Below are 72,089 nucleotides of genomic sequence, written 5' to 3' on the forward strand. Positions count from 1 at the left end.
AACGTGATAATTTTTGTATTTTAGAAAGATTTCTCCAAAAGCTGCATGGAGAATGGATTGATATAGGACCAGTCCAGAATCTATTATATATTGAGATATAGATAGATAGATAGATAGATAGATAGATAGATATAGATATAGTACCTATTTAGGAGTCATCAGCCTAATAGTTACATACATATTAATTAAAAACCAGGAAAGCAAATGAGATTTATTTGGGTTTTATGTCTAAAACACATAATCAGTGATCTAAAAGGTGAGTCAAAAGACTGATGTCATTGAAATCAAGGGAGAAGAGAGTTTTAAGATTAAAACAGTATTAAAAACAGCAAAGGTGTCCAGTAAGATAAAGCCTGAAATTATCAGTATATATGGCAGTTCTGTTACCTTCCACAACAGTTTCATTCAAATGTTAGGCATAGAAATCAGACTGTAGGGAGTTGAGGAGTCAAAGCAAGGCCAGACATGGAGAAAATATAACATTTGAATCACCCAAGGCGGGCTAGGTTATGCTGCTGGAACAGCTTTCACATTTCAGTGGCTCGACACAACAAAGGTTTATTTTTGATTGTACTACATGTCTAACGTAGGTCATCAGGGGATTCCACTCAACACATGCATTTGCAATTGTTGCAACAAGAAAAAGAACTACCCAATGACAACTAAGTACTTTTTCCTGGAAGCAATACTTGACACTTCATTCTTATTTTACTGGCCAACATAAGTCATATGGTCACAGAAGGCAGAGAAATACAATGCTACCTTGTGTCCAGAAAAAGAACTAGGATATTCATGTACAGTCTTCATGAGGGGATTAGGGCATCACTAGATACAAAAGGTTAAGTTTAAGGACAGATTTTGTTTGGTTTTTAAGAGGAGGCAGGCCATGGCACTGGTAAAATGCATTTCTGCAGCTCACACTTTGTGCTCCTCTGTACAACCTACAAAGTAAACACCATTCATGTCTAACCTCTTTGCAGGAATATCCTTCCTAGTAGATTGGATATATCTTCAAAACTCTGCTCAAGAATTACTTTGACTGTGAAGCTAGCCATGGATGAGACTACTTGGCTACATGTGTCTAATTTTATTTAGGTAAGTATATTTCCTCCTGTTTTCATTGTTGACTTACTTGTGTCTTCACTTGTTTTGAAGTCTTTCCACCAACCCTCTAAAGGGTAAGAATGTTCCCTTTTGTTTCTTTTCTCTCCATGTGGTAACTGGCCACAAGGTATATACTCAAACCATGATGATTCTTTATGGCCACAGAAGTCCCTTCCACAGAGTCCTTTGGATCTGACCACCCCTGAGGACACAGAGTCATTTATACAATGGTTAATGAAGAAAACTGCAGCTTGTTTTTTTCCATGGCTGAAGAGGCAGGAAATGGAGCAGCAGTGGCCTAACTCTTATGGAAACTCCACCCTGTGTACTGGCACCACGGTAATTTTGCCTAGTCTGCTTTCTGGGACTAGCCCAAACCTGTCAAGTTCTCACTTTAAAAACTTGCAGATGCATCCACCACATATTTATGCACTCACATTCATATGCAAAGAAGTTGCTACCGAGATGAGACACCTCATCAAGAAGGCTTACAACTGAGTTGTTTTTATGATGACAGATTACTCAGATTTGCCTGCATTCTCTCATCTGGTCCTCCAGGACCATGGCCATACATGTGCAGAGTACCTGTCTGGGTTCCGAGTACAGTCTGGCGTGCAGGACATGTGTGCTAACTGGCACCTACACACCAAAACCATAACCTAGGCCTCACTAGTACAATCCAGTCTCCTGAGCTAAACAACCACAGATACGCAAACTCAGATGGGCTTTGGAAGTGAAACAGGTGCATATGTATTGTGGTAAGGATTTCCATTATGCTCAGAGCTGAAAATCTAGATTCAGTCATTAAATTTTTGAGCTAGGAGGAGTCACAGAAACCACCCACACACAAAATAAATAGGTCAATACATAACCCAGACAGACCAGAAGAGAGTTTTTAAAGAAAAGAGAAAATGTGTCAAGAAATGCGTTTAGTGGGAAGATGAGTTAGGCAGCAAGGACAGTGTATGATTTGAAAAAAGCTAAGCTGCAGCTTTTGAGATGTGTCTTAAGGGCAGGATCTACTGTGATCCAGTAAAGCTACTAAAGGTCTTTCCCACAGAGGTGAGAAAATACAATTTTTGGCCTTAATTCCAATTCTTGATTCAGGGTAAAAGAAATGCTAAGAAGCCTTGCCGCCAAATTGTAATCATAAATAATTTTCCTCTCAAGTGAGTTGACTCCAGTTGGCACTTATCAGCTTGCAGGTCAGCACAAATGTTTTTATAATGAGCCATAAAAGGGGGAAAGTATAGTCTAGACTGGCAGTCAAAAGCCTGCTGCTTTCTTTCAGCAATTCAACTGAGTCTGACTCAGGGTAACTGGCCCAAACTGATAATATCAGCTCCCTGACATGTTAGGAGGGGGCAGGATCTTACCTTTTAAATGGTGTAAATTGTTGTAACAATGGTCAGTGTGTACTTAGGGCTGGGTGGTCTGGGCCACTGAGTGGCTCCCAACAGAATTGCTTATGCCTTTCTCCCTATCCCTACCTCTGCTCACTAAGCACACATTTCTTTTTATTCTTTTTTTCTTTCTACTCCTGTCTATCTTCTTATTCAGTTTGTCTCCAATCTGAGACATTTTAGTTCTGCTAGTGGTTCCCACTATAAGCATTATGGAAAGGTTGAAGAGGCTGCTGTCCCATTATCTATGGTGAAATGCTGCTAGAATGGAAGGTCCACGGGGCAAAAATCGTGTCTTCTTTACGCATATTAGGCCTTCAGTAAACATAGACATATGGTTTTTAATATGTTTTCAGTAGTTGAAGCACATTTCTCTAAAATTTTCTAAAGAAAAAATGTATGAACAATATCAAGGTACTATAGCCCATCCCCATTTCGCAAACATGCTAAAGCACCAGAAGCGGGAAGCTGCTTATTATAGACTGCATCTCCCCAAAATTCATAAACTGAAACCTACTCCCCAATGTGATAGTATTTGCAGTGGGGCATAGAGAGGAGATTAGGTCATAAAAGCAGAGTCCTCATGAATGGAATTAGTGTCCTTATATGAAGAGACCAGAAAGCTAGCTAACTCTTTCTGTATCCCAGAATTGGTCCCTCGCCAAAGCCTGACCATGCTAGCCCTCTGATCTCAGATTTCCAGCCTCTAGAATTGTGAGAAATGTATTTCTATGTTTATAAGCCACCCAGTCTATGACTTTGTTATAATAACCCAAACAGACTAAGACTGTTTATGGAGTATCAAGTCTCTGAGTGTTTCCAGCCAGACTCTCAATCAGTGGTTCTATTTCAGTAAAATCAAGAGAATAGAAATGGCAATAGAATCAGGAAATAGTTTGGATGTCCCCAACTCATTTACTCATTTAGAACAAGACTTCACAGGATTTTGGAAATTCATGTTGTCACTCTTGCCTTTCTCATATTTTCTCCAACAGCTAAAAATCTCATACCATTTCAGAAAAGGGGGGGGGTGGTAAGTACAATATGAAGTCTGTAAGAAACTCTGAGGAATGTGAGCCTCTTATCAGAGAGGTGCTGGGGTACAGCTCAGCAGACTTGTTGAAAGAGGATAGGTCCAAACTGTAGTAGAAAGAAACAAGCAATGTTCAGCACTTCCGATCTATACATGAGAGATGTTTTCCAATTTTGCACTTCCAATACCTAATGACCTGAACTACCCCTTCAAATTCGATTGACTGGTAACCAGCACAGGCCAGTTAACTACTACTTAACTACGTACTATGGTGACCAATGAAGCCTTCCAAATCATTATTCAGTTTGGGGTGTTTTTTTTTTATGACATATTTTGATTTAGAAACATACTAAAATCACCTACTATAAACTTAGATTTCTATTTTAAATTTGAGGCTTTTTTTTTTTTTTACAAGAGCAATAGAAATTTTAGAGTAAACCATTATTAGCACAGCCAGCATTCTACCTTCCAAATTGTCTTCAGGAAAATAAACATTCTACAACCCTGTTTTTCTTTGAAAACAGAAACACAGACTAGTTTTACCCAGGAGACCCAGAAGGGTCTTTGCAGACATATGCCATTCCTACAATTTAAATGTAAATAGGAGGAAATGACTTAAGAAATACAAAGATCTGTAATTTCTTATGGCCCAGCCAGTTGAAACAGTCTCACTCCATCTGCCAAAATATTTTAACTTGGTATCACAACTTGATTTTGTGACATACTTTTTGGCTACTATATATTAACACAGGTAGTCTGGTTAGTCTAGTGGTGCTTTTCCCAGTTCCTGTGTTAGCCAGGAATGCCCATCAGAGCCTGCCCCTCAGGGAGGGAAGTCAGTATTTTCCAAAGAAAGAGAGCCCAAAAGAATGATATTGTGATAACGTCACCCCATCTCAACATGCCCCTATTTATGTTAGATAACCTTTTAAATCTGGAAATGTAAAGGCCATCTCATATCTTAGCATACCTTAGCATAGGAATCCCTAAATCCAAGAGCAAAATTACCAACCAGAAAGTAATCTTTAGTAGAATAATTTGAAACCAAGTCATATCTCCTTTCAGGCACTGAAAAGAAAAAGAAGACCCTTAAGAAGGAATGAAATACTCTAAATTCACAAGTAAAACATCACCTAAATCATTAGATTTAAGTAGACATACCCTAAACAGTGCAAACTTAAACATTTTTCATTTTTAGAAAACATAAACTGATTGTTCTTCTAGGGGATCCAAACCATTCCCTCTGAGAAAGAACATGAAATAGCCACTTTCTATTTTAAAAAATGAGTTTTCTTATTTGGACAACCTGGAAAATCCCACTTCTCTCTCTCCTAAATAAATATCTTTGTTTATTCTTCTAAAGATTAAAAAATTAACATTTTAAACACTTTTTATTATCATTAGTAGTTGGAATAAAGTATATGCAAAATTGGTTGAGATTTTTCAGAAAAATTTAATTGTATCTAAGTGGTATGCTTTTCAATGAAAAGGGGAACAGTTTAAAACAAACTTAGACTCTATTTGCTTATTAAAGATAACTCCATTGAATTTTTAAACTTCTAAAAACTCATGACACCAAAGTATTAATCAAAGTTTATCAACAGCCACATGTGGTTCATGGCAACATCATGGTCTACCCTAGACAACATGTGGTTTCAAAATAATAAACAGTAAGGAATAAAGGAGACTATAATTACCATTAACCATGGTGAATACTTCAGAGCTTTCATCCAAGTTAAGGCAAGGCATGTGATGGTGGTTGAAAGAGCAAGAAGGAAATTAATAATTGTAGAAGGCTTGATATGAATTAGAACACTCTCTAGAAGTATCTCACTTAATCTTCAAAACAAACTTTAAAATACATATTATTATCCCCAGGCAAAACAGGAGGAAACCAAAGCTCCAAGACAAATTATTTCCACAAGTTCTGTTAGTGAGTGATCAGCAGGGTCTTAAGGTACACTATGAACTGTGCTAGGTAGCCAGTATAGGTCTATATTTGTGTTTTAAGATCACATCACTTCTGAGCCCTCCTTGGAGACACTGATGACTCTGTTAGCAGTACTGGAATGTTACAGAAGAGCTCAGTGAGTTTGCATCCAGATCCTGAGGCTCAGCTTTGCATATGTGAGTAATAAAGCTAGTGAGAGGCAAAGCTGTGAAGTTGGCAGACATGGTCTTTATTGCTTCCACCCTATTTTCCCCGGAGGCACCCTGATGCCTTTCAGATGCCTGGCACCTTCAGCTGGCCCAAGCACAGGCCATGCCAGCCGCTAAAGCACTTCATATTGCCTTGAGTTATAATCACCTGAGTGTCCACCTGCCCACATTCTCACTAGATTGTGAACTCCTAAAGGACACGGAGAGCATCTCATTTTCTATGCTCTATGATACTTACTGCAGACTGGGTCCTCAGTGAATATTTGTAGAAAAAAATTTATGAATACAGGATTGGACTGTCTCCCAACACTAATCAAAATATTTTAGGCCTGTATTTCTACCTTACGAACAACTAGGGGCACCTGGGTGGCTCAGTCGATTAAGTGTCTGCCTTTGGCTCAGGTCATGATCCTGGGGTCCTAGGATCGAGCCCTGCATCTGTCTCCTCGCTCAGCAGGGAGTCTGCTTCTCCCTCTGCCTTTCCTCCACCCCTGCTCATGCTCGCATGCTCTCTCTCTCTCTCTCTAACTCTCTCTCAAATAAATAAATAAAATCTTTTTTAAAAAGATGACAAACAACTAATAATATGGGCTACTAACCTATTAAGAAATGACTCACTGCTTGACTATCTTAGATCCTATATATCAGTATTGTTGTATATGGGTGTATGTGTTTTGAAGACTAAATACCTACCCTTTGTGGTATCTCCACTGGCTACTTTAACTTGGGCATTTTGACACAAGTTATTAGAGAGAGCAGCATCTCATTGATCGAATATGGCACAATAACAATGCATGGGGCACAATCAGCACACCGATGCCTAGAGTGGTCTGGTTAACAATAGTAGAAAACTACAGGCAGAAAGCAGGTGAATGCTAATAGTACACAGTTGACATATATTATCTTCTTTAATCCTTGTAACATTTTTTGAGGCAGATACTATATAATTTTATTGAAGAAAGAAAAAAGCTAGAGAAGTTATATATTTTGCCAAGACCAAACATGGAATAAATGATAGAGGTAGCTTTCAGGTCTGGCCTAGCAATAACTTTCTTTTACTATGCCTGAATCCCCTAGTCCTCAAAGTTATTGTCCAAGTAGCAGCTGGAGGACTGATGACTTAATCTACTCCAAGGAAATTTACCCTGAGGACTAGAGTTACTAACCCTCTATTCACATGACCGAAGAGAGAAATGTCAGGGTAGAGAAGAAACTAAATCCATCTGGGGCATAATTGTCAGAGCCTTGGCAAGGACCCCACCTAATATCCCAAGAGCACCCCTTTCCTTCCGAAAGAAGCCCTTGCCCTGGTAACCACACAGCTGTTTCTAAATCTGAACCAGTCAGGCTTCCCCAAGAGACCCTCTCCAATGAGGACCTGGAGGTTTCTATAGCAATAACCTCAATAAAGATCCCATTTAATTAGAAATTCACTTCCTATCCCATCGAGGTATTTCAATTATATCTAAAAGTCACAACATAAAAATACAATTCAGAACAATCTTGTGACTGATTACATGGAGATATTGGAAAGAATGAAAGACTGACAGGAAAAGGACCTAACTATTGTGAAATCTCAGGTCACGCCCAAATCATGCTGAACCTCAGTCTTCTCAGTAATAAAATTATAATGATGGCACCTAGTTTTTAATATGCTTGTGAGAATTATATGAGGTAATGTATAGAAAACATATAGTAGAGGTTCAATAAATTATGGCTCTTATTATATTGGAGATTCCTATATATTAAAAAGGGATTGTTGATACTATTTTAAAAGAAAGTTGTTAATATTGACAACCAGCCTGATATTCACTAAAAGAAATTCATACTAAAATGGCCTCTTATTTTCTAGTACCAAAAAGTAGTTAGAGGCTGTGAAGAATTTCACAAAGCCTTTCATGATTATCCTGTGGGCATGAGGACAATAAATGGGGCTTGTACAGGTAGAGGGACTCATGGCTGTTTAGATAACCATAGTAAAGACTGTTATATATCAGTCTAGTAGTAAATTTCTAGGGCATTGCAATGGCCCTAGAATGGCTTCGTTTTTAGAAATGTATTTTTTTTCCCCAAACAGTACAAACCTCCAGTTATAAGATGTATATGGGGTATTTTTAATCTCCATTTTACTTAGCATTTTATCAACTTTGGTCCCAAAATCTATTCTACATCAGGTGTTCTTTCTTTTTCTTTTCTTTTTTTTTTTCTTTTTTGTAGGTTTTATTTATTTATTTATTTATTTATTTATTTATTTATTTATTTAATTTTTACCAAAAACTGCATACTGCCCTAGTTTTTTGTTTTATTTTTGTTTTTTTTAGTTGAAGTAGAGTTAACACACAATGTTACATTAGTTTCCTGTGTACATGTATTATTTCTTTAATGATTGCAAATAAACATGTTCATTCTTGAGAATTCAAAAATCTTAAACATTGTTAGAAAGAAATGAAAGTCACCCCAGATCCTAATATTAACATTGGGTTTATATCCTTCAGTCTCTCTCTTTTTTTGTTTCAATCTCCAAATGTGTGTGTGTGTCTACACAACCACAAATTGGTTTTGCTTTATACAAAAACTTTTTTTAACTCTCTGTTCACATGAAATATTTTTTTAAAGGTTTTACTTAGAAAGAGAGAGAGAGCACACACGTGCGTGAGCAGGGAAAGGGGCAGAGAGAGAGAATCTCTAGCAGACTCCATGCTAAGTGGGGAGCCCAATGTGGGGCTCTATTCCACAACCCTAGATCATGACCTGAGCTGAAATCAAGAGTCTGAGGCTTAACTGACTGAGCCACCCAGGTACCCCTCACTTGAATATTTTATGACTATTAGACATTCTTCTAAAACATGGTTTCTAATGGCTGCTTCATGTTGCATCTTATGAATTTATTATATTTTATTTAACCAGTTCTTAACTAGAATTCTAATTTTGTTTTTAGTATTTTATAATTTTAAATATCAGTGATGAATATAACTGTAGAAAAAAATTTATGTGTATTTCTTATTTTCTAAAATAATTTTATTTTCTAAGACACCTTTGTAAATTTTCTGGGAAATAGAATGCACATTATCATTCTTTGGATATGTACTGCAATATTGTCCCTCAATGTATCTATTTTATTCAAATCCACAAACTCTAGTATTAATTATTACTTTAATTTATACTTCTTTTCTGACGAGTGAGTTTGAGAATTTTTCATGTATGTATTGAACATTTGTTTTTTCCATTTTAAAGAATTGTCTGTTCACAAACTTCTCCCATAATTCAATTGGTCTTTACCTATAATTTCAAATCATTCAGAAGAGCTTCTAAAAGAGTTAAAAAATCCAAATTTTTAGAAGACCGTCATCAAAAATACTATTTATTTGAGGTAAAAGGATACTAACTCATGCACCAGTTAAGGGCAGATAACAAGCAAGTAATGCTTGCAATATTGGTATAAGAAAAATTAGAATTCAAGGTAAAACAAAATAAGAACAGAAGACAGAGAAGTACATTTTGTATCAATAAGGGAATAATCTGTAAGAAGTATAGAATAGTCACAAAACTCTACAAGTTGAATAGTCAAGAATCAAAATACACAAATCAAAACTATTAGAAATTCAAGGAGAAATTAACAGAAACATCATTTTATTGCAATAATGGAACTTACCACTCAGTCTTTGACCATTCAAATAAGCAAACAACACTAACAATAAGAAACCAAATATAAAGACTTGGATGAACTTATTATTTTGTACACCTGAAACTAATACAACTGTATGTTAACTAACTGGAATGAAAATAAAAACTTTAAAAAAAATAAAGGACAAGTAAGTAGAAATATATGAAAATCCGTGGCCAAAATAAAGTATATCTTTTTCCAAGCACCTGTTTAAAACCTAAAAAATACCAATGTTCTCACAAAGAAAGCATAACTTCTGAAAAAGTGTCTATACTATATACAATCTGTTCTCAAAGCAGTAACACTAGACAAAGTATAAGCAAATAGAATGAAGTGGGCTGGAGATTTTATATAAATAAAAACAACTTGATAATGCATATCAAATAAGAAATTTAAACAGTATTTGCCGATTAGATCCAAATTGTTGCCAGAGTCACATCTAAAAGTTTAAACGCTTTAGTTATTAACAAGTTATTTTAAGCAAAAAGATACATTTTTAATCCTGAATTTGTGCCTCACATGGCAATTGCACAAACCTTTGGGAATTTTCATGGCCACAAGCTCAGTAAGAACCTGCACTGTCTAATGGTAGACAAAGAAAGGAACCAATTGTGGGCTATGTTAATAGGCATTAAATGACCAGATAAATGCCAGAGAGGATCCCCATTCTATTATGTATGGTGTCAGCTTCCACTCCTCTTCCATATCCCACTTCAGGGTTAGAAGATTTTATGTGCCTCAATGGAAGGAGAAATAGGAACAAATACTAAAAAGATTGGGAAGAGTAAAAAAAGCTCTGACTTTCTACTCACTTTACAGGAGGAAAGCTTTCACTTTTGCTCTCCAAATTCCAGGGTCAAGACAGCATAAGATATGGTAGGATGAAGTAAAGATGATGGCCATTTTGTCAAAAAGCATAAGAAGATTAACAATACTTTCTTCATCTCTTTCATTTCTCTAAGGAATGGTGCTTTTACAGAGATGTGCATTTGGGGTTGGGGGATTCCTTTTTATTAAGAAGCATTGTTGACTTTAGGCAGAAAGGACCATCAGAATAGAAACCTGGGAGAGAATACAAGTAGAAGCTGGTTACTCATGAAACCTCTTACATCTCTCTCTCTCTTTTTAAAGATTTTATTCATTTTTTAAAGATTTTATTTATTTATTAGAGAGAGTGAGTGAGTGCACAAACGGGGAGTGGCAGGAAGAGAGAGAGGGAGATGCAGGCTCTCCATTGAGCAGGGACCTGATGTGGGGCTTGATCCGAGGACCCTGAGATCATGACCTGAGCCAAAGGCAGACACTTAACCGACTGGGCCACCCAGGCGCCCCTCTTGTATCTCTTTTTATTTATTTTTTTTAAAGTTCCATGATTCATTACTTGCATGTAACACCCAGTGCACCATGCAATACATGCCCTCCTTACTACCTATCACCAGCCTATCCCATTCCCCCACCCCTCTCCCCTCTGAAGCCCTCAGTTTGTTTCCCAGAGTCCATAGTCTTTCATGGTTCATTCCCCCTTCTGTTTACCCCCTCTTTTCTTTTTCCCTTTCTTCTACTGATCTTCCTACTTCTTATGTTCCATAAATGAGTGAAACCCTGTGATAATTGTCTTTCTCTGCTTGACTTATTCCGTTTAGCATTATCTCCTCCTGTGCGGTCCATGTTGCAGCAAATGTTGAGAAATCATTCTTTTTGATGGCTGAATATTCCATTGTATATATGGACCACATCTCCTTAATCCAGTCATCTGTTGAAGGGCATCTTGGCTCCTTCCATGATTTAGCTATTGTGGACAGTGCTGCTGTGAACATTGGGGTGCATATGGCCCTTCTCTTCACTACTTCTGTATCTTTGGGGTAAATACCCAGTAGTGCAATTGTTGGGTCATAGGGTAGCTCTATTTTTTACTTTTTGAGGGACCTCCACACGTTTTCCAAAGTGTCTGTACCAACTTGCATTCCCACCAACAATGTAGGAGGGTTCCCCTTTCTCCACATCCTCTCCAACAATTGTTGTTTCTTGCCTTGTCAATTTTTGCCATTCTAACTGGCGTAAGGTGGTATCTCAGCGTGGTTTTGATTTGAATTTCCCTGATGGCTAATGATTTTGAACATTTTTTCATGTGTCTGTTAGCCATTTGTATGTCTTCGTTGGAAAAGTGTCTGTTCATATCTTCTGCCCATTTTATGATTTGCTTATTTGTTTCTTGTGTATTGAGTTTGAGAAGTTCTCTGTAGATCTTGGATACTAGTCTTTAACCTGTAGTGTCATTTGCAAATATCTTCTCCCATTCCGTGGGCTGCCTCTTAGTTTTTTTGACTGTTTCCTTGGCTGTGCAGAAGCTTTTATCTTGATGCAGTCCCACAAGTTCATTTTTTCTTTAGTTTCTCTTGCCTTTGGAGATGTGTCAGTTGCTGTGGCCGATGTAGAGGTTGCTGCCTATGTTCTCCTCCAGGATTTTGGTGGATTCCTGTCTCACATCGAGGTCTTTCATCCATTTGGAGTTTATCTTTGTGTATGGTGTGAGAGAGTGGTCAAGTTTCATTCTTTTACATGTAGCTGTCCAGTTTTCTCAGCACCGTTTATTGAAGAGACTGTCTTTTTTCCACTGGATGTTTTTTCCTGCTTTGTCAAAGATTAGTTGCCCAAAGAGCCGAGGGTCCATTTCTGGGTTCTCTATTCTGTTCCATTGGTCTATGTGTCTGTTTTTGTGCCAGTACCATGCTGTCTTTGTGATCACAGCTTTGTAGTACAGCTTGAAATCTGGCAACGTTATGCCCCCAGCTTTGTTTTTCCTTTTCAACAGTTCCTTGGTGATTCAGGGCCTTTTCTGGTTCCACACAAATTTAAGGGCTGTTTGTTCCAGTTCTTTGAAAAATGTCATTGGTATTTTGATTGGGATAGCATTGAAAGTATAGATTGCTCTGGGTAGCATGGACATTTTAACTATGTTAATTCTTCCGATCCATGAGCATGGAATATTTTTCCATCTTTTTGTGTCTTCTTCAATGTCTTTCAAGAGTGATTTGTAGTTTCTAGAATATAGATCCTTTACATCTCTGGTTAAGTTAATTCTGAGATAATGTATGATTTTTGGTGCTATTGTAAATGGGATGGATTCCCTAATTTCCCTTTCTTCAGTCTCATTGTTCGTGTATAGAAATGCAACTGATTTCTGAGCATTGATTTTGTATCCCACTACATTACTGAATTGCTCTATAACTTCTAGTAGTTTGGGGGTGGATTCTTTTGGTTTTTCCATATAGAGTATCAAGTCATCTGCGAAGAAAGACAGTTTGACTTCTTCTTTGCCGATTTGGATACCTCTTATCCCTTTTTGTTGTCTGATTGCTGTTGCAAGGACTTCTAGTACTATGTTGAATAATAGTGGCGAGAGTGGGCATCCTTGTCATGTTCCTGATCTTAAGGGAAAGGCTTCCAGCTTCTCCCCATTGTATCTCTTTAAAAGTGACAAGGAAAGGGTGTGCTTAAGTTTCCTTCCAACTAATCTATCATGTTAAGAAAGTTAGGAAAAGATTCAGGATAGAAGCATGATCAAAGAAAGAAGAAAGTTCATTTGGCTGAGATGAACTTAAGCTGCATTCTCTGGGTTCCTTGAGCTCTGTAGGTAGCAGGATGACAGACAGATGCAGACAAGAATATCCAAGTCATTGGTCAGTCCATGTCTAAGAGATGTATTCAGGGGTGGGTGCTTATTTTAAGGAGAGAATGTAATAATCCAGAGAACTTCCAGAAGAGGGGGACTGCAGATGATAAAGGGTCTGAAAATCACATTCTATGAGGAAAGGTTGATGTTTAGTCTGAAAAAATATGAATTAGATCAGGAGATTTCAAGTCTATAAGCTTATAAAAGAGGCTTCTATGTCTCTATAGTTTCAAAAGGGTAAAACAAAGGGGGAAATGGTACAAATTATAGGGTGACCAAATATGTTTCCAAATTGGGAACATAAAAGCAATTCTAAAGTGAATGAGGAGCTAATAAGGGCCTGTCACTGAATGTATCTAAGCAGACATTGAAAAGATTATCTTACAATTCATTTTAAAAGTTCATGTCACTCCTTCCTTCATTTATTCATTTTATGGAGCGTCTAGTGTGAGCTAAGCCTATGTTAGTTGCTGGGGAGAACAAGAAAGGATGTTCTGCAACCTCTCTGACATCGGCCACAGCAACTTCCTTCCCATCTCCCTTCCTATACTATATTGGTATCCTCCAGGTGGTTTCTCTTCCATTTAACTCAATTTCATTAAATTCAACTCAACAAATATTTACTGTCTTGTATATACTATTTGCTGTTATGGGCACAGTTACCTGAGATTACAAAATGCACAACCATCGAGTTCCTAGACGCCTAATAATTCTGAGAAACTCAAGCCAGGCTAGGTATGGCTGGAGGTTTTCTCATATATGGGTTTCACTGCTCTCATCACTTTTAACCTGTTGTTCGGGGGGGATGCTCTGAGTCAGCCTTCACTCGAAGGACTTACAGAGTCCTGACCATGCTCAGAAAGCTTTGTTGGTTTTATTATAATTCTGGATTTGAATGAAAGAGCAACATTGCTGCCTTTGGAACCCAGGTTAACTCAATTTGTTGAGGCCATGACTAAGTTTATCTGATGTCCAAGATTTGGCGATAGAGACTTGAAAAGATAGGCATATCTTTTCCTGTATGCATTGGATGTGGCTAAGGCAATAAAACTTTTAATTAAACTTTTAACATGTTTAGTTCCAAATATGACTAGCATTTTGACAAATTTATTGGTTCATGCCTACCAAATTACCAGCTCAAGGACAATTCTTGCCATTCAGGCATTTTCCACTGGTCCCCAACATATTTTGATTAATCCTTCACTATACCTCTCTCCTTTCTAAAATGGCTTAAAACAATGACGATGTGATTAAGAGAGAGATGCAAGACATATTATCTATGGTAGTTCCAGAGTTTTCAAAAATATAAAGGATGTATATATCCAGATCCAACCTTCAGAGAAGTTAAGAGGCAATTGGTACACAAGCAGGTGAACTTGGTCCACATGTGATCACAAATTTCTCTCACACCACCTAAGTTTCTTAACCTCTCGTTCTTGTAGGGCATTTTTCCAGGAAGGCAGTACAACACTGATCCCTAGAGTGACACATCCATGCCTCTTAAGGGAAAACTACCTTATTAATTCAAAGATTTTAACTACCAATACCTAACACTTACTAAATCTGTGCCATGTGTTTGGCACTATGCTAAGCACTTTACATGAATTATCTCACAGAAAACAGATAATATTACTATGTCTACTTTACAGATGACAAAACTAGGGTTTAGAAAGTCATTGAAGCAATACCAACAGTAAAAGACAGAACAGAGATCTGACTGGATCTCACTAAACCTAAAGCCAGACTCTTAATTGCCGTGCTGGACTTCCATGGGAAGAAGAAACTCTTTAGAGTCAGAGCAGCCTGGCCACTCTGATCACCTGCATAACAAATCTCTCTTCTTGTGCCATAAGCCAGATTTTTTTTGATCAAGCAGAGTATAATGTACTCACATCCCTACAATGCACTTTTCACATAGAAAATCCTCATGAATATATACAGAAAGTAAAGATATTTAATAACAGCCTTATCTTTGAAAAAAAAAAAAAGAACATCAGTATACAGGACTAGTGAAGTGATAAGATGAATATCAGTTTCTGGTAATTTGAAAAATTCTGGTAAATCTTTTCTCCTTTCACAGAAAATTCCACATACTGATGTTGGAAAGCATATTTTATGAGGTCCTTTCTTTTGGTCAACATTGCCCTTTTTGTGGTATCCTCTTTTTAAATGCAAATATTCCTGGAAGAGTAAATACTAAGTGATGAACAACTTTGTGTAGACAGCTTTATTATAATCCTCAGTTCCCATGATCCAGAGAAAATATTAAGGGTGCCTGAACGCACAGTGAGCTTCAGGGGGGAGAAAAAAGCAGAGCAAAAAATCTAGTAGGTACATAGGATTTGTCTCAGAACCAGTGAACAAGTTTGCAAACTGACCAATACACAGGGATTATGGTATATCTTCTGTGTTAGGGGGAGCTAGATGTTTCTGTTTTCTAACACAGCTGTAACTTTCTTAATGTGATTTTAATATCTAAGTTATTTCCAGATGTTATTTGTGACCTCTGGGCATTCTCAACATTCTCAGATTCTATGCCTAATGATTACTTTGCTTATAATAAAACATTCCAGGATGTTTTATAAAATTTCCTAGTAAATAAAAAAGATAGACCTAAGCTTCCACTTCTGGGAAGATGAATAGACACACCTTTCTCTATTCCTCCCACTAAGTACAATTAAAAGCCATTGATATTGTATATGAAACAAACATAAGAAGACTCTGAAAGGTAGAGAGAAGAAGGCCGACTGGCTATGGAAATCAAGACCCAAGGAAAAACATCAATGAGTTCTCTGTATTTTCTTTGTTTCATACATCCCAGACTGGAAGCTGAAAAAGTTAGCAACCCAGAAATGCTAATGAGTCAAGGTTTTTAGAAAAGCCCCCAGCAAAGAAATAGAAGTTATAAAAAAGAAACAAATTTAAATTTTAGAAATAAAATTATAGCAACTGAAATAAAAAGTTCAGTAGATGAGCCTAATAGCAGAGGGGAGGGGGCAGAAGAAAGAACCAACGAACAAGAAGCTAGAACAATAGAAATTAGCCAATATGAAAGAAAGAGAAAGAAAGAAAGAAAGAAAGAAAGAAAGAAAGAAAGAAAGAAAGAAAGAAAGAAAGAAAGAAAAAGAAAGAATGAATTTAGCTGATATGAGCAACCAAGCAAGAGAAAATACACTAGAAAGAGAAGGGGAGAGGGAGGAGGAGAGACTCAGGGGCCTATGGGACTATAACAGAATACTAACATTTGTGTCATTGGAATCCTGGAAGGGGAGGAGAACAAAAGTGGTGCTGAAAACTTATACTTTTTAAACTTATACTTCACCCAAGAGTGAATAATGGAGTGATAATGGTTGACAACTTCCCAAACTTGGTAAGAGACATAAACTAACAGATTCAAGAAGCTTAGCAAACCGTAAATAGAATAAAACCAAAGAAATCCACTTTCAGATACATCATAATTAAACTTGAAGTGACACAATATTTTAAAGGTGCTGAAAGAAAATAACTGCCAACCCCGAATCCCATTCTCAGGAAAAATAACCTTCAGAAATGAAGGGGAAATCAAGAAATTCTCAAATGAAGGAAAACGAAGAGGCTGTTACCAGCAGACCTACCCTAAAAGTACAGCTAAGTAAAGTTGCTAAGAAGAAAGGAAATAAAAGAACAAACCTTGGAACATCAGGAAGGATGAAACAGTACAATAAGCAGAAATATGGGTTAAAAAACACTTTTCTTCTCCTTATGAATTTTCTAAATTAGTTTGATGGCTGAAGCAAAAGTTTTCACATTGTATTTTGCACTTCTAAATGAATATAAAGGAAAAATTTAAGACAATTATTTTATAAATTTGATACGATAAAGGGATCTAATGGGAGATAGAGTTTCTATATTTCACCCAAACTGGTAAAGTGACAACATAAGTAGACTGTGATGTTATGCATATATAATAGAATATCTAGTCATATGAAAAGTTTTTTTAAGTTACACAAAGAGATACACTAAAAGATACTATAGATAAATAAAAAATGGAATTCTAAAAAATATTCAAGTAGCCCATGGGAAGGTAGCGAATAAAAACAGAGAAATGAAAAACTGAGGGAACAAACAGAAACCAAAAGGAAAATGGCAGACTTAGGTTCTAACTTATCAATAATTGCATTAAATATAAATATACCAATTAAAATACAGAAGAAGCCAAATTCATAATTTAAAACTCCCCAAAGAAGAAGTCCCCATAACTAGATGTTTTTATCAGAGAATTTTACCAAGTGTATATGTAAGAATTAAAGCCAATTCTACACAATGTTTTGCAGAAAATAGAAGAGAAGGAAATACTTTCCAACTCATTTTATGAAACTAGTGTTACCTTGATGCCAAAAACCATATAAAAAAGTACAAAAAAAGAAAACAGACTAATATTGCTCATGAATATAGATGGAAAAATGCTTAACAAAATATTAGCAAATAGAATGCAGCAATGTATAAAAAGAATTATACAGTGTAACTAAGTGGAGCTTATTCCATGAATGCAAATCTGATTCAATATTCAAAAATCAATCACTGGATTCTACCATATTAACAACCCAAAGAAGAAAAATCACATGATCATATCAACTGATGTAGAAAATTAGACAAAACTCAAAACCCATTCATGTTAAAAATTCTTATCAAAACAGAAATAGAGGAGAGCTTCCTTAGCCTTATAAAAAGCATCTAAAAAAAAAAGCCTGTAGCTAATACTATACTTAATGGTGAAAGACTGAATAATTTCCCCTAATATCAGGGAAAAGGTAAGGATGTCCCCTCTTACTACTCTTATTCAGCATAGTGCTTAAAGTTCTAGTCAATGCAATAAGGCAAGAAGAGGAAATAACAAGCATACATGTCAGGAATGAAGAAATAAAACTGTCCCTATTTGCAGATGACATCATGGTCTACATAGAAAATATTAAGTAATCTACAAAAAGACTATAAGAGCTACTGAATCCAGCAAGGTCACAGAATGTAAAGCAAACATATAAAAGTCTATTGTATTTCCATATACTGGCAAAGAGCACACAGACACCAGAATTAAAAACACAATACAATTTACAATTGCTCAAAATATGAAATACCCAGGTATAAATCTAGCAATACATGTGCAGGATTTATACTAAAAACTACACAATGCTGATGAAAGAAATAAAAGGTTTAAGTAAATGGGGAGACATACTATATTCATGAATTGAAATACCAGACATAATTAAGATGTCAATTCTCTCCAAAGTTGATATATAAATTTAACATCATTTTTTAAGCACAATCCTAGCAACACTATTTGTAGATATAGGCAAAAGTATTCTAAAATTTATGTGGAAAAGAAAAGGAATTAATATAGGTAAAATAATTTTTAAAAAAAAGAATAAAATGAGAGGAACCAGTCTATCTGATTTCAAGACTTATGACATAGCTACAGTAATCCTGTGGTATATATGTGGGGATAGATATATAGATCATTAAAACAGAACACAAAAATAGACCTACACAAATATGACAAGTCAATTTTTGACAAAGCTGCAAAAACAATTCAATGGAGGAAAGATAGCTTTTCTGACAAATGGTATTAAAGCAATTGAACATCCATAAGCAGGGAGAGAGAACAAGAGAGGGAGAAAGAAGAGGAACAGGAAGGAGGAGGAGGAAGAAGAAGAAAAAGGAGGAGGAGAAGGGGGAAGGGGGAGGAAAGAGGAGAAAGAACTTAGTCCTATGTCTCACACCTTATACAAAAATTAAATAAAATGAGATCACAGGCTTAAATGTAAGACATTAAACTATAAAATTTTTAGAAAATCATAGGAGAAAATCTTCAAGATCTAAGGCTAGGCAGAGTTCTTAGACTTGACACCAAATACACAACCTATAAAAAGAAACTACTAAACTGTACTTCATCAAAATTAAAAACTTTTGGTCTACACAAGACTCTGTTAAGAAGATGAAAAGACAAGCTACAGACTGGGAGGAAATATGTGCAAACCACATATCTGACAAAGGACTGATTTCTAGAATATATTAAAATTCTCCAAACCCAGCAACGACAACATCAAAATCCTATTAGAAAATGGGCAAAAGACATGAAGAGATATTTTATGGAAGAGAATATACAGATGGCAAGTATTGAGTACATGAAAGATGTTTGGTATCATCACCCATTAGGGCAATACAAATTGAAACCACAATAAGACATCACTGTGAATCAATGAGAATGGCTAAAATAAAAAACAATAGTGACATAGACTTCTGGCAATGATGCAGAGGAACTGGATCTCTTGTATATTGCCGCTGGAAGCCTAAAATGCTACAGCCACTCCGCAAAAACAGTTTGGAGGTTTCTTTTAAAAAGTAAACATGCACTCGTGTGGAATTTAAGAAACAAAACAAATGAACATAGGAGAAGGGAGGGAAAAATAAAATAAGATGAAAGTAGAGAGGGAGGCAAACCATAAGAGAGGCTAAATTCTAGGAAACAAACTGAGGGTTGCTGGAGGGGAGGTAGGTTGGGGGAGGGGGTAATTGGTGATGGGCATTAAGGAGGGCACTTAATATAACAAACTATAGAAATGATCCCTGAAAGTATAGTTTTAAGGAGGGCACTTGAGTACATGAGCACTGGGTGTTATATGCAACTGATGAATCACTAAATTCTACCTCTGAAACTAATAAAAAAAGAAGTAAAAAGTTTTTAAAAAGTAAACATGCAACTATCATGTGGCCCAGCAACTACACTACTGGATACATTTTTCCCGAGAGAAAAAAGACATGTTTATACAAAAACCTGACCACAAACTAAACACAAATTTTTGTAGCAGCTTTGTTTATAGCAGACCCAAACTGGAAACAACCCCGATGTTCAACAGGTGAATGGTTAAACAAACTGTGGTGCATCCGTACCATGAAATACTATCCAGCAATAAAACAAACTATTGCTACACAGATTGACCTGGTTGAATCTCCAGAGAATTATGCTGTGTGGAAAAAGCCAGTCAGAAAAGATAACATACTACATGATTCCGTTTTTATATCATTCTTGAAATGACAAACTTATAGAATGGTGAACAGATTAGTGGTTCCCAGGGGCTAAGCAAGGGATGGGGGCAGCTGAGAAGTGGATGTGCTTGTAAAGGGCAACACGAGAGATCCTTGCAGTAATGGAATGTTTCATATCTTGACTCTATCAATGTCAACATCCTGGTTGTGATATTATACTCCAGTTCTGCAAGGTGTTACCACTGGGGGGAACTGGGAAATGGGTCCGTGAATATCTATGTATTATTTCTTACAATTGCATATGAATCTATAGTTTTCTTAAAACTCCAAAAAAGCTTAATCAAAACAATAATAATAATAAATACTCAGAAGCCTCCAAAATAAAATAAATACAGGTAATTTGAAAAATAGACATTTTGAGATGTACCTATATGCTACTTGGTATCTTCTACCAGGTATTAGAAATTGAAAAATTTGATCATGGAGATCAAATAATTAATTTTTTTTTTTAAAGAGAGAGATCTGGAAGAGGTATTGCAAATAGTAATGAACTCAGAGGTATTCTTGATGGGAAGGGGGGTTATGGTGAAAAAGCAATGTCTGCCATGGGCCTTGGAGGTGGGGGGATCTGTAGGCTATGAGCCATGTAATTGACATTGCTGACCTGAAGTTTGGAGATTTAACTTAAACGTTTATCGGTAGGATCTCTGACAGCTTGGGAGCTCCAAAGACTAGAACTTTCCAAAACAGCACTCATTTTAGCTTCACTCAAAACCTTGAGTTTAAAAGTGTCTCAGTCCCCTGGGCTGTCACTCTGGCTGGGCCCAGTAAAATCGCTGGGCTCCAGAGTTGGCTGTTTAGCTGATGTTCCACAGTAATAATGTGCTGGCCCACAAATACATTATGCAGTTCATTGCTCAGGAAAATTTTCTCTTTGTTTGAGTTACAGGGATTAAAAGCATTACAGTTTAATCCCTTTGATGCATCCAGGCCATTTTGAAATTGAATGTTTTTCTATTAACTCTCCTACTGGGAACCAATTCACTGCCACTGTAGCAACAGAGCCAGGCAATCCTGATTAATTACAGAATTTCTGCCCTTCTGCCTCCGCGGTCTTTCTAAAATATCTAATAACAAAAGCACTTAAGTAAATCTATGGGTTTAATCAATATTTCATGTAATTTAGAATAAGAAACCTCAAAACCTTTCTATAAAAATAGTGGGGGAGAGAGATGAAAATCAGTAGATTAAAGAAACCAGTGTTTAAAAGTTCATATGTATTAAAGGCTCAATGCTTGTCAACTTGCAAACTCGCCCAAAACCGAATCCACATTAGAAAATCAGCATACATTTGGTTTATTACAATTGTTGAAGTAGAGAACATGAGTTTATAAGTTAAATTGTACATTTAATGCAGAAGCTATAATGCTGCTGTCAGATTTATAGCCTCTGATTTATAGAGACAGAGACATAATAAACTGTCAGGGAAGGTGGTTGTCTGCTCATTAGATCTGCCTTCAGAAGATGGGTTAGACTGAACATTCTCCGTATGGGAACCACAAGATGAGTGAAGAATTCAGCTTTGCTTTCCTTTGTCGACAGTGCCTGTGGAAAAAACTGTATCGGAAGAACATGCCTGATACAGAAGAATGAATATAATACTTCACTTTCTGCACTACAGAAAATGGAAGAAATTCTAGGGGAAAATTTAAGCATCTCAAATGCAGGCTAGCACATGTCGAAAAATAAATCTGCCCATTGAATAATAAAAGAAACAGTGGTGACTTCAGAAGATTTAGCATCATAAGAAGACCACAGCATGGAATCTGTTTCTATGCTTAAAAACCAGAATCTGTACTAACTTAAAATTCACAACTTCAACATCATTTCTCACTGGCATCCTATTTGGCAAAATATTTCATACGTCAACAAGGATCAGCTCTATACATGACTATTTTTCATGGTAGTATCTTGTTTTCTTACACTCAGAAATGGGATTCATTTCCTGAATCCTACATTATAGACATATGCTAAAGAAGAACAACAGTGCTGGGGTATCATGGTCTAAGGACGAAGCACTATGCTGAACACATCATGAAATTATTACGTGGTGCTCATACACACAGAGTCCTCAGAAATGAATTTAGCCATTTTCATGAGGGCAGTGGGATAGACCTCTTTGGAATTTAAAAGATGAAGTTTCTTTAAGAGGTGTCATTTGTCAATCTCTTAAGAAAATCATCATCTGCTTTTTCCTAAATATTTTCCTGGGAGCTGTACTCTTTCCTCAAGATCATCTGTGCATTCAAATGTTATAAATTCATTTCTTTTATTAAGCAAAATTGATTCATTTGGGGTACCACAGACTATTCAGATTTTTCCATTTTTATTCTCTAACAAATGTTTTCATTCCCTTTTTCTTTTTACTTTTTGTGATTTGAATTTAATCATTTTTTACCAGCATTATTTGCCTTCTATGTTTGCATGAGGCATTATGCGAGATGCTGGAAGACATACATAGTTATGAGTCCTGGTTTCCACCCTCCAGGTAGCTTTTCTTTTTACTGGGAGAAAAAGTCATATAAACCAGAGGGAGCTTGACTGAGGACCTTTCTGCTCAGAGGTGGTTCTCAGAATTCTCATCTGAGAGTTTACTAGAAATGCAGAGCCTGATATATTCTCCCATTCAGTAGGTTGCCTTTTTATTTTGTTAATGGTTTCCTTCTCTGTGCAAAAGCTTTTACCAAATAGGTGTAGTCCCTATAGTTCATTTTTGCTGTTGTTTCCCTTGCCACAGGAGATCTATCTAGAAATATGCTGCTATGGCCTATGTCCGAGAAGTCACTGCATATGTTCTATTCTAGGATTTTTATGGTTTCAGGTCTCACATTTTTTTCCTCCAAGTTTTTATTTAAATTCTAGCTAGTTAACATACAGTGCAATATTAGTTTCAGGGGTAGAATTTAGTGAGTCATCACTAAATATGTGTCCTCCTTAATATCCATTACCTGTTTAACCCATTCCCCACCCCACTCCACCCCCACCCGCCTCCCCTCCATTGACCATCAGTTTGGGCTTTTTCCATAATTTGGCTATTGTTGATAATGCTGCTATAAACATCAGGGTACATGTATCTCTCTGAATCAGTATTTTTGTATTCTTTGGGTAAATATCTAGTAGTGCAGTTGCTGGATAGTAGGATAGTTCTATTTATAACTTTTGAGGAAACTCCATACTGTTTTCCAGAGAGGCTGCACCAGTTTGTATTCCCACCAACAGTAAGGGTTAGCCTTTGTCCACAACCTCGCCAACACCTGGTGTCTCCTGTGTTGTTAATTTAACCATTCTGACTGATGTGAGTGATATCTCATTGTAGTCTTGATTTATATTTCCCTGATGATGAGTGATGTTGGGCATCTTTTCATGTGTCTGTTAGCTATCTGTATGTCTTCTATGGAAAAATGTCTATTCATGTCTTCTGCCCACTTTTAATTGGATTTTTTGGTTTGGGGGTGTGTGTTTTTATAAGTTCTTTATCTATTTTGGATACTAACCTTTTATCAGATATGTCTTTTGCAAATATCTTCTCCCATTCTGTAGGCTGCCTTTTAGTTTTGTTGATTGTTTCCTTCACTATGAGAAGCTTTTTATTTTGATGAAGTCCCAATAGTTTATTTTTGCTTTTGTTTCCCTTGCTTCAGGAGACATATCTAGTAAGAAGTTGGTTCAGCTAAGGCCAGAGAGGTTACTGTGTTTGTTCTCCTCCAGAATTTTGATGGTTTCCTATCTCACACTTAGAACTTTCATCCATTTTGAATTTATTTTTGTATATGATGAAAAAGAATGATCCAGTTTCCTTCTTTTGCATGTAGCTGTTCAGTTTTCCCAACACCATTTGTTGAAGAGACTGTCTTTTTTCCATTGGATATTCTTTCCTCCTTTGTCAAAGATTAATTGCCCATATAGTTGTAGGTCCATTTCTGGGTTTTATATTTTGTTCCATTGATCTATGTGTCTGTTTTTGTGCCAGTACCATACGGTCTTGATGACTACAGTCTGTAATATAGCTTGAAGTCTGGAATTGTGGTGCCTCCAACTTTGCTTTTCTTTTTGAAGATTGCTTTGGATATTCAGGCTTGGGGTCTTTTGTGGTTCCATACAAATTTTAAGATTGTTTGTTCTAGCTCTGTGAAAAATGCTGATGGTATTTTGATAGGGATTACATTAAATGTATAGATTTCTTTGGGTAATATAGACATTTTAACAATATTTGTTCTTCCAACCCATGAACATGGAATGTTTTTCCATTTCTTTGTGTCATCTTCAATTTCTTTCATAAGTAATAAGTACAGATCTTTTACTTCTTTGGTTAGATTTATTCCTAGGTTTCTTATGCTTTTTGGCGTAATTTTAAACGGGATCAATTCCTTGGTTTCTCTTTCTGCTACTCCATTATTTCTGTATGTTGATTGTGTATCCTGCAATTTTACTGAATCCATTTATCAGTTCTAGCAATTTTTTGGTGGAGTCTTCTGGATTTTCTATGTAGAGTATCATGTTGTCTGCGAACAGTGAAAGTTTGACTTCTTCCTTATCCATTTGGATGCTTTTTATTTCTTTTTGTTGTCTGATTGCTGCAGCTAGAACTTCCAGTATTATGTTAAATAACAGTGGTGAGAGTGCACATCCCTGTCTTATTCTTGTCATGTCTCACATTTAGTTCGTTAATCCATTTTGAGTTTATTTTTGTGTATGGTGTAAGAAAGTGGTCCAGTTTCATTCTTTTACATGTAACTGTCCAGTTTTCCCAGCACTATTTATTGAAGAGACTGTCTTTCCCCCTTTGTATATTCTTACCTTCTTTGTCAGAGGTTAATTGACCATATAAATGTGTGTTTATTTCTGGGCTCTCCATTCTATTCCATTGATCTATGTGTCTATTTCTGTGCCAGTACCAAGCTGTGGAGAAAAAGGAACCCTCATACATTTTTTGTGAGAATGTAAATTGGTACAGCCACTGTGGAAATCAGTATGGACGTTTCTCAAAAAATTAAAAATAGAAATACCATATAATACAATATCTCCACTACTGGCATTTACCCAAAGGGGAAAAAAACCACTAATTTGAAAAGATATATGCAGCCATATGTTTATTGCAGCATTATTGATAATAGCCAAGATATGGAAGCAACCTAAGCATCCATTGACAGATGAATGAATAAGATGTAGTGTACACACACACACACACACACACACACCTGATATTACACAGCCTTAAAAAAAAGGATGAGATTGTGCCACTTGCAACAACATGAATGGACCTAGAGGGTATTATGCTATGTCAGACTGAGAAAGACAAGTGCCATATGATTTCACTCATATGTGGAACCTAAAAAAAATGAATAAACAAAAAGCAGAATCAGGGTAGTAAAAATATAGAGAAGCAGCTAATGGTTGCCAGAAGGAAGGAGAGGGGCTTGAGCAAAATGGGTGTAGAGAAGTGGCAGATGTAGCCCTCCAGTTATGGAATGACTAAGTCATGGGAATAAAAGGCACAACATAGGGAATATAGTCAACGATATTGCAATAGCATTGTGTGGTGACAATGGCAGCTCTACTTGTGGTGAGCATAGTCTGACATATAGAGAAGTTGAGTCACAGTGTTGTACACCTGAAACTAATGTAACATTGTGTGTCAACTATACTCAAATTTAAGAATTATTTTTAAAAAATGCAGAGTCTGAGGCACCTCACCATTCCTATTGAATCAGAAGCTGCATTTTAAAACAGTTTCCAGATTAGCTCCTAATACAGTATGAGGATTGGGAAAGGGGTTGTTGCTGAATGTAAATTGAGTATGCTAAAAACCAGTCTCAAAGTTCCACACAGTATCCTCGGCAAAACAATTTTGGAAGAACTACTTCATAGTCATTTTTTAGTGTTATCCTTAGATTTTGAATCTTACCTGGATCTGAGGTTAACTGAGCAATTGGATGGATAGAGATCCACTTAAAAATAAATTACTTAAAGACCTTAAGAAACCTTTCAAATTATAAGATGCCACAGTTCTGCCTGTAATTTTGTATATCAGATTTTTTAATGTAATTCAGAATTCTCCTGGTATCACTAGCTTACAAGTAAAAATAGGTTCAGATTTACTTTAATACTCAAATTACATAGGTTTCTAGCTCCTTAGTGATGGGAGGAACAATGAAGTTATTCACTAACCTAACTTCTAACACCTTACTAACTTAAAAAAATTTTTATTGTTGTAAAATTTAGATAAGATTAAATTTACTATTGTAACCAGTTCAAGTGTACAGTTCAGTGGCATTAAGTTACATTCACATTGTTGTGAAACCATCACCACTGTCTATTTCCAGAATTTTTTCACACTCTGAATAGAACCTCCGGACCTAATAGCAGTAGTTCCCTCTTGCCTCTTCCCCCAGTCCCTTGCAACCATCATTCCACTTTCTGTCTTTATGAATTTAACTATGCTAAATACCTCATATCAGTGGAATCATACAGTATTTGTCCCTTTGTGACTGGTTCGTTTCACTTAGTATAATGTCTTCAGGATTCATCCATGTTGTAGTATATGCCAAAATTTCATTCCTTATTAGAGCTGAATAACATTCTATTATCTGTACATAACACTTTTTGTTCATCCGCTCATCTATTAATAGACATATGGACTGTGTCCACCTTTTGGCCCTTGTGAATAATGCTGGTACTACAGTTTACTCTTTTATATTACTGAATATAAAGCTATTGAAAGCTATATTTGTCTTGCTGTTAAGCTGGGCAAGTTAGGTACATTCCATGGAAACTGTCACCACATACATAGTGAATCCCTTGGGGGAAATGTATCCCATTCCACGCCATTGTTTCTAAAGTTCAGCATCACTACCAAAACCAAGACACTCCACTGCAAGTTCTAGCTACCAGTGTTGCTGTTACTTTTTTCAAAACACAGAATTCCTGGTGGGAGGGAGAAGATACCCTCCCCCAGGATTAAGCTTACACTCAAAAGTGACCTGGTTGCCACGTGTACAATACTGTCGACACTTCCTGTCATTCAGAGGCAGGTGATTCCACCTAAGCACACCTTGGGTGGGTTAGAGGTGATCCCAGTGCCAGTCAGAATATTCCAGAATCAGGGGCACCTGGGTGGCTCAGTCAGTTAGGTGTCTGCCTTTGGCTCAGGTCATGATCCCAGAGTCCTGAGATCAAACCCCGCATCCGGCTCCCTGCTCAGTGGGGAGCGTGCTTCTCCCTCTCCCTCTGCCTGTTGCTCCCCCTGCTTGTACTCTCTCTCTCTCTTTCTGTCAAATGAATAAATAAAATCTTTTTAAAAAATAATAAAATAAAAAGCATATTCCAAAATCAGTTCTCTATGCCAACCACCCATGCATGGCCTAGGGTGCAATCTAAGAAGCCAGTCTGGATCCCCTTTCCTTCAGTTTCCCTGGGCTATCTCTTAATGACTTTAATTTCAAAGAAGTTCATTAGTTTTTCTTGCCATCTCACCTCCATAAAGACTACTGCTAGTTCTTTGGATATGTTTTTAAAACTTTGAATCACAAAGTGAAAGAACTGAGATCGGAAGTGTTTTCATCCCATGACCCCTCTGTGTAGCAAACACTTTTTTGGAATGTGTACCTTATAAGATCTATAGTCCACTGGGTTTCCCAGGGAGCATGAGGATTCCATCTGCCTACAGAAATAGAGCCAGGCTTGGCTTATCAAGAAGTCCCATTGTATTCTCTTCAGTACAAGGGTGAGTATTTGCTTTACATCTCTATGAAACTAAAAACTGCCATAAAAGTGGTTTTCCCCAGACCAAGGGAGTCCACCCAAAGGAAAATGGATAGCTCCTCTTTAAGACATGGGAAAGGATAACTTATTTTAAATGATTTTCCATCCCATAAAAAAATTTAAATCTGATTTCTTCTGGATACTCCATTAGATATGTATACACTTACCTTTGGAGGTCTGCTGGGGCAGGTCCACAAGAACTCTTATCAAATCAAGGAGTAGCCCTCTGAAGGAAAAACTCATCCTGGGGGGAAGGAGAATCGGGCAAATGAGTTTGACACAGTAACTAAACCTCAGGTGTTTAGGAGTCATGGCAATTCTGAATGCAGCATGCATCTATCTCTCAGGTCTGACCCCAAACACACAAACAGCTGAGTCTTGGGGAGCAAAGGTATTCTGAGAAAAACTGGAAAGGTTCTCTTTACTAAGAACTCTGTAAGGCACTGACACTTAGCAAATGCTCGGTGGTGTGTATATGCTATCATGTGACACAAAAGTGGTGGTTTGTAGGGAGTGATCGCTCCAGTTCTGCAAGGAACATATAGTTTTGGTGCCTGCATGACTTGAGGCACCCTGATGGACCAGTATACAGACTACGGTGTCTGGAGCAAATGTGCAGGTGAAGGTGAGTGGCAGAGGAGAGTGGCATTAGTGTGACCAGAAGTGGTTTCAAGCCTTCACAAGTATTAGTGCTCACAGAGGTGCTGATGCCAGCTGATGGAAGCATCGTGTTTAGAAAGGGCAAGTCCGGAGCAATTTCATACAGTGTGGCTAGTCATAGCCTTTCCTTAAGAAAACTGGGGCAGGAGAGCAGAAAATGGTACATGCTATGATGTGTTGTAGGGTCTGCTTCTGAGCATGTGTGAGACACTCCTCGGACTCTCTCAATGACGATGAGATGAAATTCTGACTCATACTACCAAGGGGCCCCCATTACTTTTATCATGGATTTCTTTGGACTTAGGAGGCCTGTGGTTCCTTAAATTAGGCTCATATAGGCAAATTTGAGACTGTTTAAGAGAATCAGATGATCAAATTTTCACTTCTTACCTCATCTCCTAAACAGGATTTTTTTTTTTTACTATGCTATTTGTTTCTAATAGTGTCTTTTATGTTTCTAAGAATGAGGAGCAGTTAACTATTTACTGCTTTAAAATAGTAAGCTATTTATTCCTTATAATACAGAGTAGGGTCACAGCTTATTGGACAATGGGGTGATCAAACAGGTAAATATGTGTGAATGAGTGACATGATGATTGTAAGACAATAGGGAGTGGCTGGAGAAAGTGCAGTCCCTTTCTAAAGAAATGCTGTTTCACTGAAAAAAAAACCCAAACCAAAAACTTTGCTAGGCCTAACAAAACCTGTTTATGGGCCATATTAATCCAAGAGGCTGCCAAGGATCGTCACCCAATCTTCATTTTTCTAATCCTCCCCACAAAGAAAGTTGATTTCACTGCAATACTATTGGGATCAATGATCTTTTTCATGATTAACATGGATAAAAACCAACAGAAATATATCATAATATTACTCCAGTTATCCTAGAAGCTGATCAAAAGCAGGGACCCTACTACTTTATCTTTGTATTCTGTGTACCTAACCAGTTTACAAATACCAGGCATCATGATCTCATGGGGAAACCACATCATTTCTGGTGTATCACTGTAGGAGTGATAATACCTAACAAACACTGAGCGCTCATTTCTTGCTAGGCATTGTACCAAGAGTGTACCGTATGCTATGTTATTTGCTCTTCCCAACTAACTTACTATGAAAGTATTATCATTATCCCAAATTTACAGATGAAGGGACTAATGCTAGAGACAAAATAATTGTAAGCAGAGATTCCACAACTCCAAAGTCCATGATGTTAACCAAATGCAAATATTTATGATAAAGCAAGAGAGTGAGTCAGCAGTTCAAGTATTGCACAATCAGGTGGAGCAAAGATATTGAATGTAGGTAAAATTTAACAGAGAATTATGGCTTGCAAGAACAGACCTTTGGCACTTTTTACAGAATGTAGGAGTAGTGGATCGAGGGGAAGTTTGGATGGGAGTTTGGTGGTGGGAGGGGGATGTCAGTGGGATAAGGGTGAGGTGGGGTCTGGCCAGGGTATATGGAGATAGTCTTGAAGCCCAGCTGCTCTTATACCTTAATTTCTGTCTGTCCCTCCCTCCCTCCTCCTCTCATCATCTGTCCACTTATACAGCTTCCAACTAAGAAGAACTAAACTAAACTTAGGAAAAAATACTCTATTTCATATATTTAAAGCACATTTGATTTTTCTGTCCACCTCCCAACCCACCTCTGGGGGTCTGGCCTCTATCAAGTTAGGAAAACAGAAAAGTGTAAACTTTATTAATGTAGAGAAAAGGACAGAATGCTTTCCCCTTCATAGCACACCAGTTATGCTCTAGACAGCAAGTTTGATTATATTGGGGATGCTTCCCTCTGAGGGAAGGGCTAGAAGAGATCAGAGAGGATGAACCCCAACTCCCACAGGAGCTTGAGAGGCAGAGCAGAGTGCTGTTCTATCTTGTGTCTGGGCTCTATGCGTGGAGGGGATTTCTAGCACTAATGTTTCTGACAATGAACAGAATTTTCCCATCCTTCCCAATGTCACTCTGTGATGGTTAATTTTATGTGTCAATTTGTCTAGGTTACAGCACCCACGTATCTGGTATAACATTATTCTAGATGTTTCTGTGAATATATTTTTTATATGAGATTTACATTTAAATCTGCATAGCTTGAATAAGGCACATCGCCCTCCATAATGAGGTGGGCCTTATCCAATCAGTTGGAAGCCTTAGTAGAAAAAGACTGAGCTCCCTGGAAGAAAGGTTAATTCTACCAGCAAACCATCCACCTCAGGACTCAAACTTCAGCTCTTCTCTGGGCTTCCAGCCTGCCAGCCAGCCTTCAGATTTTGGACTTTTTAAGCTTCTTTAACTGTGTTAGCCAACTTCTTAAAATCTCTCTCTCTTTCTCTTTCTCTTTTTAGATAGATAGATTGACAGATAGATAGATAGATTGACAGATATATGCAGATATATATGTGTGTATAGTATATACACACATCTTGTTCTATTTCTCTGGAGACTTGACTAATACACACCTTATTTCCTTTTTTTTTTTTTTAAGATTATTTATTTATTTATTTAAGAGACAGAGCACAAGCAGTGGGGAGGAGCAGAGGGAGAGGGAGAAGCCTGCTCCCTCCTGATCAGGGAGCCTGAGGTGGGGCTTGATCCCAAGACTCTGAGATCCTGACCCCAGCCCAAGGCAGACACTTAACCCATGAGCCACCCAGGCACCTCTATCAGTTCTAAGATATACATTTTTTTGCATTTTAACATCTCTGAAATCATAAGATAACTTAAATTGATATAGTTTTAAGTGAAATATGATTTTTCTTAGTTTGACAGAGTATTCAGCATCCCCCAACTAGATCTTAATTTGCAACCCGCAGTGCAATAGATTGGTGTATTGAGCCAACTGATTATAGTATAACCAGCATCTATGATATGTGTAGTTACGCAGTAACTTCTCTCCAAGGACCTGGGAACTCTGCGAAGTTTTATTTTTAAATTTTTTTAGAGATTTTATGTATTTATTTATATTTTTTTGAAAGAGAGAGAGTGAGATAGAGAGAGCATGAGCAAGTGGGAGGGGCAGAGGGAGAGAAGAAGCAGACTCCTTGCTGAGCAGGGAACCCGATGTGGGAGACTCAATCCCAGGCCCTGAGATCATGACCTGAGCCGAAGGCAGATGCTTAACCAACTGAGTCACCAGGTGCCCCTCTGTGAAGTTTTAAATAATGATTTTCCATAATCCTGTCATTCAACTGCCATCTGTAAACTCTGAAAAATATTTTTTTTAGGGGATGAACATTATAAACGTTATGAAGGATATAGAATCTTACAGGAATGTTTTGGAAGGGGAGAATAGGAAAAGATAATACCAGGTTTTTCTCCTTAAGTAAGTAAGCCTCATCGCACAGCTTAAGTCCCACTTCCCTTTCAGTACAGGTTTCTAGCACTTCAGCCCCTTCACTCTGTTGCAAGTGGTAGCATTTTGTTTTTCTACCAGGTAAATTTTCAAAAGGGCTGGATAATTGGCCAATACAACACTTTTTTTTTTAACGTATCAGTTTCTTACACAAAATTAAGTGCTCCTTGAAGGTAGGAATAGGTGTTAGGTGTGTGCATATCTCTAGTATTTAGCATGTATACATGGTGTATGTGGACGTTTGTCAATACATGCATGTTACTGAATGTGTTGACTACATTGTGAAGTGTTAATGAATGTCCAGGCATCCAAGGGAGATTGTCTCTTCTAGGTTGTGAAAGCCTTGAAGGTAGCTTAGTCAAAATAGCAAAGGTTTGGTGCTATCAAAACACTGGTTTGAACACTGATTCTGCCACACACAGGCTGGGTGACTTTGGAATATAAGTTAACTTCTCTGATCTTCGGTTTGTTGCACGTGGAAAGGGAACACTATATCTATGTTGAAGAGTTTTGTGAGGGTTAAAGTAACTTTTGAAAGAAACAGACACTTCATACTCTCACAGAAATGTGGTAGGTAGCTCTCATTGTTCTGTCAGCCCTCTCTTGCTTCCCTGCTCTAGCACTAGGCACAGTGCCTAGTACTTGGAAGATATTCAATCGTGTTTGTTGAATGAATCACAAAGAAGTGTCTTGACAAAAAACACACACTATTTTTGACTTTCTCTACAACATGCAATAAATTTTATAGCCTGACTCTTATAACTAAAAAGTAAAGAATCATTCATGATATGATTCTTTTTTACTCCAAATTTTCAACATTTTCAACTGAAGAGCCTAAGCTCTGTTGTATTATTCACGTTCTAGTCTCTCTCTCTAATTTATAAATATCATCTTAATTTAAATGAAAACAACCAACCATCAAACAAAACCACAAGTACTTTAAATCACAGAACTTACCTCAAGTTTATGGTATTACTAGATTGAATTTTCACACGGGGAACCAAAATGCTTATTTCTACTTTTTAAGAGATAATCACAACATTGACGTTTTAGTGTCAAAATTATTTCCTCTTTTTCCTTTCCTCTTTCTTTCCTTCCTTTTTCTTCTGTCTTCTCCCCTACGCACCATCTGTTTGTTTAGGAGTTCAATGAATGAATCATCCAACAGGCGAACGAACTCTGGATGACACATTACTTTAAGCCACATCTGAAATAAATTGAAAGTTTAAAAAAGGCCACATAACATCAATCGGTGTGCATGCTATTCTCACTGAAAGACAATCAGATGCCAGAAGGGCCTTTTGTAACACACCGTCCAGGAACTATCAGTTCCAACATCCACATGTACATTCTTCATGTGAAACATTGGCAGCCATTTTGTACTTACTGTTGTACGTTCATAATTCTTCAGATAAATGATTCACCACATTATGGTAGCATTAGGTCAGAGAAGCGAAACTCATAGCTAGAAGACAATGTCAAAACCAAGTTTCAGGTGGCAATAGGAAAAGCAAAGCCTACATAGACAAGAAGCTGAGTGTAGACAGATGGAAGGAAGGTAGGAAGGAAGGAGATGTGGGTTGATGAATGGATTTAGGGCCAGATTAGTTCAAAAGCCTGAATCAAATTTCAACTCTAAGCTGTGGAAATTGAGCTTCTTTTGTTTCCAAATAGAAACTTTGCATATTCAATGGAACCATTTAACAAATACTCTGTGTCAGATGTTCAAGACACAGAGGATATATCACTGAACAAAATAGAAATCTGTAAACTCAGAGATTTTGTTCCAGTAAGGAAAAATATAATAAACAACATAACCAACAAATAAATTATAAAGTATATTGAAAGAGAAAGAGAAGTGCTAAAGAGAAAGAAAAAAAATCAGCATAAACAGTAATGTAGGGGCGCCTGCGTGGCTCAGTCGTTAAGCGTCTGCCTTGGGCTCAGGGCCTGATCCCAGGGTCCTGGGATCAAGCCCTGCATCGGGCTCCCTGCTCCACTGGGAGCCTGCTTCTTCCTCTCTCACTCCCCCTGCTTGTGCTTCCTCTCTCGCTGGCTGTCTCTCTCTCTTTCAATAAATAAATAAAATCTTAAAAAAAAAAAAACAGTAATACAAATGCCAGAGTACCAGAAGTTTCAGTTTAAATGATGTGGTCTTAACATGAGGATTACTTAAATATCAATTATTTAAATGATTGAAAATGGCAGAGTCACAAAATTTTTTAAAAACTAACATTACACAAAGAGAAGAATTTTATGACATATAAAAAAACACTATTTTCATTTAACTTAAATCAAATAAAGCCCTGAAAACACTTCAGAGATAATTACTTATCTATATTCTTTTTTCATAAAACTCTGTACTATTAAAACAAAGAACACAGGTATGTGAATTTAACTTACTGGCAAGGTTAAAGTCCTTTAAAAACACTCTCATCTCATCATTGCCCATGTGACAAATACTATTATCCCTATTTTACAGGTGGGGACATTGAGGGCCGAAGAATGTTTATGACTAAACACAATGAGTCAGTGGTGAGGATTATGGAAAATGCATGTCCAAGGCAGCATGCAAATGACTTCATTTTATGTGGGTTTGGCTATGTAAGTTACATTCTCCCAGCAGTTTAGTGAACATGGCTTTCTTCATGATTATCCCTCTTCCTGTCTGGTTGTCCCCAGAGACCTGGCTATTGAGAAAAGCTCTGAGAGAGCTGAGAATGAGTGCAAATGCCTGAAAGTCACCATAGCCATATGCAGAATGTACCACGCTACAGGTTTCTCTAATGAAGGAATTCAGGAAAAGACTAGCTACTGACAACCAGTTTCAGTTCCAAGGGTTTTTTTGTTTGTTTTCCTCCTAAAAAAGTGCCTTTTTGGCTCTCACTTCATAGGGAAGTGAAAAAGTCTTTACAGTAAGTCAGTCCCTTATCTCCTTTCACTTTTTAAATCTTAAGAGCATGGTTAATACCATGTATGTGTGGTTCAGCTAATGAGCTCACGGAATACACTTGACAAGTAACAGCAATGGCAGCAACCCCACCAAACTTAAGCGATGATGATTTCTTTAAATTTGGAATTCAAGATAAAATTGGAAAATTCGTCAAGGAGGGGTGAATTTTTCAGGTTGTCCGATCACATAACTTGACATTTTTAGCCAATAGAATGCAGCTAATTATTCATTTTCTATAACTGGTCATTTTGAAAATTTTCCAAGTTACTGCAGACTCAACTTAAAACAGGATATTGTATTAATCAATCTTAAATATGGTTTAAGAGTTTATGCCCAACTGGTTTCCTTGAAACCTCTTTCATTAGTGTTCCCCGACTATTTTCCCGTGAAAGAGTTGAAGACAAATGTACAATGCTGTTAACCCATTTTGCTACTTGGATTATTATGTTCACACATTTACACACACACACACACACACTCACACGGAGTGCCTAGTTAAAAGGCCTCTGTGAATATACAAACTGTTTTTCCCCAAAGCTCCTTAATTTATCCACCTTCATTCCATTAGTGGCCATTTTCCTTCCCTTGAAAAGTATCATAATTAAAACCCCAGGAATTCCCAAATAAACAACTTCTCCCTCCCTCCGTCATCCTTGTTCTGCTGCTTTTTGACCTTGACCCTAAAAACTAATCACGCCTTATCAGAGCCAGTCAAGCTGACTGGGGTTAAGGTCAATTTAATTAGAACTTGAGTGTGCCATCAGGTATGTGAATTTTTACCCCTCCCAGAAAGAGGTTAGAAACATGAGAATGGAGCCCTGGTCTGGTTTGAAAGAAAACAAATTGGTTTCACTGTGACCACTGTGATGTCTGGCTATCTAATTTCTCAGTTGGCTTGCAACCAGGTGCCCTACATACAGCTAGTCTCAATAGCTGTGACACAGGGCTACCAGAAGGAAACTTTAACTGGTGAGAATGCTGGAGCTGAATCTGTCCAGGAAACTGGGAACAGGGTGACATCAGCTGGCCTCCAGAAGTTTTGAGAACTTCCATTTGGCTTCCAAGAACAATTCAAGGTGTTAATTCTGATTTATAAAACTGTCTGTGTTTTGGATGCTTAGTTACCTTAGAAATCGGCTCTAAGGTTGTAAAGAGTTCCCAGATTTACACTTCAGACACCCAGAAGCAACACCCTTCTGTGAAAAGCCAAGATGACTAGAATTAATGGCAGCCTTAATCTGACAGAACCCTATTTTGTACATTCAGTTCCCACCACCGACCCCGAATTCCTTTATTGAGTAGAAATGTGAATGTGGGAAAACTTTGGCATTAACAGCTTAATATTACTGAGTTTTTAAACATTCAAGGTCCAATTTTAGAAGGACTTAACAACAAATTCAAGTGTATATTTTAACAATTTATTGTTTATAACACTATACCGCATGTTTATTTGTATTAGATCATACATTTAAACCATTATCTTCTCACTGGCAAGCACACACATTCCCATGAGCAATGAGATTTGAATATATTAGGTGTCATTCTCTGTAAACACATTTTTTTAAAAATCTGCCTCATATTTATACCAGGTTTTTAAAAGGATTTGGCAGATTTTTTTTCCTGGGATTGATTTAAACTGCATACACTTGTACATTTACTGTTATATCCTATTATATCCTAATACTCAACCATCATCTCATTTTTCCAAGAAATTCTGAAAATTCTTTGATCCAAACAGTGAACTGTTGAGGCTGTCTGGTAATTCAACCTAAGTATTCCCTGGAAATAGCAGTATCCTCAATGCTCAAAGCTACTCCTTTTTAATATTCTACAGATTGTTCCAGGACTGTTCTGTAATGTTCTTTTCACCTACAGCTTGTCTTCCTTATATCTTCTTCACAAAGAATAAAACAGAAGCAAACTGGTTAAGAGGCTTGCTTAAGGCCATCCGATAGATTAATAATAGAAGTAGGATTGGCATACCCTATCTCCTTGAAGAAAGCTTTCTGTGCGTATGCATCCTTCTGCCAACTAAATTACCCTGTGCACTATCAGAAGACAGTCTCAAGACAAAGTGTTCTTGCTGTTTTTGTTAAAACATGGATATGGAGTGCACACATATGAGAAGGTCATATAAAAGAACAAGAAATAAGTAGAGAGTCAATTCAACATTTAAGTATGAGTAAAATACATAACTGAAATTATGTACAACTAAAAGTGAATACCTTTGAAATTGGACAGTTGCTGATAGCCTTAAAGACTCTTGCACTGCTCTCAAAAGCAGAGAACTGCTGTGCTAACACACTAGGAAGACCGGCAGTTACTCCTTCCCTTTCATAAACTCACCAGTACAGTCACTAGCATAAAAAGTAAAGATTGTTAGCAATGCCTAACCACCTCATTGCCCAAGTAACCGTCTTTTCTTATTGTCTTCAGCATGAAGGAAGTGGCAAACCAGTAGGACTGTAATCTATTATCTGTTACCACTTAGAGCAGTGTCATGTTGTGACACCAAGAGAGAAAAAGTCCAGAGACACAGACAGGGGAAGCACATCCAATAAAAGCTGTACTAGACCTTCACCTTTCCTTCAAATGACTCACAACTGTGAGTATACTGGGTGTGTGTGTCCGTGGGAAGAAGGAAAAGAGAAATGTTTGAAGAAAAGTTTAGAAAAGATAGAGTATGGTGGGCAAAGGGTGATCACACCAGAGTAGGTAGTCTCCTGGTCCTGATCCACAGGCCTATGAATCAATTTCATATGTGCACACACATCCCCATAAATTATCCCTACAGATTATTGGATGGAGAAGCCCAGATGCTAGGTGGCAGAACACATGATGACTCCTCGTGCCAGGACCCTTGCATAGTGCATACAGTGGAAGTTGGGTAGCACACATCAAAGGCACGCTTGTTCTAGTCACTAGAAAGCACGTGAATAAAAGTAAATGCAAAAGGAGCTGAATTGTAATGCTGTTTTGCTAAAGCTCATCTGGCCTCCAAGTATGGTCAAAACAGCTTTTTGTCTGCTTGTTTTAAGCCCTAGAGCTTGTAGCTGTTGGCTTTTATGATTAAGACATAAATTTTGAGAAAATCCTTTAATTGTAATGCTTTTCAAACCTTAATGCCTGGATACTACTCTAAAGATTCCCTTGCCTCTCTTCTGTCCTACTCTGTAAAATGTCAACTCCACAGTTCTTGCAGGATCCAGCACAAAGCTGACTAGAAAGATCATAAAATTAGAGGATCACAAGCATTAAGATAAAGTTGTTATTTCTCCCATGAACTAAAAACTAGTGTAAACTTTTATATAGTTTAAACTTAAAGTTAAGCTTCAAATAATCCTTGAAAAAGTCTATATGAATTATGGGATAATAACAATGAAGAAATCATGTTTTTATAAACATGTTGGTTCTGTAGTAAAACGTTTTAAACTTTCTTAATGAAATGTTTTAAGAACCTAAATTGGAAAAAAAAACACGTACTTGAAGTGTTAATATGAAGTCTGGTTGACTTATTTTACTATAAATTAGAAATAAAATATAGATGCTAAAATATCAGATATCAGTTTATAGCTGATATTTATAGTTTTATAGCAAATGTTGTGCTATGTAAGCATATTCTGATTGGACCCTTAAGATTGATGGACAGATTTCAGACAGAGCATCTTTTACAATTGTATGAAAAATTGTGCACCTATGTAAAGATATCTTCCATCAAACTTCAAATGGGTTCAAGACATATATAAGAAAGCTTTAAAAACTGACCCAAAGCCTACATCTTACACAATTCAAATCTTTCTAGTAACCAGTACTGCTTTTCTTTTTGGAGTGGTTTTCCAACTTAAGGTTGTTATACTTACCCAACTAGTAATGCATTATCTTGAACTTTTGTAATATTTGGTCTGTTCATTCATTGTGCAATGCAAATTTCTTTTCATTTTCCATGCTGTGTGGAGAAAAGGTAAGTGTCTACTAGAATAAAAACTATCTTATAGACTAGTAAGAGTGTTTTTAGAACCTTAGAGAATTTATTTAAAACCAAAACAAAAATGCATATATACTGCCCAATATTATTATCTATAAATTACAAAGCAGTTTCATTTTTTCATTATCTTTCAAAGAGAGAAAAAAAAACTTTCTTCCCCTGCGTTTTAAATATATTCACAGGCACTATGTATATCTTATAAAAAGTTATTTGGCAATATGTTTAGGAATATCTTATAAAAAGATATTTGGCAATATGTTTAATGACTTGCAACTAAATAGCAACTTTAAACTGTACAGACTTTTTTACTTAAACTAATGGGGAGTCTTTCATTTCCAAAACAATCTCATAAACAAAAAAAAAAGAAAAGAAAAGAAACAAAATAGTTTCTTTTCTTTGCTGTCCAAGAGAATGAGCAAAGACCAGTATATTTTTATCCAAAAGATGTTATTTTTCTTCTCCAGATTTCTCTTTTTGTTTTTTAAAGATTTATTTTATTTGAGAGAGAGAGAGAGAACGAGCATGAGCAAGCATGGTGGGGAGGGACAGGGCAGAAGGAGAGGGAGAGAAAAATCCAAGCAGACTCGGTGCTGAGCAACGGAGCCCATCACAGGCCTGATCTTATGACCCTGAAGGGAAACCAAGAGTCTGATACTTAACCAACTGCACCACCCAGGCGCCCCTCGTCCAGATTTCTGTATATCTAAAGCATCCTGACTATGGGGGACAAAAAGAGTTTTCAAAAAGCTGATAGTCCAAAGTTCCCTGTGCAATGGCAAAGGACTTGTCAACCCAATTAGTAATAAATAATAAATGCTTGGCTGTCAATATGCGTCATGCAGATGAAAAGAATGTGTGGTTCTTTGACAGTTTGTTCAACCGGTTTTATTAACTTTATATAAACAAGAGATGTTTTGAAGAAGCCATAGACTCCCAGTATTGAAGCCTTGTCTTTATGTATAGTCTGATTAAGTATCAACAAGTTTTGAAAGCTGACTATAGACTTACCTAACTCATAAGGCATTATCTCAAACGTTTAAACATATTATGTCCCAGTTTGTCGTAAATGTACTCCAAAATCAAAAGAGAAAAAAATATCACGGGAGGGGGATAAACAAGGTGTTTGAACATTTCACTTTTTGGTTAAGTTTTCAAGGGTTTGGGTATTGGTTTTCTATAAAATATTACCCTGCAGAACAATTTCTGAACTCCTTATTCTTTATGTTCCAAATTTTTATAACTTTATCCTAAAAATTGCATGTTTAGATTTGCTTCCCAATTCCAGCTGAATTCCAGCTCCAGGTCCACCATTTGCCTATTGGTGGACCTCAGTCACTTGTTTCATGTCCATAGGCCTTAGTTTTCTTGTTTATGAAATGTGTATTTCTCATTTAATACTCCAAACAACCTGGCTTATAATGTTTCTGTGAAGATTAAGTGAGCTGATTTATATGAAGCCGTACAGTGTCTGGCACACAGTAACTGCCTAGTAACTATCAGCTGTTGTTAGTAAAAGGTATTTCTGCAAATGTTCTGCTCCTGCCTGGTTGTTTACTCATTGTACACTAAGATGTATTCCGCCTCATCTTCATGCCTTCTCAGAGGGTGCCACACGTCCAAATGCTACTTATACGTCAAGTATCTCTGATATACATCCTCACAAAATCTTCCCTCAGAATTTCTTCACTCTTTTTCCATCAGGTAATTATTGTCAACACGTATTATTTGATAGTTCATTTTTTACTATCTGTTATTTATCTCTACTTCCCTAAACTATTATTTATACTATTATTTCAATCTTTGTGGTTTCTGATGTCAAGGATTTATGTTCAATATCCCAAACCAGACTACAAATTCCTTAAGGGCAAGCATATCTTACATTTTTTTTCAATTCTCTGTAATACCTAGCAGAATGTCTTGTTCTGTATGTACTGTGTAGTGTCGATTTAATTTTTAAGTCTGTGTGTGTGTGTGAGAGAGAGAGAGAAAGAGAGAGAGAGAGAGAGAGAGAAAATCTAATATTATCTTAAATATATTTGTTTTTACAGAGCCCATGACTATAGCACTGAGCTGCATAATGGGATTAGGAGTCCTGAGAAATTATTACAGCCAGTGATATGCTGGAGCTAGACTCTACTCTTACAAGAGCCAGTGGTGTGTATCTCTTTCCCAATTCTGCATGCAACGATGTCCCATTGGTAGTTTGAAACAAGCCATATTAGAAATATTTATACTATGGGAATTGGCAAATGCTACAAATCTGGGCTTTCTTTTTCTCATCTCTTTTGTTCTCTTTCAGTCTTTCTTTCTTCCTGTATTTCCTTCCTTCCTTTCTCTTTTTTTCTTTCTTTCTCTCTCCCTCCCTTCCTCTCTCCCTGTCTCTTTCTTTGTTTATTTCAGAGCAAGTTATTATATATTTGCCAGGACACCACTGGTTAGAACCCACAAAAATAGATATAGAGCCATCCATAAGATGTGTATAGATTTAAATACATCTTAACTATTGAGCAAACTGAGATAATCTATGACTCTTTTCCAAAATCAGAGGGCATTCTGTGCATATAGAAATAATATATTTATATGTTATAATTTATAGTTACCATTTAAATATTAATATCCTTTGCAGGTGTCCTGTCTCACATTTAGTCTTTCATCCATTTTGAATTTATTTTTGTGTATGATGTAAGAAAGTGGTCCGGTTTCATTCTTCTGCATGTTGCTGTCCAGTTCTCCCAACATTTGTTGAAGAGACTGTCTTTTATCCATTGGTTATTCTTTCCTGCTTTGTCAAACATTAGTTAGCCATATCATTGTGGGTCCATTTCTGGGTTTTCCATTCTGTCCCATTAATCTATTTGTTTGTTTTTGTGCCAGTACCATACTGTTTTGTTGACTACAGCTTTGTAAGTTAGCTTGAAATCCAGAATGGTGATGCTTCCAGCTTTGCTTTGCTTTTTGAAGATTGCTTTGGCTGTTCAGGGTCTTTTCTCATGAAAAAAGAATGAAACCTTGCCATTTGAAATGACAAGGATGGAGCTAGAGTGTATTATGCTAAGCAAAATAAGTCAGAGAAAGGCAAATACCGTATGATTTTGCTCATGTGGAATTTAAGAAACAAAACAGATAAATATGGGGGCAAAAAAAAGAAAGAGAGAGGCACACCCTAAAACAGACTCTTAACTACAGAAAACAAACTGAGGGTTGCTGGAGGGGAAGTAAATGGGGGGATGGGCTAAATAGGTGATGGGTATTAAGGAGGGCACTTGTGATGAGCGCTGGGTTTTATATGTAAGTGATGAATCACTAAATTCTATTCCTGAAACTAATATTACACTATATGCTAACTAACCGGAATTTAAATAAAAACTTGAAACAAAAAAAAAAAATATCCTTTGCAAATGATCTTGATATTTGGCAGCAAGTCCATATGTTTGTACAGTGTAGCTATGACCTTAGTAGTTATTTTCCAGGGATTTTATGTATGTATAACTTGTAATCCTTCTAAGCCATGAGCTCCTCAGAGGAATTTGCTGGATACAAGAGCTGTACTAATGACTGTACTGGGTTCACAGTGGTCATTCAAGGGGAGAAAATGTAAGTCCCTTTATTACTTAATTTTAAAATTTAACATCTTTAACATGAGAGGGAATTTAAAAGAAAAAGAATGTATTCCAAAAACTAAATAATTATCAATGCACAATTACATTCTCAGCCTTGGAAATACAGATAGAGATTGCACAGCTTTTCTGTAATTCAAGCTTCAGTGTTTGAAAGCTTCCATTGTCTGCATTAGGTCAGCAATATAATCCTTGAAAAACTTATATCTGTTTAAAACCATCAGCTTGGGGTTTTTTTTTTGTCATTTTTGTTTGTTTTTTTCCCCAAAAGCACCTCCAGTTCAGGTCCTGGAGTCAGCTCTGAGCCTCTCTGTATTGCATTCAGGAGAAATATTCTTGCATGTCAGAGGGAAAGGAACAAAATGAGGACACGTTAGTAAAATCTTGGTTTGCATGTGACATATTTTTCTGCCATGAAAAGATTTGTTATGAAGGCTGTTATAAAATACCACTGAAAATAAAAATATCATTCCATATCATAATCACATACTAAAAGCCCATTGATCCATCAAACACTCAAGACAAGACTTTACTGTATGTGAGCCTAGGAATTCATCTCCTATTTCAGGAAAACCAGAAACTGTCTTACCACAGAGGCACTGTGGTTAAATCACCTTGACCAAGAAACCCAAAGGAGAGCTGAATCCCCTGTATACACTGAAACAGACATGGGGTTATAACTCCCTTGCAATAAGTTAAACTTTAATGATCGGATTTCCTCATTTGCAACTTCCCAATTCTACCAATTCAAGATTTTGGTCCTGGAATGCGCCCTGTGCTCCCTGCCAGGGCCTGAGTGCCTTACGTTCCCGTCCTCCAGCAGCTGCCTGCAGACACACCGAATCTAGGACCTAACTTCTTTGTCAGAATGAAGATTAGCAGGTGTTAAAGACATGTTAATATTTAGATGAAGGTCTCACCCAGATGTTAACAGAAGAAATTAAAGAATATTTGGGGCAGAAACTGTGCATCTCTGGAATATATACTGTGACAGGAACAAACATTCCAAGTATTTGCCTTTTGTGGGATCACTAGAACCTTTCTGCTCACATTCTAAATGAGGAGAGTATCCACGATGGGATGTCTAAATAGAGACCCAAGATTATGGTGCTTACTGGGGCAAAGCGGCAAGAAAAAACATCCAAACTAAAAAGGCAGTTTACTCTGTAAACAGTAATTTTAAATTGACATTTGACTTCAGATAAGTTGAAACATCTGAGCCTGAATCCCATGCCAAATTAAAACATACATAAAAACCATACTTTGGGGTTGTAGACCTTTCAGAGATGGAGTGGTAATAAAAGTATATTCTTTACACGGACCTGTTCCTCATCATGTATCTTCCATGTTTAAAACACTTCAGTTCCCTATTTCACTGTAGGACAAAGTCCAAGCCTCGGAATGGCGGGCAAAGCCCTAATGATCTGACTCCTCCTGCCTCACAGTTCACTCCTTGCCCCAAACATCCTCTGGGCCACTCATACCACATTTCTCCCAGTTACCTTGTTTTCAGGCCTTTTCACAAGCTGTTCTTTACCCAAAGTTCTGGCTGATTCCTATAGATTTGGGAGGCCTTCACTTGTGCCTTTCTCCTAGGAAACCTTTCCTGACTCCTAAAGGCATGGTTAGGTGCCTTTTATATTTTTTCCATGCCCCAGGTACTTCTTCATGTAACGCAATGATATATTTTAAGTGTCCATAGAGGCAGTCAGCTTCATAAAGGCAGGGGACAGTTCATTTTGTTCATGCTGTGTCCTCAGCACACCACTTCCCTGTCAGTAATCACTGCTTACTTAATGAATAAGTTAAGCTCCTGTAACATTCTGTTTGATTAATGACCACAAGAAGCTGAATGGTTAGTGTCATTTCAGGGAAATTCGTGAGAGAAGAGAACCTGTTCTGTTTGTTGTATGCACAGCGCTAACATCATACCTGACAATAGTAGATGCTCAATAAATATTTATTGAAGAAAAATTTGGGATACTGAGTAACATTTAAAGTATAATGCATTGCCTTTGATATAATGGTTAACATGACATTAACGCTAATATCTCTAACAAGAATGCTAAACAGTTTCAGGTCTGTTAAAATCATAATAACCCAGGGGAAAAAATTACCATTCTTGTTATAGCAATCATTACTACTGTAAATGTTAATGATTTTGCCTATTATAGATCAAGCATTTTTGCCCTCTCAAGTATTGTCCTAATTAAATATCTTGTAGTCTATTCAGTAATGTTTTCAGATTTGCATCTTTGATTTTAGGTAGTATCTAGCGTCGTTGAAATATGTTATTTTTCAACTACATAGAAGTACTTCTTGATTCCTACAATAGAAACATGTTTGGGTTTTTACATTCCTCAAAGAGAATCTTCGCCTAGAAAACTTTTGGAGAAAATAAAAACATCTGGCTAGAAGGGTATCTGAGCGATGATCTGGTTCAGCCCCACACTTAGGGATGGGTGGTTTCTTCCTCCTTTTAAAGGAAGAGGAAGGCAACTAGTACTTGACCAGTCTGCTCCAAATAGTTAAATTTTTTTTCCTTAAAAATAACGCTAGTCCACACACATACACATCACTCACAGTCATTACTTCTACACATAGTGCAGACAATTTGCACAACTACTATAAATGATGAAAACACTTACATACCTACCTGATCAAGGAGAGCTAAGTAGAGTGTGCATAGATTTATGGTAATCACATCACATCCATACAAGTGGTATTCCCCACCACTCCCCAGCCCTATCCCTACCATTGGAGTGAAAGAATCTCTTTTACAGGTCTAAGTCAAGAAAATATATTGAGTCAAAATGATTATTGTCATACAAATTATAATACTATAAAAATATACCCCTAGTTTATTTTTAATGAAGTCAACAACAACAAAAATTATTTGGTATTCATTTCTTATCTAGAGAAGTGATTGAAGTTTGAGTTTCCTGTGTTAAGAAAAATGAGCAAATTACAAAGTCAGCAAAGTCTGCATATTTCCCTTCTCTCTCACATAGCACTCTGCTCCTTATGTCCACAGTTCCTCACTTGGGCCTGACTTCTTAAAACGTTCTTTTCTCTGTTTGAACTCAGGAATCATCAGGCAAAGCCAGTAACATCAGAGGTGTCCACTGAATGGCTCAGAGTTGAGAAAACCCACCCTCCTGGAAGCAGAGTGGCAGAGGAGCCAAATGGTGATCTGGAGAATATAGCATTTCCATTCACAATCCAAGCAACAGGAGAAGCAAGGTAAGAGCATGAGAGTTGGACATCTTAAGCTAGTGGCAAAAGAAGAGTTCCAGGAAAAGCAAGGTGGGTGATACTAGCTATCCAGTAGGTAACTTATTAGGTGGTTAGTCAGGAGCCCTCATTCACATTCAAAGTCAGGGACTCAGGAAAACAAACAAGAATAAGTCAGGGTCCAAAGCCAGGGGGGAATGTGGGTACCAAAAAGGGCACTAGAATAGAGTTTTGAAAACAAGGATCAAGGTAGAAGAAGCTTACCAAGCTTGGGTCAATACTGGGTGACTGATGATGCTCAACCACTGAGTGTTGGTCTAAATGGTTCATAAAGATCCTGGGAAAGGGTGTGCTGGGCCTTGAGATATGTTTTAAGACACCAGACTTACAGAGGATGGGGAGGTAGAGTATCGGAATTGATTTCTGGACCTTTCTCTCATCTCATGATTTTCTTCAGAATTTCTGCACTGGTTTCAGGGCTTTCTATACATATGATTAATCCTTTCTGCTTATGTAGTCTTAACTATAGGATGGCCCCTTACCAGTTAAGACTGTCCCTTTCCACATCTCCAGAAGGCCCTCACAAGTCAAGGAGGAAGCAAATTGTCAGCAAAACCAGTCCAGTGAGCACAGGAAAATATTGAAGCTGCTCCAGCTCTGCTTCCCACGTTTTTAATCTCATACAGGACGGCAGCCAGAGTAGAAAAGTACACTCAACGAAAAAATATGTTGCACTGATAAAAGGTAGAAATGCCTGACTAAATGTACTTAGGGCAGAAATAACCATGGCTGACCACTAATCAACTACGTATCACTGTCACTAAAAATAATCTATCACGCACATCCCCTCTTTCCTCTTAGCTGTCATTATCCTTGATCAAGCTCTGTATAGCTAATTTGGATTCTTAGAGTTCTCTGTTAGACAATTCCATAGCAATTGATTTCCCTGCTCCAACCCTATCTATATATCGAAGCCACTGTGGTTATGTCACTCTTTTATTCCATATATTTCAATGGTTACATTGCCTACCAAATTAAGTTCACTTTTTAAAATCTGACCTAAACATTTTTGCAACACTACTTTCCACCATCCAATCTGTACCAAATAAATCTATAAACTTTTATTATTCCTGGTTTCCCAAATACACTTATCTCTTTCTCGCATCAGGCCTTAGTCTTTGCTGTTTCCTGCTGAGCATGTCCATCTCCATCTCTACCTGATAAAGTCCTACCCATTCTTCTAGATTCTACTTTAATGTCTAAAGTGCTCCCTCCTCACCTCTTCAATTTTCCATAGCTCTCTATCTCTCATGCCAACTACACTCATCACATTCTGTGCTGGATTAAGAGTTTTCTGTGTCCATGGCATAGGGCTTGCTCCTCTTAATATTAATACATATTTGTTGAATTTAAACAAACCAAACATGATTCTTCTAGACACGCACATATGAGCCACACAAAAATAACACTATTTTATAATAGAGTACTATGCCCAGTAAATTCAGAATTTTTTTTAAAAGTGATACCCGTATACTAAGCCTCCATAGAGAAAGTACAGAGATTCTAATCTTACAGAGACATAGTCACCATGCAAAGTGCATTCTCAGTTTTCTAAAGTTTGATTTTGACCACCATCCTCTTGAAAAGACTCATGTCTACAAAATGCTTTCAGAATCTTTATGGAAACCACCATGTAGTCAAATGAGAGAAGAGAATTGAACTAATCAGGAAATCATAAAAATCATATTTTAGCCATTCAGTCTTTCTGGTAAAATCTATGGAAGATCAAACATAGTAGCCAGGGGCTTTTTCTCCGCCTTTATCAAATCACGCAGTTAATTCAAAAGGAAATCTCCATAACAAGCTTTGTTTTGTTTCTTCAGTAGTGGTCTCATAAGTAAGTGCATGGGTCAGAATAGAGGTAAATGTTAAAGCCCTCTTAACTTAGAGGGGCGCCTGGGTGACTCAGTTGGTTAAGTGTCTGCTTTTGGCTCAGATCATGATCCCAGGGTCCTGCTCAGTAGGGAGCCTGCTTCTCTCTCCTTCTGCCTGCTGCCCCTCCTGCTTGTGTTCTCTCTCTGTCAAATACATTAATTAATTTTTTAAAACCCCTCTTAACTTAGAAACTCCAGCCCCTGTCTTCTTGGTATCCAAATAGTGCTAGGGAGAAAAATGACATGTTCTACATGACTCTGAAAGTAAACATGATCAATATCCTGAAACACAAAATTGACGTGGTTTTCAATTCTAAATGAAATCAGTATAGTCTTCTTTTTTTAATCATTCATAACCTTCTGCCCCAAAAAACAAAACACACGAGCCATTAATTTTGATTTTGCCACAGCAAAACAAGTTTAGTAGTAAAAAGAAGAGAGCTAAGAGAATGAAAAAGTTTGGGTCTAGTTCTAATTCCACCTCTGGCCATGTAGACTTGGGTAAAACACTTCACCATTTAAACGTCCCACCTCCAGTCCATAAAATGAGGAAATAATCCTATTGCCTTACCTATTTCATGATGAGGATTGAATAAAATAAATTAAGGGAAAGTATTTTGTAAATTAAGTACCAAAATCTCTGATGATCCTGATGCCACTTCCCATTAATCTCCCAACGATCTCCATCCAGCAGCTGTGAAGTTGGGCTAGCTGTCTTCCTCCCCATTTCACAGGCAACCATCTTGTCAGATTCTGCAGTTTTCTAGTTTCCCGCACTTGTGAGGGCCTCTGGCTCTTCCTGTCTGCCCAGCTGAGTCTTGTACTTCCTTCAGAGACTTCGTTCCCCATGAAACTTTCGACCTACTGGATCTTTTTTTTTTTTTTTCAGAATTCTTTGTACACTTATACCCTCACCTCAAATAGAATATTAGTTTATGACTCTGTATACTCTGGTTGTTACAATTTCAAGTCTTGGTGCCACTAGAGTATGAATTTCTATGTATAAAGACTGGGTCATCTACCTCTTTTATAAAACTCAAAGTGCCTAGCTCAGGGCTGGGCACTTCTTAAAAAGAATGAACTGCTTTTTTCCAACTTTCTTTTCCCAGAGTTAGTGACTAAAGGACACTTCCCCCCTAATTTCTGACATCTAATAAATCATTAAGTCCTCTCTGTTTTATCTTCAAAATAAAGCCTCAAATATACCCACTTTTCTCTTTCTCCCCTCTCATATCCAAATTTCATCTGCAGCCCTTCAAAACTTTATTACTGCACCCTTGCTTCAGCAATGGCTTTCAACTAATACACAGAGCCAGAAAAATCCACTCTTAGACACCGTTAATGCCTCCTTTCTGCTTAGAACCCTCACATGACTTTTTATTACCCTTTAAATAAAATCCCATTGCCCAACAGTGGCCTCCAAGGCCATATATGTTCTGGCCCCCACCAACCTATCCAACCTCACTGTGGGCCAGTCTCCCCATTTCCCTCTATCCCAGGCACATGGCCTCCCTTAAACTTCTCTCAGATGCCATGGTCATTTGTCTTAAGGGCTTTGAACAGGTTCTTTCTCTACCCAAAGTTTTCTTCTGTGGCACTTGGCATAATCAGTTCCTTCCTCCGCGTACGGAAGCACCATGCTTGCTTTTTTCCTAATTCCTTCTCTTTAGAGAGGACTGTTTAAACAATTCCATCTCATACCCTATTTATTTCTTTCATCTTATTTATCCTGATGGGTAATTATTAGTTATTTTCTGATTTGCTTCAGTATTATTTTTCTTGTCACTAGATTGTAAGTTGCGTGAAGGTAGTAGGAATCATGTATGTTTTTTTCCGTCTTTATGCATTCACAGTAACTAGTACAATTGCCTGCCACAGAGAAATCACTCAAAAATATTTGTCAAATGAAAATTTAACAAGTGAGATTTGAGTATTTAGTATATGCCAGGTGCTAGAAATACAAAGTAAAATACCCCTTACTCCATGTTCAGTGATGTATCATGTTAGTAGCTTTAATTTGGCCATGGTGAGAGTATTAACACAAGAGAAATCAGCAAATACTGAAAATCAGGGCTTCTCTCCATGCTACCCCTGCCCCTGCATGGCAGCCAGTTTATGAGCACATTACTCCAGATAGGAAAATGCATAATTATAAGTCCATGTGCAAAATGTCATGGGAGTTTTCAACAAATAGTGCTGGGAAGACTGAATATACATGTACAAAAAGTGAAGTTACATCATATGCAAAAAATAAAATGGATCAAAGACCTAAATGTAAGAGCTAAAATTATAAAACTCTTAGAAGAAAACATAGAAAAAGGCTTCATGCCATCAGATTTGTTAATTTCTTGGCTATAACACCAAAAGCACAGGCAACAAAAGAAAAAAATAAATAAATAGGACTACATCAAAATTTAAAACTTCCATGCATCGAAGTATGCTATCAACAGAGTAAAAAGGCAATCTACAGAATGGGAGAAAATATTACAAATCGTGTATCTGATAAGGTACCCAGAATATATAAAAATCCTACAACCCAACAGCAAAAAGCAAATCACCCAATTAAAATAGAGGCAAAAGACTTGAACATACGTGTGTCCAAAGAAAATATGCAGATAGCTGAAAAAGTACATGAAAAGATGCTCAAAATTACTAATCATTAGGGAAATGTAAATCAGTCCAACTTACAATGAGATACCACCTCCACACAAATTAGAATGGCTATTATTTTTTAAAAAATAGAAAATAACAATTTTGGCAAGACCTTGGAAAAATTGGAACATTTATGCATTTCTGGTAGGAATGTAGAGTGGTGTAGCCACTATGGAAAGCAGTATAAAAATTAAAAATGATTTCTGAGCATTGATTTTGTATCCTGCCACATTACTGAATTGCTCTATAACTTCTAGTAGTTTGGGGGTGGATTCTTTCAGGTTTTCCATATAGAGTAGCATGTCATCTGCGAAGAGAGACAGTTTGACTTCTTTTTTGCCGATTTGGATACCTTTATCCCTTTTTGTTGTCTGATTGCTGTTGCAAGGACTTCTAGTACTATGTTGAATAATAATGGCAAGAGTGGGCATCCTTGTCGTGTTCCTCATCTTAAGGGAAAGGCTTTCAGCTTTTCCCCATTGAGAATGATATTTGCTGTAGGCTTTTCATAGATTGTTTTTATGAAATTGAGGAATATACCCTCTATCCCTACACTCTGAAGGGTTTTAATCAGGAATGGATGCTGTATTTTGTCAAATGCTTTTTCTGCATCTATTGAGAGGATCATATGGTTCTTGACTCTTTTCTTGTTGATATGTTCTATCACACTGATTGATTTGCAAATGTTGAACCACTCTTGCATCCCAGGGATGAATCCCACTTGGTCATGATGGATAATCCTTTTAATGTACTGTTGGATCCTATTAGCAAGGATCTTGTTGAGAATTTTGGTGTCCATATTCATCAGGGATATCGGTGTGTAATTCTCCTTTTTGATGGGGTCTTTGCCTGGTTTGGGAATCAAGGTAATACTGGCCTCATAGAATGAGTTTGGTAGTTTTCCTTCTCTATCTATTTTTTGAAACAGCTTCAGGAGAATAGGTATTATTTCTTCTTTGAATGTTTGGTAGAATTCCCCGGGGAATCCATCAGGCCCTGGACTCTTGTTTTTGGGGAGGTTTTTGATCACTGCTTCAATCTCTTCACAATTAATCGGTCTGTTTAAAAAATCAATTTCTTCCTGTCTCAGTCTTGGTAGTTTATAGGTTTCCAGGAAGGCATCCATTTCTTCCAGGTTGTTTAATTTATTGGCATAAAGCTGTTGATAAAAGTTTCTAATGATCCTTCCTATTTCATTGGTGTTGGTTGTGACCTCTCCCCTTTCATTCATAATTTTATTAATTTCGGTCCTTTCTCTATTCTTTTGAATAAGTCCTGCCAGTGGCTTATTGATCTTATTTATTCTTTCAAAGAAGCAGCTTCTAGTTCTGTTGATCTGCTCTACTGTGCTACTGGTTTCTAATTCATTGATCTCTGCTCCGATCTTGATCAACTGCTTTCTCGTGCATAGGTTAGGCCTGTTCTTCTGTTCCAGCTCCAGCTTCTTGAGGTGAGAATATAAAAACTGCATTTTAGATTTTTCTATTCTTTTGAGTGAGGCTTGGATGGCTATGTATTTTCCCCTCGGGACTGCCTTTGCAGTGTCCCATAGGTTTTGGACCATTGTGTTTTCATTCTCGCTGGTCTCCATAAATTGTTTAAATTGATTTTTAATTTCCTCGTTTACCCAATTATTCTTGAGCAGGATGGTCCTCAGTTTCCAAGTGTTTGAGTTTTTTCCAAATTTTTCCTTGTGATTGAGTTCCAATTTCAAAGCATTGTGGTCTGAGAATATGCAAGGAATAATTTCAGTCTTTTGGTATCAGTTGAGACCTGTTTTGTGACCCAGTATATGGTCTATTCTGGAGAACGTTCCATGTGCGTTCGAAAAGAATGAGTATTCTGTTGTTCTGGGGTGTAGTGTTCTATATCATTCATCTATCTATCTATCTATCTATCTATCTATCTATCTATCTCTATAGAGATAGATATGCAATGGAATATTACTCAACTATCAAAAAGAACGATTTCTCAACATTTGCTGCAACATGGATGGCACTGGGGGAGATAATGCTAAGCGAAATAAGTCAAGCAGAGAAAAACAATTATCATATGGTTTCACTCATTTATGGAACATAAGAAGTAGGAAGATTGGTAGGAGAAGAAAGGGAAGAAGAAAGGGGGAGGTAAAGAGAAGGGGGAATGAACCATGAGAGACTATGGACTCTGGGAAACAAACTGAGGGCTTCAGAAGGGAGGGGAGTGGGGGAATGGGATGGGCTGGTGATGGGTGTTGAGGAGAGCATGTATTGCATGGTGTACTGGGTGTTGTATGCAAGTAATGAATCATGGAACTTTATATCAAAAACTAGGGATGTACTGTATGGTGACTAACAATATAATAAAAAATTATTATAAAATTGAAAAATAAATAAATAATTAAAATGGACTTAATCAGGTGATCTGGCAATTCCATTTCTGAGAATATTTTCAAAAGAATTGAAAGCAGGGACTTGAACAGATATTTGTACGCCAACATTCATAGCAGCATTTTATTCACAATATCCAAATGGTAAAAGCAGCCCATTTTCCATCAGTGGGTGAATGCATAAACAAACCATGGCCTATGCATACAGCAGAGTATGATTCATCCTTAAAAAGGAAGAAAATTCTAACACATGCTACAACATGGTAAATCTTGAGGACATTATGCTATGTGAAATAAACCAATTGCAAAAGGACAAATATTGTATGACTGCACTTAATTTTTAGGACTTAGAGTAGTCAAGTTCATAGAGACAGAAAGTAGAGTGGTGGTTGCTGAGGGCTAAAAGGAGAGAAGGGGAGTTTCTGTTGAGGAAGATGGAAAAAAGGCTGGGAGTAGATGGTGGTGATGGTTGTACAATGTTGTGGCTGTGTTTAATGCCATACTACTGTACATTTAAAATGGGAAAAACAGAAAATCTTATGTTATATATATTTTATCACAACAAAAAATAGTTACAAAAAATGTTATGGAAGTATAACAGAGAAAATAGCTGGATTAGGAGAGATTTGGTGCAGGAACTAGGGCACAGAAGAGGTCACTTCTAAACAGAAAGAAGGGAAAGATATTTCTGGACAAAGAGAGAGTATGTAAAAGGAAAGGATTATGAGAATATAGAGTATATTCAAGGGATGGCAGTTAGGTGAAGGCTGGTCATGGAGAGAGGCCTTCAAAAGATCCCATCAAAAGATCCCAATAGCTCTGAATCAAAAAAAAATGTTGTTACATTTCTACTTACTTGCAACTTGACAGCTTACATATGTTGTATTTGGTATTCACCAGACTATATAATTAGCCAGCATATGCACTTTCCCATTCTTACTAAATTTCAGACAGTTTACTCAATTTAACAGTAAACTCTAAGGTGAGAATTTTGCCCAAGAACTGGAGAACTATATTTTACAGATGGTAGGCAAAAGAGATTTTCAAAGGACACCTGAGTGGCTCAGTCTGTTAAGCACCTGACTCTTGATTTCATCTCAGATCATCATCTCAGGGTTGTGAGATCATGCCCCGTGTCGGGCTCCACGCTGGGTGGGGTATGGAACATGCTTAAGAGTCTCCCTTCCCTTTCCCTCTGCCCCTCCGCCTCCCTCTCTCTCCCTCCCTATCTAAAACAAAAAAGAGAGAGAGATTTTCAATATCCAAAAGTCAGAGTGAGAAGAACTGATACCAGTGGTATCAGTGCATTCCAGAGCCAATACACCCAAGCCTAAGCCTGGAGAGATGTCTTAATTCTCTGCTTAAGATGCTTTCAAGGATTATCAAAAACTTTATTACACTTTTTTCTCAGTAATCTAAAAAAAGTAAATGTTTTAAGCCTAAGGTTAATGCTTTATCTTGCATTATTAATTGTATGGGTCTATTATAGAGTAGCCAAATAAATCTCACCTGTTATTGCCACTTTGACCATGAAGAGTTGACCACAGTGAAGAGAAGTAAAAATCATAATATTCTGTCAATATGATTCAGCATGGATTATGTCAATATCATTAAAGTGTGAAATATTTGTTTCCAACACCAAAAACAATTCGATAACTAGACTTAGGGAAATTCTGCGCTGTTTCGTCTAAATTGATTGGAATAGTTCACACATCTCTGAGACCTGTCCTAAGGTCCGAAGTTTCTTCCAAGATAAAGTCTCACGTACCAGAGGAGCTAAATGAAGGAAGAATGAATGAGCAGAGGGATGAGTTTTAAACAAACAAACTCCTTTGAGAGAGGAGAGCCTCTTTTATCTGTTTCATTGCATTAAATACGGGTTAAATATCTTCTGAGAAGGTAATTTGCAGGCCTTCAAGTGAAAAACTAAAGGCATTTCTCTGAACAAAAGAGTTGCCAATTTTGATTATTTTTCTTCCTTTCATGCATCATCTCACTCTACCCTGTTTTGTTCTTCTTTCTGTACTCTCATTATAATCTGTATAAGAACCTCATTCAGTTAAACATCCTCCACCCAGTGCCTTAGGAGAATGGAGGTTGCTGTCTTTTGGGTTTGGTTTTCCCAGTAAGTATGTTGTAAAAACTATATTCTTCCTTCATATCAAAACACAGGCAGTTTCTTTCTAATTTTAGTTTCTCTTTCTGAACAGCAACCTGCAATCAAATTTTTGGCAGATAAATATATTACAGGGCTTTTCATTTTATGAACGCTGCTGTTGAACTTGGGTATATAATATGGGAAGTTAAAGAACATTTTTCATGCCAATCATTAATCTCCTTCTCCTCTTTGTTCCATCACACTGTAACTCCACCTCTATTATTGCCTATACCAATTCCAATATGGTTAGTATTATATTATCTGCTCCGGGAAGGTAAGATTAAATTTAATTTACTCTTTCATTCAGCAAGCATTTATTGAGTGGCAGCTGTGGGCCAAGCACTAGACTATTGATTGGAGATATAATGAGAAATCAAACAGAGTCCCTCTCCTCCAGGAGCCCATTTTTTCCCTTATTCTATCACATGCACATGTATATATCACATGTATATATGTTTGTTCAGTTAAATCAAGATAATGCTTGAGTTTGAAGATGGCTAAAGGACTTTGGTCTAACTAAATAATCAAATGTTTCTATAATGTTCTCACCATACAGTAGCGCATGCTTATTTCCTCTGGAAGGTCTTCAATACTGGATATTAAAGGAACTGTAGCCACAGAGATGGCAGAGAAAAGGAAGGGAAAAGGTCTATCCAGGTAGTACAGGAGGTGAAGAAAGGCCAGAGGGAAGTGGAGAGTAAGAACTGACCACGTTCTTTTGCATCTATGTCAGTAGTAAAGGGCAGCCTTGTCAACCTTGGATGGTTTTATTTTTTTTTAATTTTTTATTATGTTATGTTAGTCACCATACAGTACATCATTAGTTTTTGATGTAGTGTAACCTTGAATGGTTTTAATTCATACAAGGTTTCTCTACTTTTAAAACTTGGCTAAACTCAGAATTCAAAGAAGCTAAAGTTGAGCCATAATTCCACTTTTCACAAAGTTGGGGCAAGTCACCAACTAAAATGCTTCTTTCGTGTCTTCATATGGTGGCTTATAATCAGGCATACCACAGACATAGGTATATAGACAGAGATGAAGAAAGAGACTAAGTAGTAAGACCACTATGGCCAATTAAAATCACACAAATAATCTTTGGGTAAGACTTAGAATCTCTTAAAACTTCTCAGAGTTTAATCGCCTTCTTGGTTGTACTACAGATTAAACCAAGTTCATTTTTTATGAACTTATTTAAGAAGTCCTTTATAGAAAATAATAATTTTCAACATTTATCGAACAGTTACTGAGTATTATTCTGTGTCAGGCCCTATGTTGGATGTTGCAGACACAAAGATAAATATGACACTGCCTCAAGGAGCCCCCAGTTCAGTAAAGGAACAAATAAGTGTGCTGCTGGGGACCAGGTTTCTAATCCTCCTTCAGTTCACAATTTCTGTAGTTATATATGCCTTCTTTTAACTAAAGAAGAGTTTTTGCTAACTTGATTGCTTAACTCTTTGGGACCTTTGAGACACAAAATTGGAAAAATGGGGAGAAAGAAGAGACAGCAAATGGGGGAATGGAGGGATAAAAGAGCTATCTCAGACTGCTTAAGGAAAAAGAATGAAGTAGTGAGAAAAAGAAAAGTCATATGAAACTGAAGCTGAAGAATTTTGAAGGCTAGTATGTAAGCAGCTCTGGAATATAAGAGTTTATAACGTGGTGGGTAAGAAAACAGAAGGATGGAGAAAATAATTCTGAGAAGTGTTGTTCTGAAGTAAAGTTGAATCCCCTTTGTTGTTTGGTTGAGAGAGAAAAGTAAAGTTAGAATATGTTATGAAAGCATTTTTGGTCTGCCCAGCCATGCTTCTTTGTGTGATTCTTTACAGAGACTGAGCCATGTGAGGCCCCAAGATTTAGTGTGCTATTTGGAATGCACATCTATAACTGGAATGTGTAAAGGAGCATAAACATTGAGGTTCACAGTTTGGAAATGCCAACACTATTTAGCTAAGCCAAGTTTTTCTGAGGCTGAAGTCTCCTAATAGGTGATTTATTTCAATGTAGCATTATCTTATAATATCAGTGAAGGCTCCAGGCGATGCATGAATAGTTGAACTATATTAGGTACATTAGGTAGATAGATGATAGGTGACAGATAGATAGATAGATGATAGATAGATAGATAGATAGATAGATAGATAGATAGATAGATAGATGATAGATAGATAGATAGATAGATAGATAGATAGATAGAATTTTTTTTTCAAAAATAAGGCAGGGATTCAACAGTAAAAAGATGGAAAAAGGATGGGACGTGAAGAGCAAGTAGAAATTCAGCAGCTTAATAAGGTTGGAGTGTGGATAGGCCTATGAGCTGAGAGTTGTCATCCTCAGCTGTAGCATCGAGTACTGCAATCCTGATGACACTCGCTCAACCTCTCCCAAGAGAAGACGCTCACAATTTGATTTTCTGTTTTGATAATGAATGGGTGACTTTTAGACAATGACATAAAAAATATTATCATGTTTTAACAAGATTGCTGGTTTTTCTTTCCCCTTTAGTGAAGTTAGCGGAACATTTGTATGGCCCATTACAGTATAATGATACATTATTATGGGAGTATTCTAGACCAAAAGCAGATCAACATGAAATAATATGGCATGTACAAGAATTTTCAAGTTGTTCCTTGGAGCTGTAACATATGAATAAACATGTATGGAGCATTTAATATGGGCCAGGCACCAGGCTAAGCCCTTTACTTACTTCATTTAATAATCCTAATAACAAATCTAGAGTAGGTGCTTTTATAATCCCTGTTTCATGAATTTAGAGGGACTAAATAACTCTCCCAAGATCATACAACTAGCAAACAACAGAATCAGGACTCAAAGGAACAGTTAAATTCCACAGCCCATGTTCCTAACCATTTGACTTTACTGCCCTTCATGAATGTTGTACAGGGTAGTCTGAGCTTTATCCTCTAGGTCTGTGCATCTCTAACTAGGGCATGTGTTCAGGGGTGCATGAAGCCAGAAGATATATATAGTCATTTGCCTAGGAAATTAATTGTACTCAAATATCTGGGAGGGAAAATTCTACTCAAGTGAGAAAATATTAAAGGGTAATAATTTTTAAACATCTTAAGGGAAAAATAAAGACATGTTGTGGATTAATATGTAAATTTTATGAGTTATAAAGGTAAAGTATGAGATTTTAGAAAATATCTCATGCTAGTTGGTCATTTTGGCCTGTGCTCCCTTTCCTCCAGGCTTACTCATCTTCACTCTTTTTTAGGGCTTTCATAGAGATATTCGTGAAATACTGTTGCAGGCATGAGAGCTGCGGAGAGTTTCAATAGCATTGCATAGTCAAGTTTACATTTTAGAAAGCTTTTTTACAGGTGAGGGAAGAATACAAGGAGAGAATCAGACTTCACTGGTAGAAGGGGGTGTGGATTACAGGACACTGAGCTCACTTTTAGACAGTGAATTCGAGGGGCCCAGGGAACCTCCACGTGTGTGTCTCCACATTGAGGACAATGTGGATCTGGAATTCCGGAGAGAGATTATTCACAGAGACCTTTTATCACCTTCTTGTACTATCAGCATTAAAGATAGGGTCCCCATCTAGAGCCTAGAATGGTGTTTGGTACAGAGTAGGCACTTGAAAACAATTTGTTGAATGAAGTAAGTAAAAATAAGAGAGCATGTACTAATAATGTATTTGATAAGACATTTTGTTTATAATAAACTACAAAAATTATTTAGAATTTAAGAAACTTTCACATCTATATATGTGTATATTAAATTCATAAATATGAGGTTTGTATGGCATAATGATATTAATCCCTGTAGGAAAACTACTTTCAAGAGCACAAAGTTTTTAGGTAGTCCTACAACATTTTTTCCTTAAAGTTTGGCTTTAACCAAAATATGGAAGCAGCTCAAGAGTCCATCCATCGATAGATGAATGGATAAAGATGTAGTATATATACACAATGAAATATTACTAAAAAATGGAATGAAATTTTGTCATTTGCAACAACATAGATAGAGCTAGACAGTATAATGCTAAGCAAAACAAGTCACTCAAAGATAAATACCATATGATTTCACTGATATGTGGAATTTAAGAAACAAAACAAAATAAAAAAAAGAAAGACAAACCAAAAATCAGACTCTTAACTAAAGAACAAGTTGATGATTACATGATTACAAGAGGGGAGGTGGGTGAAGGGATGGATGAAATAGGTGAAAGGGATTAAGAATACACTTATCTTGATGAGCACTGACTAACATATAGAATTGTGGAATCACTGTATTGTACACCTGAAACTAATACAACATTGCATGTTAACTATACTGGATTTTTTTAGAAGCTTGGCTTTAAAAGCACCAATTACTTGATATTTCCAAAATGTAAAGATGTTACTAAAGGTAAATGTTCATAAAGAGCTTTTAAATAAACCCTCTGTCAGAGAATAGGAATTGTCTCTTTATAAATCTCGGAGAGGTTCTTGGCTGCTACTGCCATGTGCTTTGCCAAAGTTCTTTCTTTCTAAAATGGTAATTGGATATATACGTGCAATTTATATATATATGATATACATATGATACATATGTGTATATGTGTGTGTGAATGTATGTATATACTTGGATGTGTGTGTTATAAATAGACGTATCACAAGGTACTTGTAGCACAGAATATCATTTCCTGTTTCCGATCTAACCTGTGCAGTACAGCAAATCTTTTGAATGTTTATTTTGCCTCAAAATTTTCTTTCAGTGCTTTCATTACTTTTCTATTTTTTTTAACAGTATGGCCACATTTCCTAAGGGACTTATTTACTTCTGAGTTTCCTAGTTACAGCTTTATAGATTGCTAGGAGTTCTGTGGCTTTTTGTTACTATGAAATTGAGTTCTGACTTTATGACTCACTTTCTGGAAGTCAATTTTCTAACCCAGAGTCCATTTAATTTCACTGGCCATGATAATTTTGAAATAAAGTCCTATATGTCCATAGATAATACTTTAGGAACTATTATCAGCTTAGGTTTTACATTAAATTCCATTTTAATGTTCACATTGGGCTTTATAATATTTGCTCCCTTTAAATGCATTTTTAGTGGGAAAATAAAATTTTATTTTTTATAGTAAACCTATCATAAAAGAATGCAGGTATACGTGTAACTGAACACTGCTACTTGTTACGTCTTACAGGTTTTAGTCTGCCTTTCCTTCTATAAGTCATTGAGCAGCTATGTATGTTTGGAAATAGCCTACCGTGATTCTCTTCTGAAGCAACCAATTAGAGATGTATATTATGATAGTGTTCTATATCTGCCTTCTCTTGACCTTGTCATCCCATTCTTAATACTTTCATTATGCTTCCTAAAGCGCTCAGTCCCTGGCCCTGCCACTAAACTCACCTTCTTGCCTTAATTGAAACCTCACTCTACTCTGAGACACTCACTGCTTCTCTGTAGGTCTCCCCAAATGGAGAGGGTGGCTGTCTACACCTTTGGTGTCTCAGAGTGAGAAAGCAGAGTTCAGGTCCTCTGCATCTGGTGGTGCTACAAACCAATCATGTAAAATCCCCCTCTCCTTAGAGGTCCAAGTTTTCCAGCCATACCATATTCCACTCTCCCTTGTACTCAGAGTACATGTGGATTCCATGGACAATTCCCTCATATTTACTAAACACTGCAGCACCTGGCATGGTCTTCCTTTTCATGCCACTTTCACCATCATTCTGGGTGACATCCTGTCCATGCATAATCCAAGTTTCATAATTTCCCAACCTTCTCATCTTCAGTTACCTTTTCCTCCACTTTATTTCAGTCATCCTCTGTAAGGACAAACCTGTATTGTAGAATCACTGTTTCACCTCTGAAAATCTAAATTCAACTATCTCATTTTTTGATCATAACTTCTTACCCTTTCCTTCTAGATTCCTCACTTAATAATTCTTCAGTACATATTCTTCAATACAACAAACGCCTGATGGTTTTACTTTCTGTGCACCTTTCTGTCTTCACTTGCCTCTTCTATCCATCTAAGAATCCATAGTTTATTATATCAACATTTTGTTGCCAACATTCTCAATAACATTAACCCACTGTTTTTCTGATTGCTCTGGACTAGCGAAACCCGAATCCTGGACCAAATCCACATGTCTACCCTATCTATATTTAAGGCTGAAGAACACACCTGAAGAAATTCATAAAAACACATCCATTAATGCCAATGCAAATTAATGGTCTTCATCCCCAACAAGATCCACAATACTGCCTGGCAGTCCTTCCATGCTATTTCAGTCAAGTCTCTATCTCATTCTCCATAGTGGATTACAAATCTCTGCTCTCCTAGAAACACCTATGCTACTTCATCACCCCTCACTCTTAGCACATGAAGTTTTTGAGCTTCCTGCCCCAAAGACATACATTTATTTGTATTTGTCCCTGTCCTTTCTACCTTCCCTCCTGCCTTAGTAGATGAGGTATCCATTCTCCCATTTAAGTCTGATGCCTCTACCGAAATACAGGATCCCATTCTTCTCACACCCTCAGTAACTTGTTTTATCCATTATTCCTTTTCTCTTCTATTTTAATCTTCCCTTTTATTGTCTCTTTCCCACCAACATTCAATATATTCAAGGCTTCCAAAATTATTTTTTTCTTCATTGACCTCACATTCTTCTACAATTTAATGCGATATCACAGGGTTCTTTGCCTTTCTCTATTCCATATTTGTACAGAGAACTCTGATTTCTAACTATTGTAGCAGTATACCTTATAATTTGCTCTATCTTATAATATATACAGATTATTTTAGATTACTACAATTTCATCACCAAAAACAAAATTATCATATGAATTTCAATATTTCTTTGCAAATATTTTTGTCTTTAGAATATAATTATAAATGTATAGTCAGAGGACTAGGTTCTAAGTTACTTGAATCAATTATATGTGTATGGTTACTTTATCACTTTGACAAAGAGGCTAATTTTTTTCTACTTGTATTTAGTTTTATGGTTTATTTTCTTCATTAAATAACTTATTATACTCTTTGTATATGCACAAACTTTCACATGGTTCAAATTAAAAGGTAAACTCAAAGAAGTCTCATTCCTATTCTATCCATTCCGTCCCAGTATCACCCACCCCTGATGGGTAATTATTTTCATTAAGTCCTGGTACATCCATCTTGCACTTCTTTTTTATAAAAATTGGGTATCTTTATTCTTTTTTCACCCATATTTCTTCACAAATTCTACCATATTATATACATTTCTTGCACTTGCTCTTTTAACTTAACAATATATCCTGGATAAGGTCTGTGATACTATTTTATGTTATATTTACTATGTGTATTATTTATATTTACTGTGTTTCTCTCTCTATGTTATATTTCTTCACTTTTTGCTATTTCTTTGGTATTTAGAAGGATTTTTCTTTTCTTCTAGTGATTATAACTTCTCTGATGTCTTTTTGTAAAAAAATAGTCAGCTTTTCCCTGAGGCTTCTACTGTTTGGTTTGTCAACTCTAAATGATATATTTTGACTGCACATATTATCTGTACAGCAATGAGTTTATTTTACTCTCTACCTTCTCTGCTCCCCTATCGTTTTTGTGAGGGGTTGGTTTATATATATTTTGTCAGAACATGTAATGCTTACATAATCTTCCTCTACCCTTTGTTTGTACCCCTACACTAAAATATATTCAATATATACCATCAATCCTTGTGCCTGGGCTTTTTCATTCTTCTTTTTGTTAGGTAAAGCTCACCCTCTAGTTATATTTTTGAATACAGTACCCCTTAAGTCCTCACATTTTCAAACTGTTTTTATATAACTGTGGCACTTGAAGGACAACTTGTCTAGATATAAAGTCTTCAACTCACATGTTTTACTCTTGATTTTTAAACATTTTTACACCAAAGTTGTCTTGCTTTCTATCTTGCTTTCACAAACTGATTTCAACTTGATTTTGTTTCCTTGTAGGTTATTTGGTCTTTTTTGCCTGGAGGTCCAGAGACTTTTTTGTCTCTATCACTGAGGATATTTCTCTGAGTTCACCATTTGGGAAGTTTTTTAAATTATAACTTTAAAAAACATCTTTATTCCATCGATTTGTTTTTCTTATTCAAGGACTCCAATTATATGTATGTGAGATCATCTTTGCCTATCATCTATAGCTATCGCTTGCTCTGATTGTTTTTCTATTTTCTTTTTATGCTCTTAACTATTCAAATCAATTTCCCCCTGTGTTATATTTTCCATTGATTCTATTCTATCCTGGTCAGCTTATAGTTAAGTCTTCATTCCTGAGATGATTTTGTTTTTTTCTTCTGCTTTCTGGAGTTTGTTTAATTCTCATATTCCTTTTCCCATCCCCTTCTGAATTTCTGATTAGGTTGGGCTTCATAATATACGTAAATGCTTATTTAATGGTATTTAATTCAGTTTTCCTACTTTTTATGGTCTTTTTTTTTTTAGAATTTTCACTAACATAAATGTTTTGATTCTTATTATCCATCTTCTTTTTATTTATGGTTTTTGTCAGTATTTTCTATTTATTTTTAAATGTCTTATATGTTATTCGATTAGCAAAAAGAAATAATTCTACCTAGACAGGTATGAGGCGTGTGGTGACTTGCTAGTTTTCCTAGTTCAAGAGCACCCTCTTCTGTTGTTATAACGAATTATAATTTCTTTAATAAGTGGCACATTTTATGAAGAGAATTGGTTTGTCTTTTTAGTTAGTAATTCTTTGTTTATTTGTATCTTCATTTTCCACTGTTTTTTTTCCTTATTTTATTCACTAATAAATCCTTTTAATTCCCCACAAGTGGGACCTCTCCATATCCCCATCTTAGGTTTTCTGCACTTTTGAGCCAACTTCTTTTTGACTTTCAGGAGTTAAGTGTTCTGACATACAAAAAAAATGTTTATTCCACTACCACTAGACTAACATTGCCTTCTCTCTTTTATGAAGTCTCTGCCTGACTCTGCTTTGGTGTGTGCTCCCAATTTGCCTTTACCTATCTATCCGTCTGTCTGTCTATCGGTTTATCTATCTATCTACCTATCATCTATTTATCTATCTATCTATCATTTATCTATCTCCCTTCTTCTCTGTAAATTAATTTATGGTATTCTTTATCTCCTAGTTATGTTGTGGGCATGGATCTTTGTGGTTTTACTTATTCTTTTTATTTGTATAGTTTTTAGAAGATGTATGTAGAGTTTTGGATTCAGGTGGCTATAATTTTCCTTAAATTGTAATGTTTCTCAGGGTCCCATCCTGGAATTTTTCTCTTTTTATTTTTCACAAACATTCTTCAAGTGACCACAACCACTTCTATTTCTTTAATTTAATTAATTATAAGACTTAAAGGCTAAAGACTACCAAACTTTATTTTATTGCTGGGCTCCATATCTTTTATTAATGATCAATAAGATATCTCAATTGATTATCTCCCACAGTTATCCCCTGCTTAACATGTATAAAACTAAATACCTTTTATTCTCCACCCCAGTCCATATCCGCTTCTCATTCTGTCTCTTATCTTCATAAATGGTATCACAACACCCTCCCCAATGTGGCTTGTCATAGTCATGTAAGTCAGACAGAAAGCTACCTACCACTCTTGGCCCCAGTCAGTCTCCAAATGCTAATGATTCTACCTCCTAAAGATCTCAAAACTGTCTTCCACCATTCTCAAAAACCTGTAGTTTAGGGCAGTATTAATTCTTGACTGGATTACTACAGCAGCTTCCTGACTGTAGTTCCTGCTTCCACTTTTCCTTCTCCACAGCCCACATAATTCTGATAAAAGTTTGATTTGATTATGTCACACACATACCCTCAAAATGCTACACTGTCTTCATATTAGAGTTTAACTCTAATAGATGTTCTAAATGACCATATATAATCTCATGACTGCTTACCTCTCTAGACTTCTCTCTCACCAGTCCCTGCTCTCATCTCTCCCCTTCCCCAATAAAACACACAGAAATAGAAATGCCATGCAAGGGCGCCTGGGTGGCTCAGTTGTTAAGCATCTGCCTTTGGCTCAGGGCATGATCCCAGGCTCCTGGGGTTGAGCCCCGCATCAGGCTCTCTGCTCTGCTGGGAGCCTGCTTCTTCCTCACCCAGTCCCCCTGCTTGTGTTCCCTCTGTCACTGGCTGTCTTTCTCTCTGTCAAATAAATAAATAAAATCTAAAAAAAGAAAAAGAAAGAAAAAGAAAGAAAGAAAGAAAGAAAAAGAAAGAAAGAAAGAAAGAAAAAGAAAGAAAGAAAAAGGCCATACAGATTAGAGTATCCACACTGACCACAGCAATACTTCTATTCCGTGATGCTGGTACAGAGGCATACTACTCCTACTCAAAAAGTGAAGTCTATTTTCCCTCCCCTGAATATGGTCCAGCTTTAGTGACTCACTTCTGATAAATAAAATTCTGTGGAAGTAATGCTGCATGATTTCCAGTATCAGGTCAAAATGTCAGTATAGTTTCAGACTGATGTTCTCCTCCACCCTGAGTGACCAAATAAACCCAGCTACTATACTGGAGATATCATGCTGAGAAATCATGTAAGGATAGAAGGAGAAGCATAAGGATCCAGCTTTTCCAGCTCTAGTAATTTATGTCTTCCTGGTCTAGGCACCAGACATATGACTAAGTCACCTTCAGATTGTTTCAACTCCAAAGCTTTGAGCCAAACCTATGGTGAATGGAGCAAATATAAACATTTTGATGAACTGCCTAGTCTAAAGATTCATAAGTAAAACATAGGCCATGAACCTGGGGGATATTTTGCTACACAGCAATGGAGAAGTAAAATAAGCAGTCACACACAACCTAGCTATATTAAACTATTTTTAATTCCCAGGTGTTTCTTGGTCTACTTTGTGCCCTTCATACTTGGAACATTCCCTTTTGTTCTCCCTAACTCTTTCCCCTTCAGCTATATAATGCTTTCTTTTCCTTCATGATTCAGTATCAAAATTGTTTTTGAGCCTTTTCTAATTCTACCAAGACTCTGTTGGGTACTTCCGTGTGCCTTCATAACATCTATATTTACACCAAACATTAATTATAATTCTAAATGATATTTAAATTGCTTTATTTCTTATAAGTCTGTATGTCCCATGAAGTCTGGGACATCATTGTATCTCTAGAAAGTAGCACACTGTCTGAGACCAAAATTATTGTTGGATAAATAAATGAAAATAGAGCAGATGTGAAATTCATTTAAGAAATTCAAGTCATGCTTATCTTAATACCGAGATGAAGATTATTGCATAGTTAATAACTTAATAATAACTGGTATCATCAGTGGAACACCTGCTACTGGTCAGTTGCCATTACAAAGCTCCTTATAGGAACTATCTCATTTAAATTGCAATTCAACCCTATAAAAAGATACAGGCTACAAGTATAGTATTTGTTTTCTTGGTTTAAATCCCAGCTTCACTCAACTTTTTTATCTGTTAAGCATTGATCAAGTCAGTTGAATTCTCTCAGTTTTCTCATCTTTAAAACAAAGATAAAATTATTTTAGTATGAGAAGTAAATGAAATCATGTATATATCATGCCTCATATATGATAGATATTCCATAAATTATATGCACTATCATTCTCATTTTTCAAATGAGGACACTGAGACATGTAAAGATATGTAGAAAGTTGAGTAACTTTCCCGAGGCCATATGGCCAGTAGGAGGCATAGCTAGAATTTCACCCTAAGTCTGTCAGACTTAGGCCTGTGTCACAAACCAGTATGCTGTACATTAGACTATTCTTTTGGTTTTGCTCTTTAGCATTTACTCATTACATGCCCTATTCTGGTAACTCATACTTTTAAATAATGGCCTAATTGAACTTCAAGGAGAGAAGTAAGCAACTAAAGAGGAAGATGTTAATGCAGAAGCATTGACTCACTGAATGAGGGACTATAAATTAAAGTATCATACTAAGGTAATGTACCCATTGGCTGAACAGTAAACAGTACTTGAATGTTATAAAAATTTATTTTTATTTTTTCTTCCTCTTTGTTAATTTATATTTCTATTTTAATTCAATTAATTAATATATAGTGTATTATTAGTTTCAGAGGTAGACATCAGTGATTCATCAGTCTTTTTTAAAAAATTTTTAAAAGATTTTATTTATTTATTTATTTATTTATTTATTTATTTGAGAGAGAGAGAGAGAGAGAACACAAGCAGGGGGAGCAGCGGAGGCAGAGGGAGAAGCAGGCTCCCTGCTGAAGGGAGCCCAATGAAGGACTCGATCCCAGGACCTTGGGATCATGACCTGAGCTGAAGTCAGATGCTTAACCAACTGAGCCACCAGGTGCCCCTCATCAGTGTTATATAACACCATGCTCATTACATTTCCCAGTTACCCCATCCCCCAACCCACCTCCCCTCCAGCAACCCTCAGTTTGTTTCATATGGTTAAGAGTCTCTTATGGCTTGTCTCCGTCTCTGATACCATCTTATTTAATTTTTCTCTCCCTTGCCCTATGATCCTCTGTTTTGTTTCTTAAATTCCACATATGAATGAGATCATATAATTGTCTTTCTCTGATTGGCTAATTTGCTTAGCATAATACCCTCTAGTTCCATCCACATCCTTGCAGATGGCAAGATTTCATTTTTTGATGGCTGAATAATATTCCTATATATGAAGAAGATGTGTATATATCACATCTTCTTCATCCATTCATCTGTCTATGGATATCTGGGCTCTTTCTGTAGTTTGGATATTGTGGACTTTGCTTCTCTAAATATTGCAGTGCAGGTGCCCCTTCAGATCACTACATTTGTATCTTTGGGGTAAATACCCTATGGTAGCTCTATTTTCAACTATTTGAGGAGCCTCCATATTGTTTTCCAGAGTGGCCGCACCAGCTTCCATTCCCACAGTGTAAGAGGGTTTCCCTTTCCTTGTCATCCTTGCCAACATCTGGCATTTCCTGACTTGTTAATTTTAGCCATTCTGACTGGTGTGAGGTGATATCTCATTGTGGTTTTGATTTGTATCTCCCTGATGCCAAGTGATATTGAGCATTTTTTCATGTGTCTATTGGCCATTTCGATGTCCTCTTTGGAGAAATGTCTGTTCATATCTTCTGCCCATTTCTTGATTGGATTATTTGTTCTTTGGCTGTTGAGCTTGATAAGTTCTTTATAGATTTTGGATACTAGGCCTTTATTTAATAAGACATTTGCAAATATCTTCTCCCATTCTGTCGGTTGTCTTGGTTTTGTCAACTGTTTCCTTTGCTGTGCAAAAGCTTTTTATCTTGATGAAGCCCAGTAGTTCATTTTTGCCTTTGTTTCCCTTACATTTGGTGATGTGTTTAGCAAGAATTTGCTGTGGCCAAGATCACAAAGGTTGGTGGCTGTGTTCTCCTCGAGGATTTTGATGGATTCCTGTGTCACATTTAGGTCTTTCATCCATTTTGAGTTTATTTTTGTGTATAGTGTAAGGAAGTGGTCCAGTTTCATTCTTCTGCATGTGGCTGTCCAATTTTCCCAACACCATTTATTGAAGAGACTGTCTCTTTTCCATCGGATATTCTTTCCTGCTTTGTCAAAGATTAGTTCACCATAAAGTTGAGGATCCATATCTGAGTTCTCTATTCTGTTCAGTTGATCTGTGTGTCTATTTTTGTGCCAGTACCATACTGTCTGGATGATTACAGTTTTGTAATAGAGCTTAAAGTCCAGAATTGTGATGTCACCAGCTTTGGATTTCATTTTCAACATTCCTCTGGCTATTTGGGTCTTTTCTGGTTCCATACAAATTTTAAGATTATTTGTTCCATTTCTGTGAAAAAATTTAATGGTATTCTGACAGGGATTGCATTGAATGCATAGATTCCTCTAGGTAGCATAGACATTTTAACAGTATTTTTTCTTCCAATCCATGAGCATGAAACATTTTTCCATTTTTTGGTGTCTGCCTCAATTTCTTTCATGGGTGTTCTATAGTTTTCTGAGTACAAATCCTTTGCCTCCTTACTTAGATTTATTCCTAGGTATCTTATGGTTTGGGGTACAATTGTAAATGGGATTAACTCCTTAATTTCTCTTTCTTCTGACTTATTATTAGTGTATAGAAATGCAACTGATTTCTCTGCATTGATATTATATCCTGCCACTTTGCTGAATTCCTGTATGACTTTTAACAATTTTTGCGTGGAGTCTTGGGCTTTCCACATAGAATATCATGTTATCTGCAAAGAATGAGAGTTTGACTTCATGCTTATTTGGATGCCTTTTATTTCTTTTTATCATCTGATTGCTGAGACAATTTCTAGTACTATGTTGAACAGCAGTGCTGATAGTGGACATCTCTGCCATGTTCCTGACCTTAGGGGAAAAGCTTTCAGTTTTTCCCCATTGAGAATGATATTCACTATGGGCTTTTTGTATATGTCTTTTATGGTATTAAGGTATGTTCCCCTATCCCTATGCTATGAGAGTTTCGATCAAGAAAGGATGTTTTACTTTGTCAAATGCTTTATCTGCATCTATTGAGGGGATCATATGGTTCTTGTCCTTTCTTTTATTAATGTAGTGTATCACATTAATTGATTTGCGGATGTTGAACCAAACTTGCAGCCCAGGAATAAATCCCACTTGGTCATGGTGAATAACCTTTTTAATGTACTGTTGGATCTTATTGGCTAGTATCTTGGTGAGAATTTTTTCATCCATGTTAATCAGGGACATTTGTCTGTCATTCTCCTTTTTGGTGGGGTCTCTGTCTGGTTTTGGGATCAAGGTGATGCTGGCCTCATAGAATGAGTTTAAAAGTTTTCCTTCCATTTCTATTTTTTGGAACAGCTTCAGAAGAATAGGTATTAATTCCTCCTTAAATGTTTGGTAGAATTCCCCTGGGAAGCCATCTGGTCTTGGACTCTTGTTCGTTGGGAGATTTTTGATTACTGCTTCAATTTCCTTGCTGGTTATGGATCTGTTCAGGTTTTCTATTTCCTTCTGTTTCAGTTTTGGTAGTTTATACGTCTCTAGGAATGCATCCATTTCTTCCAGATTGCCTAATCTGTTAGCATATAGTTGCTCATAATATATTGTTATAATTGTTTGTATTTCTTCAGTGTTGTGATCTTTCCTCTTTTGTTCATGATTTAATTTATTTGGGTTCTTTCTCTTTTCTTTTGGTAAGTCTGACTATCTCTCTTTCATTCATGATTTTCTTTATACACTGTTGTGATCTCTCCTCTTTCATTCATGATTTTATTTATTTTGGTGCTTTCTCTTTTCTTTTTGATAAGTCTGGCCAGGGGTTTATCAATCTTATTAATTCTTTCAAAGAACCAGCTCCTAGTTTGGTTGATCTGTTCTACTGTTCTTTTGTTTTCTATTTTGTTGATTTCTGTTCTAATCTTTATTCATTCTCTTCTCCTGCTGGCTTTAGGCATTATTTGCTGTTCTTTCTACAGCTCCTTTAGGTGGAAGGTTAGGTTGTGTATTTTTGAAACTTGTCTTGTTCCTTGAGAAAGGCTTGTATTGCTATATACTTACTTCCCTCTTAGGACCACCTTTGCTGCATCCCAAAGGTTTGAAGAGTTGTGTTTTCATTTTCATTTGTTTCCATGAATTTTTTTAATTCTTCTTTAATTTCCTGGTTGACCCATTCATTCTTTAGTAGGATGCTCTTTAGCCTCCATGTATTCGAGTTCTTTCCAACTTTCCGCTTGTGATTGAATTCGAGTTTCAAAGCATTGTGGTCTGAAAATATGCAGGGAATGATCCCAATCTTTTGGTACCAGTTGAACCTGACTTGTGACCAAAGATGTGATCTATTCTGGAGAATGTTCCATGTGCACTCAAGAAAAATGTGTATTCTGTTGCTTTAGGATGAAAGACTCTAAATATATCTATGAAGTCCATCTGGTCCAGTGTGTCATTCAAAGTACTAGTTTCCTTATTGATCTTCTGCTTAGATGACCTGTACATTGCTGTGAGTGGGGTGTTAAAGTCCCCTACTATTACTGTCTTATTATCAATGTGTTTCTTTAATTTTGTTATTAATTGGTTTATATAATTGGCTCTTCCCAAGTTAGGGTCATAAATAATTACAATTGTTAGAACTTGCTGGATAGACCCTTTAAGTATGATATAGTGTCCTTCCTCATCTCTTATTACAGTCTTTAGTTTAAAATCTAATTTTAAGGATTGATATAAGGATTGCCATCCCAGCTTTCTTTTGATGTCCATTAGCATCATAAATGGTTTTACACCCCCTCACTTTATATCTGGAGGTGTCTTTGGGTCTAAAATGAGTCTCTTGCAGACATCATATCAATGGGTCTTGCTTTTTTATCCAATCTGATACCCTGTGTCTTTTGATTGGGTCATTTAGCCAATTTACATTCAGAAAGATATGAATTTAGTGCCATTGAATTACCTGTAAAGTCACTGTTTCTGTATATTGTCTCTGTTCCTTTCTGGTTACTTTTGTGCTCTCTTTTCACTTAAAGGATCCCTTTTAATATTTCTTGTAGGGCTGATTTGGTGATCACAAATTCTTTTAGTTTCTGTTTCTCCTGAAAGCTTTTTATTTCTCCTTCTATTTTGAATGACATCCTACCTGGATAAAGTATTCTTGGCTGCATATTTTTCTCATTTAGTACCCTGAATATATCATGCCAGTCCTTTCTGGCCTGCCAGGTCTCTGTGGATAGGTCTGCTGCCAGTCTAATGTTTCTACCCTTGTAGGTTATGTAGGACCTCTTGTCCTGAGCTGCTTTCAGAATTTTCTCTTTGTTCTGAGATTTGCAAGTTCCACTATTATATGTTGGGGTGTTGAGCTATTTTTATTGATTTTGAGTAGGTTCTCTGTGCCTCCTCATCTTGGATGCCAGATTAAGAAAGTTCTCCGCTATAATTTGCTCCAGTATACCTTCTGCCCCTCTCTCTCTTTCCCTTCTTCTGGGATCCCAATTATTCTAACATTGTTTTGCTTTATGGTATCACTATCTCTCAACTTCTCCACTCATGATCCAGTAGTTGTTTATCTCCCTTTTTCTCAGCTTCTTTATTCTTCATCATTTTTTCTTCTATATCACTAATTCTATCTTCTGCCTCATTTATCCTAGCGGTTAGTGCTTCTACTTTTTATTGCTTCTCATTAATAGTCTTTTTTATTTTGACTTGGTTAGATTTTAGTTCTTTTATTTCTCCAGAAACGGATTCACTAGCATCTTCTGTGGTTTTTTTCAAGCCGAACTAGTATCTTTATAATCATTATTCTGAGCTCTAGTTCCAACATCTTACTTATGTCCACACTCA

Source organism: Ursus arctos, unplaced genomic scaffold (assembly GCF_023065955.2).
Source record: "Ursus arctos isolate Adak ecotype North America unplaced genomic scaffold, UrsArc2.0 scaffold_29, whole genome shotgun sequence".
Lineage (NCBI taxonomy): Eukaryota > Metazoa > Chordata > Mammalia > Carnivora > Ursidae > Ursus > Ursus arctos.